Source organism: Ursus maritimus, unplaced genomic scaffold (genome assembly GCF_017311325.1).
Source record: "Ursus maritimus isolate PB19 unplaced genomic scaffold, ASM1731132v1 scaffold_35, whole genome shotgun sequence".
NCBI lineage: Eukaryota > Metazoa > Chordata > Mammalia > Carnivora > Ursidae > Ursus > Ursus maritimus.
The window spans coordinates 5,684,385-5,756,473 of NW_024426119.1; positions in this window are offsets into that span (position 1 = coordinate 5,684,385).

A 72,089-nucleotide genomic window follows, 5' to 3' on the forward strand; every position below is an offset into this window, starting at 1 on the left:
GTACATAGGAAGTGTTCAATAAAGGGTCACCTTTAAAGGAATTTTATTAAAATAAGTGAAAAATATTGATAATTTACTAAAGAGTACATATAAGAGTGGTCCTCTTAAAAAGTAACACAGAACAATGGGTTTCTGGTGAAAAAAAAAATGTTTTTCTTAATGTGGTATGGAAATTGAAGTCTACCAGACTTTCCACTTAGGAATCAAACTGGGAGAGTGAAGAATTTTTAAAGGCAAACATGCAGGTGAAGATATTTTCTAAGGAGATGAACTTGGGAGACAAAGAGCCAGGACCATAGTAAAATAATCATTATATAAGCAGGGGGAGTGGAAATACCTTACAATAAAATACTAGAATCTGAGAAGGTTCTACTTGTTTTTCAGGTTCCTATTCAGTCTTACTTTGTGAAGTTGAGAATATTTTTAAAGTAGTTGGCCCCAGGTGATTTCCCAGGATTAGAAGGCAGTGCTCCCAACTTCCAACACCATATCCCGAGGAACATGTAACTTACTTTCTCACTGGTGCTCTATAGGATTGTCTGTAATACGGGGCTGCCTTTGCAGACTATCGTTTTACTGGGGAGCAGGCGTGCTGAGAGGCAATCCATCTTACTCCCTTCCTTCCAACTTGAGACTTGACCCTCAGTCGCTGAGGTCCGATCTCTAATGTTTCAGCACCAGCTGCAACTCAATCCGTCAGTGAGCACAGCTGAGCTAAATTAATCTAATTTTTTTAGCCTTTGCACCCCAGATATCAATCTCCTGGGCAGTTAGCGCTCCCTGCGCCAGCCATGGATTCCACAGCCCCTTATCACTGCCCCCTTTGTACTTCAGCCCCCAAGCTGCAAACAGTCTTGTGGGCACCACAGAGCTACACAAACATTTGTCCCCACAGCCGACCGGCTTCCTCAGGCCAGTGTGCCTAATGAGCTGGCAGTTGCCCGTAAATCAAGTCAAGCATACACAGTTCGGGCTTTCATCAGGTGAGCCCCGTTCAGCAATGCCTTTGAAGGAGGGGCCCCTGTGGGCTGCAGAGGCTGTGGGCTGCCCAGATAAACACCCCATCTCAAAGATGTTGTTCTGTTTTGCAGACAGGCTTGTCGTTAGTGGGAGGAAGCGTGCTGGGTTGCCAAGTACCAGGAGCAGACTGATGTGACTTGGGAGCCAAGGCAAAGAAACACACACACACATACACACTCACACACCCTCCTAAAGAGCCCAGCTGGAGACATGAAGAAAACACAAGGTGTGAAAGGCTCATAACCCATCCTTTCACCCCCGGATGTGCCATCAGGCAGTCAGTGGGGATGTGGCACGTGTGACTTGGATGAGACCTATCGTGAGGAACTCCAACAGTGCTTTCGACAGACTGCTGGCAGCTTGGGGACCCTCCTCCTCCAGTGCCTTCCCATCCTTTCTCACTGAAGCCTTCCCAGGCTCCTCTGCGTGTTTAGTGCCTTCTAAGATGTTCCACTAACTAGCTTCCAATCATAAAACAAGATGAAATTAGTATATGATGATTTCTTATGCTTTTAGGGCAAACCATTTTTTTTACATTGTTTTATAATCTCTCTCCACTTAGTATTTAGCAAGTGCTCAGTAAATTTTGTATGGATTTTTCAAAATTCTTTTATAATGGCTACATTTATTCATTAATAATGATAATATTCAGTAAATATGAACTAAGTACCCAAAATGCATCAGACTCATCCCAGAGGCCAGGGATATAGTGATGGACAAGAAAAACACCTGTATTCTATGTGGGTGGGGAGAACAATCAGGGAGAGAGCAAATAAAAACAGCACAAGTAGTGTCAGTGCTATAAATAAAATTTAAGTGGGAGAGGGGATAAAGACTGGTGGTGGGGTTGATGGCAGGGGGGTGTTTTCAATAAGGCATCAGGCAAGGGCTCTCTGAAGAGATCATGTTTAAGCTGAAGTTTATTTGAGGTGAGGAAGCAAGAGACCTGAAAAGCACCCCAGTAGAAGAGAATGCAAATGTCCCAAGGTGGGACGGGAAGGTCACTCTAGGGGAAGAAGAATAGGGAGGCTGAGTCACAGATAGCGGAGTTCATTGTAGGACATGGGGTCAGAGAAGCAAGATGAGTGCTGCCAACATGAGTGCTAAGGGGTAGGGGTGGGCATGGTATGCACCCCCTCCAAAAAGGACATAATATCTCTTATCTCTATTAACCCTCAGATAACCCCACAGAGACAGCATTAGTATCCTCTCTGTAGTTACACAAACTAGGGTTCAAAGTAGCCAGGTGACCTGCTGGAGTTCACACAGATGGTAAGTGACAGAACCAGGATTTGAAGCCAGGGCTCAGTTCTAAACTCCTACTTTATCCACCATAGCTTCTGCCCACCCCAGCCTTAAAGAGATGACAATTTTGTTCAGGTGACAAAATTTAATCTTATGAACAATGTGAAAACAGAAAATATAATTTATGCTAATCTGAATCGTACAGGGATGACAGTGGCTACTTTACCTTTTGCTGTTGTTGTTCCTTTAAGCAACTGGTAGCAGAGGCTCCTAAGCTCCGACAGCCTCATGTTAGATATGAAGACTGAGCGGAGTATCAGGATCGCTCCACAGACTGAGCAGAGTGCATGTAATACTAGGAGAATTAAAGTCAGTCTTGTTGACGTAAATCAGGGTTTTCCAAACTTTAGTCATTTGAAAAGCAGCTGGGTATTTTTTTGGCCATATTCTTGTATTATTATTTATTTAATATCTTCCTTAAAATCGATTGGACTTTTTACTTAAATAAATCGGTTTACAAAGGGAATGTGGTATTTCTATTAGAAACAGAAAGCCAGAATAGTTTGTAGAAAAAGAAAGTATGTATCAATACAATTAAATAAATGGTATCTCCATTTTGTCTAAAATTATCCAGAGTCCCCTCAGCAGTGTGGGGCAAAGTCGTGGGCAACGCTGATCTGAATTATCTCTTTCGAGAACAACAAAAAAAGGTGACAGCTAAGTATCTCTGTATAGAATGGCTAATGGTTTGTCCATGTACTTTATTTCATTTTTAACAACTATACTTCCAGAGTTTAGCAAAATTTACTTTGCTGCCTTTTTCATTTATGCAAATATTAGCTTTATATCTCACAATAATGGTAGTCAAGTGCCACAGTATGAAACACTGTGATCCAGTGTGGTATGCTTTCTTCCCTCTCAGCTGGTTTTAGCGCAATTGCTCAAGACACAGTGGAACTCAGTAATTAATAAAAGTTTACTACTAAAATCTTCTCCATCCAACTTCCTCCTTTTATATTCCTTTTCCAAGACCCCACCTATGGTTCCCTTAGTTTTCCTATTTTTAAGTGACAGAGCTATCTGTGGATGTGGAGAGGTGAAGGAAGGTATGGGTCAAAAGGAGGAGACAATTACATAGTTTTATTCTATAACTATTCTGATCTATGTCCTTTCCTTTTCATTTCCATTTTTCCTACCTTAATTCAAGTCCTAATGACTTCTCAAATTATTTCAAAAGACCTTAAAATGAATCTCTGGCTGTTGTATTTTCTCCCCCTGTCTACCCTGTGTTTGCCAACATGTACTAACACCACCAAAATATCACTCTCTTTTTATTTTTTTAGGGGGGGAGGGGCAGAGGAAGAAGGAAAGAGAATCTTAAGTAGGCTCCATGCCCACCACAGAGCCCGACACAGGGCTCGATCCCAAAACCCTGAGATCATGACCTGAGCCAAAATCAAGAGTCAGAAGCTTAACCAACTGAGCCACTCAGGCACCCCTCACTCACTTATTTTTAAAACATACATTAATTTCCCGCTGCCTCCTGAGGGAAAAACTGTCTTCTCTCTTAGACATTCAAAGTCTTCCATAATGTTTTCCAATCTACTTTTATCTCACATGTCTATACTCTGTCCTCATGTATACTGGATGCCCTGAATCAAATAATACCTGTAACAATAATTAACAATAATCATCTCCAATCTTGATCTTGTGCTCATGAATCCCTTCTTTATATAAATCCCTTCTTATCATCTTTAACTCTCAAATTCCCACACGTCTTAAGGCTGATTCCAACTACTGCCTCTTCCATAATACATCCACATGGATTCAGATGGATACAGGGATATAATGCCTGCATTCTTGGTTTTGTATCAAGTTTCACACTACGTGTTACAGAGCAGATTTTTTAAATGAGTGAAAGGAGGTCAGTCTGTACACACATTAGTTCTACTGTCATGACTGCTATTACATAGGGGGCTGGTATGTATTAATTCTTCTCCAAATCCCTCATTGGTAACAAGATTTGGAATGGCTGTGTTCTGTTTTGTTTTTACTAGAAGTCAATGATTGAGAGAGTAAAATTTCACCGTTTGAGGAGCTGGAGAAAGTCACTGACCTCATTACTAACTCTCCTGAGAAAAGAGAAGAAATGGATTTCACTGGCCTCTGTTCTGCTGCTCCATTAATCACCTTTGCTGTCAAATATGATTTCCTTTTGTCAAATTTACAGGGACTCTCATTAGAGACTTTCTAATGACAACTCCTCCCTTGTATATAGTTCTTATAACCATGAAACCCTCACTAATAGTGAGTAAATATGGCACTACCTTGAGATTGTCATCTGTATGAAGAGACTCATGTGAGTGAGTCAAGGGGAAGAACTGTCTGTTTCTCTGAAGTATGCCCCAGCCTGCATGCATGTGACAGTCAGCCAACTTTTCCCTGTGCCCCCAGCCGTAAGAAAAGATTGGCAAGTATGGAAGCTGATGTGAGGAGAACCTGGGGCTCATATGCTCCTTGAATCACAGTATCAGAGGCTGAATAGGTTTGATTTCTCTTAATAATGTCCTAGGACTAAAACAGGGGGTTCGAGAAATATGAATGTCATTGTGTATTTAAAAAGAAAGTATGCTAAAACACAGTTCTAATAGGAAATATGCTTAAGGCTTATATTTAACAACTTAATTCTCTTTTTTAAAGATTTTATTTATTTGAGAGAGAGAGAGAGACAGAGAGAGCACGAGCAGGGGGAGGGGTAGAAGGAAAGGGAGAAGCAGACTCCCTGCTGAACAGAGACCCAATGTAGGGCCCTATCCCAGGACCCTGAGATCATGACCTGAGACGAAATCAGAAGCTTAACCGACTGAGTCACCCAGGAGCCCCTAACAACTTAATTCTTAAAAACAAACAATGAATTCTGCTACTCCTAACATGCATACATGCATGGGTGCAGAATTATTGCTGGAATCATTGGTAAGAAAGATTTGCTAAATGTAACAAGTGTGGTACTTCATACAGCTATAACATTATGTATCACTGTACCCATTAGATAAAAGGCACATTTAGAATTTTAGAGAGAAAACACATGGAAGCACACTTAGGAAAATATTCCCCCATTACAAAAATTGGCCACTTCATTGGCTGGAATGTCATGGAAATCAATGTAGCCCTTGGACAGAAGCTGAGGTGTAAAGAGGCTTCTGTGACCTGTCATTGTGCCCTCCCAGCTTTGTCCTCCCTCCTAGCAGAACTTCCCTTCCACTCCAGTCATGGATGGATGTTTGTCCCCTGAAAAGTGGCCTTTCTCTGCCTGTGCTTGGGGACAGTCACTGGCTGCCTTCAGACAGACTCCCCTTCTGCCTTCTATCCCCAAGGCATGCGGCACCTCCAGCAGGAACCAGCTAGTTCTTGCTCAGACCCTCTGGGCGCCTGTCAAAGACCATTTGTGACAACTTGAGAAAAATAACAAAGCAGCTCTCCCCTCAAACCCTCTGAGGAATGTGAAAACCAGAGTGGGGACACACAGGCTCTTTGTAACCTCAGATACACGGTGTCAGCTGCCTTCTCTGGCTGGCAGGGCCAAGTGACAGAATACAATGAAATGCTCAATGGGGCTGCATCGGGCTAGTCAGGACAGAGGATACATTTTATTAAAGAAAGTAACAGTGTGCCTCCTGCCAAACTGAGGTAATTTCCTTCCCTTTTCTATACTTCCCAGCATTCCAGATTTATACATTTTTACACTGTTTGCCAGAGCTCACCTGAAGAAAGAAATTCTCAAATAAAAAACTTAAAGAAATATTTTTGTTCAGGGCCCAGACCCATTAAGAATAACTACCACAGGCTTAAAAAAAATCCCAACCTAATTTTACAACTAATTACTTAAACAAACCAAATAAACAGACCAGGTTTGTCTCACTGAAAAGACGACTCTAAGCATATAACCTGCCCCGGAGTTCAATAGATTCAAATGAATCCCCCATCTTCTCATTGGACTTACATTTAGTCAATTCGTTTGTCTCTGAAACCAAGATGCTTGTGTACATTTGAATACATATGTTTAGTCATCAAACAAAAAAAAACGTGGTCACTTTCCAATGACTAGAACTGCTAAGGATATGTATAGATAAAATCAGCTCTTTCTTGTTAATGACATATGAGCCAATAAGAACTTTAACTTGATTCTGGATGTTCTCCTAAAAATTGGTAAGGGAACACACTCCTCTCAGGTAAAAAGTCTGTGTGAGAGCAACAAAGAATCAGGAATGCTGTTCTGGTACATCTTCCCAAAGACTATACATACACATAAAACTTGTAATTTGTAGACTACATGTTAATAATAGAATTAATATATGTTAATAATACAACCTACATATTAATAATATATTATGTTATATATACTACATATTAATGCTATACAGTTTGTTATATAATGCTTTTCTGTTACACATACCTGCTTTATTTTTTTACCAAATATTAGATTATGGACATTTCTTCATGTGTCTAATTTTTTTTTTTAAAGATTTTATTTATTTATTTGACAGAGATAGAGACAGCCAGCGAGAGAGGGAACACAAGCAGGGGGAGTGGGAGAGGAAGAAGCAGGCTCACAGCGGAGGAGCCTGATGTGGGGCTCGATCCCATAACGCCAGGATCACGCCATGAGCTGAAGGCGGACGCTCAACCGCTGTGCCACCCAGGCGCCCCCATGTGTCTAATTTTTAAAGAACTGTGTACATGACTAAATCACATTTCCTTTTATATAATTAACATTATTTATTTATCCATTTCCTATTGCTGAATATTCAGGCCACTTTTTTTTCCTATTATAAACAATGCAGAAGAGGACTTGTTTTGGACTAATCTTTGTCACCATATCTAATTAGTTCCTCAGCATAGATTTGTGTAAGTGGATCTATTGCATCAAAAATTATAATCATTTTACAGCTCTTTTTTGTAGAGGAGGAGAGTGGGGAGGGATGGAGGGAGAGGGAGATCTAATCTTAAGGAGGCTACATGCCCAGCACGGAGTCCATCGTGGGCCTCAATCTCACAATCCTGAGATCATGACCTGAGCCCAAATCAAGAGTCCATTGCTTAACCAACTGAGCCACCCAGATGCCCCTCATTTTATAGCTCTTAATAAAAGCTGCATACTTGCTTTCCAGAAAAAGTTTACCAATCCACACTTCCAACAGCTCTTATCTTCCATATCCTTGCAAGAACAGAGTATTATCCTGTTTTTTAAGTGCTTGCTACCATTTTTTTGTTTATTTTTAAAAAGATCTTATTTATTTAGATAGAGAGAGAGAGAGCACAATCAGGGGGAGTGGCAGGCAGAGGGAGAGGTAGAAGCAGGCTCCCCGCTGAGCAGGGAGCCTAATTTGGGTCTCGATCCGAGGACCCTGGGATCAAGACCTGAGCTGAAGGCAGACGCTTAACGGACTGAGCCACCCAGGCGCCCCAAAGTTCTTGCTACTGTTACAGGAAGGAAGTGATACTTAGCTTTATTCAGCAATTATTATTATTATTTAAAAGAACTGTTTCTTAGTGTTTTGCATGTCCTCTTCTTGTGATTTGTTCATGTTTTTTTGTGACATTTTCTACTGGGATCTACATGTCTTATTGATTTGAACTGTCTCTTCTGTCGACAGGCAGAATGCTGTTTTAATACCTAAGTATGTTTTCACAAGGAAACAATTCTCCATTTTTCCATGATGATAAAATGTTGCCTGTACTGCATTGGTTTTCCCATGACATTTTGTGAGAAAACATCTCACAAATGATTGAGGTCCCAAAGGGCAATACTATGATGTAGACTGTCGTTGATAATTTGAAAAATACAATAATAAAATGACAAGTAGTTTAGGCATCTTGAATTTATCCTGAAATAGCGTAAACAAATACTTCCTCCAAAGGAATTAATCCCAAAGAATATTTTCCAATATTTAGGCATTTCTTTTTTTTAACTAATTTTAGGACATTCAGAAATGGTTATTTAATGGGAAAAAATTTTCCTAACTGTTCTATGTATTTCCTCTAAAATTACAAATGAGCCTTTCACCATCTGGGTATGGTAATAAGGAACATCACCCCCATATTAGTACTGTTTTTGGTATATGAAGCAAACTTTAATATCAATGACACTTATTACTGTAATTCTGCACCCTGTGTACTTTTCAAGTCTTAAGCTTCCATATATATTCAAGTGTGAGGCCCTGGCAGTGGGACAAGCTGGCTCCATTAGCTGGGTTACTCATTACTCCCTAGCTCTTCACATATTTATAAGTCTGTCTTTTGTAATGAGGTCACAGGAAATCCCTCTTCTGTAAGCATGGAGATGGCAGCATAATATATGAAATCTCCTCCTAGCTAATAGTCTTCATTTCACAGGGATAAGCAAGGAATTAAACACTGGTTAGTTTAGAACAAAGGGAAGACCTAAGACAGCATCTGGAATGGAAAGAGACTGGCAGGATTGGGACCTTCCCAACGAAAGATTCCATTGTGGGGTCACAGGGCATGGGGTGTGATTCCCAGGACAGGGAATCATAACTGTGGACTTGCCAACAGAGGGGCTTCTGTCTGGGGGTGGTTTAGGAAAGGCCCAGGAGGAGAAATTCCCTGAGGCACAGTTTCTACTGTAGCTGAGCTGGTTAGTAAATATGACAATTGGTCACAATGCTGACTTTGAGACTAAAATACCGAAGTGCTTTTTCAATCATTATATATTTTATTACTATGCTTTATATTATGACATGTGGAGTCAAGACTATATTTTTATTTCTAATTCTTTAAACATACATGGATTCTTGACCACAATATTCGGTTGTCTAGAACTCCTTACCAACCACGAGGGATAACAGATTTTACTGTATAGCTTCTGTCTCTTGCTCAGATTTTAATCAATTTAAGAGCAAAGGACTGATTTTTCTGCTTCCTTTGGTCTCTCAGCAGGCTGCATTTGAAAATGGATTCTGATGGCTTGGAAAAGTTAATCCATCTCTGAAAGGTACTGGAGACCAGCGCACTAAGCAGGAGCTGGCCCAGTGTGTCGAATCCTGTGGTGACTTGGTGCACCTTGAACTAAGCATACTTTTGGCACTAGTCTTAGTAACAGCACTTATCAATCAAGTCTTTGTGTAGCTGAGGCAATGATTTGACATGTTAAATGAATAATTATGGATTGGCTGACCTAGAGTGCATTTAAAGAGCCGAACTTCAACTTACTAATAGCCCTAGGATCAAGCTTCATACTGCACAGAGACACTTGTCTGCAGACAATAAATGATGCCATTATTCTTGGTTTGGTATGATACTTATGATTGATCTTAACCCTTTGGTGAGAATGTGTTTTATATCCTCTCATTTGTTTTCAGCCTATTTTAGGTATGTTAAGTTGCAAGACTTCACAGTCATAGTCTAACATCTTGGTTAATTATATGTTTTCTTTAAAACAAATCTGGGTGTAATTTTTTAGGGTTCATTTATCAAACTCTGTGATCCTTTAAAACAATATCCTGTGTGCCTAAAGGAAGTTCTACATTAAAAATACCAACTTTTAAAAAGCAATAACAATCTTTCAAGAAATACTTTGTTTTTAAAGGTTTATTAAAATGTGTTTGTCTTAACTTTTAAGAGGAAAGGTGACTTTTGATAGCAGATTTGCACCTAAAACATTGGTTTATATCTTAGTAAGTAAGGTCTGGATTGGGAAAAGAGTACTTTCTGGAGTATCCTTAGCATTCTCACACCTTTTAAACCACCTCCTAAGGAGTATGTTCATGAATTTGCTCATAGTATTTCCTTCATTACTCATGAAAATATTTTCATGGAAATTTCACCATATGATATTACACTTGCCTCAAAATCTTATTTTTGCCTTGCAACATTTCTCTTTCAGACATGAATATTTCTGGGGGAATTTTGGTATATAGAGAAAATGTAGTGTTTTATTTAATAATTACTATGAACACTTCAGGAGGCAAAAGAAGTACTTTAAGGTCAATCTCGAAAGTAGACAAAAAACCCTACTCACTTTATTATAACTGGAAAATTATACACATGATGGTATTTATAATCTGGGTCCCATTCCAAGTCAAATTAAAATGGGTCATTTTGTTCATTTGGCTTACATTTAATTCCAGAGAAAAATTCTGGCATTTTGTTAAACAAATATTTGTGTTGTTATAATATATGTCTACGTGCTGTTAAAAATGACTAGAAGTCAAGAATTCTGTCAAAATTTGTCACTTTCTTTTTAAACTTCATACTGGACAGTTAGGGTGATAAAAGTCTACTATTGAATCAAAGATATTATTTTAATTTTTAAAATATATATTAGACTGAAATTAACCCATACAATAATTAAAATTTTAGAAATATATACATATATTTTTAAAAGTTGAGATATAATTGACATCTAACATATTATTTTCTGGTATATGATGGGATGATTCAATATTTTATACATTGTAAAATTATTACCACAATAAGTCCCTTACCATACATAGTTAAAATACATAAATTTTATATAAATATACTCTATAAACATCTTAAAATAAATTCTCTAAGATTGTAAAGGTTTCCTTATACTTAGAGATTAGAAAAAAAATCTTCTTTTATTACTTGTTAAACTTTACAACTTAAACCTTAAACTGTATCAGTTCATTACCTACTTGATCATTACCTACTTGATCAGCTCATTACTTTCCTGTGTTTTTTCAGAAGGATATCTAGCTCAGGAGAAAGGAAATTGATACCAATCACTTCAGTGTAGTATTATCTAACTTAGGTAGACTCCAAAGTAGTTTAAGAGAAAGTAGAAGGGGCAACAGTAAATATAATAAAATTCTGATTATAGATTACAGTGAAACAAATGTAATTTGAGAATTAAATTATACTGTAGTAGCCTTTGAACATCCTGCACTAAGAGAAGTCCAGTGACATGGAAATCAATCAGCATAAGAGTATAGGAAAGGGATGATAGCCTTAGATATTGAGAGAAACAAAGAATATACTGTTGTGGGGTTCTTAGATGAGAGACTGAAAAGAATTACTTACAGAATTAGACAGTGATAAATAAAAGATGTATACTATAAACTCTAAGGATTGACTAAAATAAGCCAGAGTTATGGGTAATAAGTCAACAATGGGAAAAACAGAACAAAAAAATACCTATGCAGTTAATCTAAAAGAACACAGAAAACAGCAAGATGATAGATTAAATTAAACTTTAATCAATAGTCACATTAAATGGAAATGTTTAAGAACCCCAATTAAAAGGCAGAGATTGTCAGATTGGATGCTCAAAAAAGACATAATTATATGTTGCCCATAAGAAACTCATTTTTAAAAAAAGATTTTATTTATTTGACAGAGAGAGACACAGCGAGAGAGGGAACACAAGCAGGGGGAGTGCAAGAGGGAGAAGCAGGCTTCCCACTGAACAGGGAGCCCAATGTGGGGCTCGACCCCAGGACCCTGGGAACATGACCTGAGCTGAAGGCAGACGCTTAACGACTGAGCCACCCAGGCGCCCCAAGAAACTCATTTTAAATATAAAGACACATAGGTTTAAAGTAAATGGATAGAGAAACATCTGCAACTCCTATATATTGCTGGTTGGAATGAAAACTGTTTGAGACACTTCAAAAACAATGCAGCAATTTCTTAAAAAGTTAAACATATAACTACCACATGACCCATTAAACACACTCCTGGTACTTATAAAAGAGATACAAAAACTCACGTCCACAAAAACAATAGTATGTGAATGTTTGTAGCCAGTGTAGGAAATTATACAAAATTGTTCCAAACTGAAAACAAACTAAAGGTCCTTCAGTGGATGAATGGATATGAATGGTGCTATATCCATCTGACAGAATGCTACTCAGCAATAAAAAGGAACATAAGATTGGGAAATGCAAATTAAATCTATAATGAGGTTATTACTATGTGCCTATTAAAATTACTAAAATTATACCTAATCATATCAAATTTTAATAAGAATGTATAGCAAGTACAACTTTCCTACAATAGTAGTTGGACCATAAAATAATACAACCATGTTGGCAAACAGTTTGGCAGTTTCTTAAAAGATAAGCAAACACTGCCATATGCCCTGGCCATTTTACTTCTAGGAAACTATCCAAGAGCAATGGTCCACAAAAAATCTTCTGTATAATTGTGATGGCTTCATGGGTACACACGAACATCAAAACATATCAAATAGTACTTGTTAAATGCTATACTTGTTAAATACGTGTAATATATTGTATAACAAGTATGCGTTAAGTAATACTTCAGAATTAAATAAACCATAAAAACTTGAAAGGTATCTTGCGAGATGCAGCTAAGGCAGTGCTTAGAAGGTAATTTACACTCTTCAATATAAACGTAGTTAAAAAATGCTGAATATCAGTGATCTAAACATTCATCTCAAGAGCTTAAAGAATAACAAATTAAAAACAAAGTAGATGCAGAAAAGAAATAAAGATGAGAACAGAAATTAATGAAATATAAAAATACAACAGAGGCTGTCAACAAAGTCAAAATGCTTATCTTATGAAAGCTTTATAAAATTGATAAACCCACAGTGATACTGATTTTTAAAAAAGGAAAATGAAAAGGACCACATTAATTACCAAAATCAGGAATGAAAAAGGAGACGTTACATTAATCTAGTAGTACGCTATAGCAGGCTTGTACTGGTTCACTAGAGCTGATTTTTAAATTTTCAATCCAATTTTTAAACACAGCTATTACTAAGTTAAATTATATACATCTTCAACTATGTTAAATTAAAAATAAAGGTAACGAATACTTAAAACTCATACTTTCTACATTTTACAGTATCTATGCTCCTAGATATCTATATCCTTTGTATCTGACCCATGGAAACACTATATAATGGAGTGCTACCACACATCTCTTACCCACAAGCATTCAGAACTATTATCCAATTCAGCAATAAAGTTGTTCACATTATGAAGAACGAGTGAAGTTCTTACATACAAAATGCTGAAGCTGAAAAAGGATTCAGTTAATGAATATAGTTTGTATAAAGTTGAGAAATTCTTTAACAGTAGATAATGTTAGAGTTAATAACAATAAATAATTCTGGAATAGATAGAGTACATTAAAGTGCAACTCCATTTGCCAAAACAAGATTGATGTGCAGTCATAGACTTGATATGGATAAAACAGTTTGGCAAAAAATCAAACAAAACATTCAGCAAGATCAAATTTAAATCTGATTTACAATAAAGAATATTACATAACTTCTGGGAAGATGGTGGACTAAGAGGATCCTAAACTCACCTCACTTACAAATGCACACAGGAAGCAGCCATGTTAGTGCAACTAACTCAGAAAATGACCTAAAGAATGGCAGAACAGACTTTACATAGTTAATCAAAGAGATAAGGCCACATTAAAAAAGGCAGGAGGGGCAGAAACACAGTTGGGAACCAAACTCGCAACAAGACTAAACACAAATGGTAGGGACACCACAAACACGGAGAATGGAGAGGAGCAGACCCCACACCAGGCACCCCAGGCATGGGGGACCTGCACTCAGAAGACTAGTTCCCATAAAATTTGGCTTTGAAAGCCAATAGAGCTTAACAACATGAGTTTTCACAATCAGCAGGGCGTAACTCTTTGAAAATCAGTGGTCTTAGCTCTGGGAGAGCCAGAGGATGAGCCAGCATAACAAACCACCCCACAGAGATGGAGTATAGAAGCAGAGATTTGAAAAGTGTCTGGGATATGTATAAAGGAGATTTATTTACTCATCTCAGAATGTGTGCTGGAGAAACAAGGATCTTTGGGAGAATTCTCCAAGATCAAAAGTGCTGGCAGGTGCCATTTTTCTCCTCCCTCCTCCCCCAGCCTACAGCATGAACACTCTCCACATACCTTGCTAACACCACAGTGCCTAGTGTGATTGCAACCCTAGCAGATGGACTGAGGACAGGCATTTGGTCTGGCAGCTGGCCTGGCCCACCAATAAAAACCTCTCGGGAGCAGCACAGGGAGAGAGAGACCTGCAGTTTGGTGTGAGTGCTGCCCTGGCAGATGGACTGGGAAAAGGCACTGGGTGTGACTGCCAGCGTCACCCGCCAATGAAGGCCTCTCAGAGGGCACTACAGGGAGAGAAATGTGGGGTGACTGCAGTCCCAGCAGAGGGACAGGGCAGTCATCTAGTCTGACTGCTGAAACCACCCAACTACAAGCCCACAGTGGTCCCAAACCGGCCCCTTAACAGCATAGGGATAAACCTTGCCCACAGAAGGCAAAGTGAGACACCGTAGCCAAGTGGACTAAAGGCAAACACAGCTCAGCCACAACAGTAGAGTGCACATAACCCACATATGCGATACCCCCAAAGCACCTGATTCTGGTAAACAGGGGGCATGGTGTTACAGGGGACCAGAGGAACTCTTCTTCACAAGGCCACCACTTTCAATATCAGGAGACATAGCTGATACATAGAAACAAAAACAAAATGAGAAGACAGAGTAATATGTCCCAAATAAAAGAACAGGATGAAACCACAGCAAAAGAGCAAAATGAAATGGAGATAAAAAATGTGACTGATAAAGAATTCCAAGGAATGGTCATAAAGCTATTCGTTTGACTTGAAAAAAAAGTAGAGGATTTCAGTGAGACCGTTAACAAGGAGATAGAAAATAGTAAAAACAAGCAAACAAAAAAACAAAACAATCAGAGATGAAGAACTCAGTAACTGAAATTAAAAATACACTAGAGGGAATCAATAATAGATTAGAGGAGGCAGAAGAAGAGGGGCACTTGTCTGGCTCAGTCAGTAGAGCATGTGAATCTTGATCTGGGGATTGTAAATTCAAGCCCCATGTTGGGTGTAGAGATGACTTAAAAATAAAATCTTAAAAAAAAAAAAAGAAAAGAAAAGAGGAGGTAGGAGAACAGATCAGTGACCAGGAAGACAGAGTACTGGAAAGCAATCAAGCCAAACAAGAAACGTACCTATATATCTACTAGAAACAAATGAGAAGAGGTTGGGGAAACTCAGAGACATCACCAAGCGGAATAACATTTACATTATAGGGACCCCCAGGAGGAAAAGAAAGAGAGATGGAGGCAGAAAATTTTGAAGAAGTAATAGCTGAAAACTTTCTTAATCTAGGAAAGTCAATAGGCATCCAGATCAAAGCACAGAGAGCCCCCATCAAAACCAACCCAAGAGGTCACATCAAGACACTTAGTAACTAAACTGGCAAGATAATAATGATAAAGAGAGAATTTTAAAAGCAGCAAGGGAAAAGAAAAGAGTGACATACAAGAGAAACCCCATAAGGCTATCAGCTAATTTTTTGGCATAAAATTTTCAAGCCAGAAGGGAGTAGCAAGATATATTCGGAGTACTGAAAAGAAACAACAATAACAACAAAAAACCCTGCAACCAAGAATACTTTACCTATCATTCAGAATAGAAGGACAGATAAAGAGTTCTCAAGACATGGGGTGCCTGGGTGGCTCAGTCGTTACGCATCTGCCTTCGCTCAGGGCATGATCCCAGCATTCTAGGATCGAGCCCCACCTCAGGCTCCTCCGCTATGAGCCTGCTTCTTCCTCTCCCACTCCCCCTGCTTGTGTTCCCTCTCTCGCTGGCTGTCTCTCTCTCTCAAATGAATAAATAAAATCTTAAAAAAAAAAAAGAGTTCCCAAGGCAAAAGTTAAAGGAATTTGTCACCACTAAACAGCCTTACAAAAGACATTAAAGGAAATTCTTTGAGTGGGAAAAAAAGGCCATAATTGGGAGTAACAAAATTATGAAAGGAAAAAATTTCACAGGTAAATGCAAATATAATAAAAGTAGTAGATTAATCACTTATAAAACTAGTACAAAGGTTAAAGGACCAAAGAAGTAAAATCAATTATATCTATAGAAATTAGTCAAGGGATTCACAAAATAAATAGATGTAAATTATGATATCATATACATAAAACATGGTGGGCAGGAGTAAAAATTTAGAGCTTTCAGAATGGGTTCAAACATAGTGGCCATCAACTTAATATAGACTGCTATATGAATAAGAAGTTCTACATGAGCATAATGGAACAACAAATCAAAAACCTATAATTGGGGCACCTGGGTGGCACAGCAGTTAAGCGTCTGCCTTCTGCTCAGGGCATGATCCCAGCGTTGTGGGATCGAGCCCCACATCAGGCTCCTCCGCTGGGAGCCTGCTTCTTCCTCTCCCACTCCCCCTGCCTGTGTTCCCTCTCTCGCTGGCTGTCTCTCTCTGTCAAACAAATAAATAAAATCTTAAAAAAAAAAAACAACCTATAATTGATACACAAAAAAAATAAAAATTAAGGAATCCAAGGATATCTCTAAAGAAAACCATGAAACCACGAGGAAGAGAGGAAGAGAAGGGGCAGCGAACTACAAAAGAACTGTAAAATAATAAAATGGCAATAAGTACATACCTATCAGTAAGTACTTTAATTGTAAATGAACTAAATGCTCCAATCAAAACACATAGGGTGACTGAATGAATAAAAAAGCAAGACCCATCTATATAATGCCTACAGGAGACTCACTTTAGATTTAAAGACACATGCAGATTGAAAGTGAAACGATGGAAAAACATTTAGTATGCAAATGGGAGCAAGAAGAAAAGCTGGGGTAACTACCCTTATATTGAACAAAACAGACTTTAAAACAAAGACTGTAACAAGAGATGAAGAAGGAAACTACCTAATGTTAAAGGGAATAATCCAACAAGAGGACATAAAAATTGTAAATATTTATGTACCCAACATAGCAATACCTAAATACCTAAAGCAACTATTAGTAGACAAAAAGGAAAAAATTGACAGTAATGCAACAATAATAGGGGATTTAACACCCCATACACATCAATGGATATATCACCCAGACAGAATAAGTGTAAACAGTGGCTTTGAATGACACACTGGAGCAGATGGACCTAACAGATATATTCAGAACATTCCGTACAAAACCAGCAGAATACACATTCTTCTCAAATGCACATGGAACGTTCCCCAGAATAAACCAAGTTAGGCCACAAAACAAGTCTCAATAAATTTAAAAAGACCAAAATCTGATCATGCATCCTTTCCAACCACAATGGTATGAAACTAGAAATCAATCACGAGAAAAAATCTGGAAAAACACAAACACATGGAGGCTAAATGATATGCTATTAAATAATGAATGGGTCAACCAAAAAAATCAAAGAGGAAATTAAAAAATACATACAGACAAATGAAGATGAAAACACAACGGTCCAAAATCTTTAGGATATAACAAAAGCTATTCTAAGAGGGAAAATTATAGCAATACAGACCTACCTCAAAAAATAAGAGAAATCTCAAATAAATAACCTAACCTTATACGTAAGGAACTAAAAAAAAGTTAAAGAACAAACAAAACCCAATCCAATAGAAGGAAGGAAATAATAAAGATCAGAGTAGAAATAAATGAAACAGAGACTAAAAAAAATCATTGAAAGCAGGAGCTGGTTCCTTGAAAAGATCAAAAATATTGAAAAACCTTTAGCCAGACTCATCAAGAAAAAGAGAGGACTCAAATAAATAAAATCACAAATTAAGGAGGAGAAATAACAACCAACACCACAGACACACAAAGGATTGTAAGAGAATATTATGAAAAACTGTATGCTGACAAATTGGATAACCTAGAAGAAGTGGATAAATTCCTAGAAACATACAAGCTTCTAAACTAAATCAAGAAGAAATAGAACATTTGAACAGACTTATTACAAGCAATGAAATTGAATTGGAAATTAAAAAACTCCCAACAAACTAAAGTCCAGGACCAGATGGCTTCACAAGTGAATTCTACCAAATATTTAAAAGAGAGTTACTTCCTATTCTTCTCAAATTATTCCAAAGAATAGAAGAGGAAGGAAAGCTTCCAAATTAATTCTATGAGGCCAGCATTACCCTGATACCAAAACCAGATAAAGACATTATGAAAATAAATAAACTATAGGCCAATATCTCAAATGAACACAAACGCAAAAATCCTTAACAAAGTGTTATCAAACCAAATCCAATGAAATATTAAAAAAATAATTCACCATGATCAAGTAGGATTCCAAGACTGCAAATGTGGCTCAATATTCACATACCAATCAACACAATACATCACATTAACAAGAAAAAAACCCATATGATCATTTCACTATTTACAGAAAAAGCATGTGACAAAGTAAAACATCCATTCATGATAAAAACTCTCACTCAGTAAGGTGGGTTTAGAGAGAACATATCTCAACACAATAAAGGCCTTATATGAAAACCCATAGGTAACACACTCAATGGGGAAAAAACTGAGAGCTTCTCCTCCTCTAAGGTCTTCAACAAGACAGGGATGTCCACATTCACCACTTCTATTCATCATAGTACTGGAGACCTAGTCACAGCAATCAGACAGCAACAAAAAATAAAAGGTATCCAAATTGGTAAGGAAGAAGTAAAACTGTCACTGTTTGCAAATGACATGATATTACACACACACATATATATATAACCCTAAAGACTATACTAAAAACTACTAGAACTAATAAATGCATTCAGTAAAGTCACAGGATACAAAATTAATATGCGGAAATCTGTTGTATTTCTATACATTAATAATGAAGTAGAAGAAAGAAATGAAGAAAACAATCCCATTTACAATTGCACCAAAAAGAATAAACTGCCTAGGAATAAACTTAACCAAAGAAGTGAAACACGTGTGCTCTTAGAACCATAAAACACTGATAAAAGAAACAGAAGATGACATAAACAAATGGAAAGATAGTCCATGCTCCAGATTGGAAGAACCAATATTGTTAAAATGTCCATACTACCCAAAACAATCTACAGGTTTAGTGTGATCCTGTCAAAATACCAGCAGCATTTTTCACAGAACTAGAACAATCTTAAAATTTGTATGGAACCACAAAAGACCCTGAATAGCCAAAGCAATTGTGAAAAAGATTAAAGCTGGAGGTATCACAATCTCAGATTTCAAGATACATTATAAAGCTGTAGTAATCAAAACAGTATGGTACCGACAGAAACACAGACAAATAGATCAGAACAGAAAGCCCAGAAATAAACCCATACTTAATGGTCAATTAATTCACAACAAAGGAGGCAAGAATATCCAATGGGAAAAGACAATCTCTTCAACATATGATGCTGGGAAAACTGGACAGCTACATGCAAAAGAATGAAACTGTACCACCTTCTTACACGATAAGCAAAAATAAACTCAAAATGGATTAAAGGCCTAAATGTGAGACCTGAAACCAGAAAATTCCTAAAAGAAAATATAGGTAGTAATTTCTTTGACACCGGCTATAGAAATATCTTTCTAGATGAGGCAAGGAAAACAAAAGCAAAATTAAATTATTGGGACTATACCAAATGCAAAGCTTTTGCACAGTGGAGGAAACCATCAACAAAACAACAAGGCAGCCTACTAAATGGGAGAAGATACTTGCAAATAATATATCTGATAAGAGGTTAATATCCAAAATTTATAAAGAATTTATACAACTCAACACCAAAAACCCAAATAATCTGATTAAAAAGTGGGCAGAGGACCTAAACAGACCTTTTCTCAGAGAAGACATACAGTTGGCCAACACATGAAAAGATACTCAACATCAGATGAAATGCAAATTAAAACCACCGTGAGATGTCACTTTACACCTGTCAGAATGGCTAGACTCAAAAAGACAAGAAGTAACAAGTGTTGCTGAGGATGTAGAGAAAAGGGAAGACTTGTACACTGTTGGTGGAAACACAAACTGGTGCAGCCACTGTGCAAAACAGTATGGAGATTCCTCAAAAAGTTAAAAATAGAATCACCCTATGATCCAGTACTACCCTTACTGGGTATTTACCCAAAGAATACAAAAACACTAATTTGAAAAGATATATGCATCCCTATGTTTACTGCAGCATTATTTACAATGGCCAAGATACAGCAGCAACCCAGGTCAATCTACAAATAAATGGATAAAGAAATGGTGTGTGTGTATATGTATATGACAAAATTTCATTCTTTTTTATGGTTGAGGAAAATTTTGTCATTTGCAACAACATGGATAGACAGAGGATATAATGCTAAGTGAAATAACTCAGTCAGAGAAAGACAAATACCATATCATTTTACTCATATGTGCAATTTAAGAAACAAAGCAAATGAACACACAGAGAGAGAAACAAACAAACAAACAAACAAACAAAAAACCCAGACTCTTCGATACAGAGAACAAACTGGTGGTTGCCAGAGGGGAATGGGTGGGGGATGGGTGAAATAGATAAAGGAGATTAAGAGTACACTTATCTTAATAAGCACTGAGAAATGTATAAAATTGTTGAATCATATTGTACACCTGAAACTAATATAACACTGTATATTAATCATACTTCAATAAAATAATAAAAATATGTAAAACCAAAAATGAGTATTATGTAGTTTATTTTATTATTTTAAATTGTATGTTACAGACCCTGTATATCAATGAAGTTTATAATAAACTCATGTACATGTATAATGCATATGTGTTTTCCCCAGAGATCTGCTTGTTAAACATTTACCAGAATAGCACTGCAACAATCCTACAGCCATTAACAGATCATAAAAATATAATTTTGCTAATAAATTTACAAATATAGATGAAGTGAACAACTTTCTAGAAAATCACAAATTATAAATATAGACATAAAAGGAAATAATCTGAATACTCCTTTATTAATAAAGGGTAATAAAAATCCTATAGTAAACATTATAATTGCGATATTTTCAATATTTTCTAACTATAATCAGAAACTAAGTTGTTTATTACCACTACTCTTGTTCAACACTGTACTACAGATTATATCCAATAAGACAAGAAGAAAAATGAAATGTATAAATACTGGAAAGAAAACAATAGAATTATGTTTCACAGATGACATTAGTTGCAGAAATTTTAAAATATATAGAAAATTTAATAAGTAAAGTTAGCAAGGTTGTTGAATACAGTTCAATGTTAAAAATATCAATTATATTCACATAACCAATAACCATCAGTGAGAAAATAAAAATTTTAAATGCCATTTACATGCAAATAAATAAGGAAGAGTTCAACAAAGATGTGAGACCTCTACACAAATGGATTCTATAATTACATGAAAATTTTAAGAACTGAAAATTTCTTATACAATCTGGAAGATGAATAAACTTGGAGGACCTCCACTACGAAATACTGAGACTTCAAAGATACAGTAAGCAAGCGGTGCCTGGCTGGCACAGCCGGTTAAGCGTCTGATTCTTGGTTTTGGCCCGGGTCCTGATCTCAGGGTCATGAAATCGAGCCCCGCATTGCACTTCACACTGAGCCTGCCTGAGTTTCTCTGTTACCCTTTCCCTCTGCCCCTCCTGCTCTCTCTCACTCTCTCTCTTAAATAGATAAATAAATCTTAAAAAAAAAAAAAGAGTAACCAAAACAGGTGGTATTTTGAGGACAAACAGAAGAGAATAGAGACCCCGAAAAGAGATCCATATATGTGTGGACATTTGATTTATGGCAAAGATGGCGCTGCAGAACAATGAGTAAAGAAATGTCCCTTCAGTAAATATACTGGGTCAATTCTTATCTACATAGACAAATGACATTATGTGTCAGGAATTATAGCAGAGTTCATCTGGGCAATTTTTCTGCTCCATGCAGCATCGGCTGGGGTAAATCACCTCCATGGACTTAGCTGACACACTTCCAAGATGGCTCATTCACATTTCTGACAATTTGTTTATTTCAGCTGAGAGCTTAACCAAAAGTTTTGCCTGGGAGCACATGAGACTTTCCATGGGGGTTCCTGGGCTTCCTCACAGAAGGGGGCTAGCTTCAAGGACCAAGGATATCAAGATACATGAAGTAGAAACTGCTAGTCTCTTAAAACCCAAGTTCAAAAACTGGCACAGTATTACTTCTGCCTTATTCTGTTGGTCAAATCACAGAGCCCACCTAGATTCAAGAGAAGGGGAGCTATAACACCATCTCTCAACGGGAGTCATGTCCAATTTGTGAGCATCTTTAATCTTCCACATGTGGAGTGCCTCAGAAGGATTTTTCTCTACTCCCCTCCTTCACCCCTAGTCTTTAATGAATGATTTCCACATACTCAGTGAAGGTCCATGGGAAAGGCGTAGCACATGGGTGCAGAAATCACTTTTCCTGGGGGGACCCCTAAAAGTTTACAAAAAGTGAACTACCGGATCATATGGCATTTCTATTTTTAATTTTTTGAGGAAACGCCATACTGTTTTTCATGGTGGTTACACCAATTTACATTCCCTTCAATAGTGCACAAGGTTTCTTTTTCTCCACATCTCTGCCAACACTTGTTATTTCCTGTCTTTGAGTCAAGCAGTTCTGACAGGTAGAAATTGTGGTTTTGACTGGCATTTCCCTGGGGTTTTGACTGGCATTTCCCTGATGATGAGTGATGTCGAGCATCTTTTCATGTGTCTGTCAGCCATATGTATGTCTTTAAAAAAATGTCATTCAGGTCCTCTGACCATTTTTTAGTCATATTGTTTGGTTTTTTAGTGTTGAGTTTTAAGTATCCACTAATAGATGAATGGCTAAAGAAGTTGTGGTACACACACACACACACACACACACACACACACACCCCACACACAGAGGAATATTATACAGCAATTTAAAAAGGAGGAGATCTTGCATTTATGACAACATGGGTGGACCTAGAGGGTGTTATGCTAAGTGAAATAAGCCAGACTGAAAAAGACAAATATCATATGATTTCGCTCATATGTGGAATCTAAAAAACAAAACAAATGAATAAACAAACAAAAAGCAGAACCAGGCCTATAAATACAGAGAACAACTGGTGTTTGACATCAGGAAGGGGGTGGTAGATGGATGGGCAAAATGAGTGAAGGAGAATGAGAGATACAGGCTTCCAACTATGGAATTAATAAACGATGGGACTGAAAGGCACACCATAGGGAATGAAGTTGATGATACTGTAGTAGCATTGCTTGGTGGCAGATGGTAGCTAACCCTTGTGGTGAGCACAGATTGCATAAGGTATAGAGTTGCTGAATCACTATGTTGTATAGCTGAAACTACATCGGTTTCAATTACACTCAAATAAAAGAAAAAAATTCCCAAAATGTTTGGCTGATTTCTTCTTGGTATTTATGTCAGATTCTTATTATCCCTGGCAGCTCTACTACGAATAACAACAGTCACGGCTGTCTTCTCTCCTAGGAAGGGTTTGCCAATTTCTGGGATTTAGTGTATTTAGATCAATTTGCATCTGACTGCCTGTTTTTTTTTAAGGTACAATTTTGTAGCCTGTCTTATTCTCATTGTTTGGTTGATAGTACAGTCTCATGACTTTCTACAGTCTAACCAGAAGCAGAAATTTCCCCCCAGTTCTTGATTTGATTATAGAATTCCTGTTTTTTCCCTTTCTGGTTTGCTCTAGAAGTTTTTAAGTCCATACGTTTTCTTCAATGTAAAGCTATGAAAATATCCCATAATAATGACACTATTCTCAGTATCATTTTTCTTTTCTATTGGATTAGTGATACAGGTTAGAGGAACGATCCCTTAACTAGTTCAGGGAGGGCTCTCTAACATTTTAATTTTACTTTTCTTTGTACTTACAAAACACATTATATGTTTTTTTTTTTCAAAATTTTAGTTCTTCTGCATAACTATATTACTCATGCTGATCTGGGGTTTTTCTCTGAAATAAAACTAAAATTATTTTTGCAGTTTTACTGTGAATCCAGAATTCCAGTTTGTCTTTTAAGCCATCCCTTTATGACAGATCGCTTCTCACCTCTTTCTCATAAGTTATTCATTTACTTATAACCCCATTTGTGATCATCATAAAAATTGGAATGCTGACAAAGAGAGGGCCTTACAGAAGTTTAGGAGAGGAATAAAAAAGTACCTATTTTCCTAAAACTTGCTTATGGGTTGAAAAATATTGGTAGAATACTTCCTAGGGTTTTTGATGCTTCCTTTCACCAGTAGATATGTATAAAAACAATTTGCATGGGGGGGGCGCAGTCAGTTAAACAGCTGACTCTTGATTTCTGCTCAGGTCATGGAGCCTGGCATCTGGCTCTTTGCTCAGTGGGGAGTTCTGCTTCAGGATTCTCTCTCTCTCTCTGCCCCTCCCCCTGCTTGTGCTCTCTCTCTCTAAAATAAATAAATAAATATTTAAAAAAAACAATTTTCATGGTTGAAGTACATCATGGCATGTGATTTCATTTACTCTTCAAATTATGGGTAGAGGATCAGGGATTGTTTCTGCCTCTTCTCTGTCCTCCATATTGCTTGAAGTAACTTTGCAGATTGGAGGTGACTTTTGCTACATCATGATTAAAATGTAGAATGACATTTCTATACTTATATTTGCAAACTGAGTTAAGAAAAGAAAGCTTAACAGAAATGTGATTCATGATTTCAAAAGAGAATGGTTTATCCCTATGATAATTTTTTTTTTTTTGGAAAATAACCTACCACAATATAGAAATACTTCAGAAATAAGCCTTCCAAGTTCTTTTCTCTCTGCCAACAAAGGGTCCCTCTATATGTGCTAAAGTTTCCAAACAAGACTTCCCCATGAGTAGCCAAGGAGAGAAATACACAGTCATGCCAACATCTGGTTCAGAGCTCAAGAAACAACAGAAAACCTCACCTCTTACCTAATGAGTGATGCTGGTGTTTTCACCCTTCCTACTAGGGTTGGTGTTGAAGGACTGAAGGCAGGCCAAGTCCTTGTTCACAGAAGTCTCTTTCAAAAGAGAGGTACTAGCATCTTCCATTTCAAGCAGGTGCCAAATATACTGCATTTGTATTTTGTCCCAAGCTGAATAGGAACTTTTTGGTAAGTTATCCCCTGTGTTGATGTTTGAAGAAAAGTTATGCCTGTGGAAGAATCTGAGGGATATAAAATCTGTCTTCACCGAGACTATTTTTGCAATTCTGTTTTGCAGTAAGGACTATCATCTGTGAGAAGCACTTGCAAATTACAAAATTAATTTCATTGTAGAAGTAGCTACTATAGTTAGCCACACACTTTCCCTAAAATCTTCCTTCAAGACGTGGACACCTGTGTAGGTGGGGTGTGTGTGTGTGTGTCTGTATGTGTGTGGGTGTGTGTGTGTACCTATAAAGTTGAGAGGCACTGAGTTATGGAAATGGTTGGGATAGTGAAAAGCAGCTAACAGGAAGGAACAGAACAGGCCGTCATAGTTCTGTAGTGTCACTCGGCTGGTATTTAAGTCTCAGTCCCCAATTCTACTCATGTTTCAAGTACAGCTCAAGATCCAGCCTCAAATGTGAACCCTTCCCTTTTGGCCACTGCCCACTCTGATGTCTGATTTCCTAAAACAGATTCACATTCCGTACTCATTTTAGCATTCAATACATACCACTAAGAATTGTCTGTTGTTTTGTTTTTCTTTCTTTTTTTTTTCAGTTCCACTTGTTTATTTTCTTGTTTTTGTTGCCTTTGCTTCTGGTGTCAAATCCAAAAAATCAATGCTAAGACTGATGTCAAGGAGCTTACCACCCACGTTTTCTTCTGAGAGTTTTATGGCTTCAGGTCTTATGTTCGAATCTTTAATTCATTTTGAGCTGATTTTGGTGTATGGTGTAAGATAAGGATCCAGTTTCATTCTTTTGCATGTTTCTAAAATGTGCTTCAAGACTGTAGTTTTTGTTTTCCCTCAGATAATTCTAATCTTAGAAGTACTTGCTTTTTTTTTTTTTCCTTCCATGATTCCATGATGAAAAGGATAAAAAGAAAGGCTATATAAACACAGCCAAGCCTGGACCTAGACCCGTGGGTGTCTCCAGACTAATAATTTGTTACCATTTCAAAGTGAATTTAAAAATATTTATTCAAGATTTATTTAAAGGGGCAGGGAGACTCTGACTTCCTATTAATAAAAATGTATACAGAAATAAGTTCATTTACTGACTCACTTTGCTGCCCCAGTCAGGGCCAGAAGTCTGCAAAAAAGAGCAGACAAAAGTTTCCTGCTTTCCTACATCTCTTATTCTCTCCTCTGTTCTTCTGTGATTATTCAAATCAGACAACTTCTTGGCAAGCTTATTAAAGATTTAGATAATGAAGGAAATTCCTCAATCCTGTGAACAGCGTTGTGCCCTGCAATTGTTTTATCTTGCTTTCAGCTGCCAGCTACTGCTGTCTTTTGGCTGGCTGCAAACTGCACGTGTGTGTTGCAAAATTCTTCAAGAGAGACATGACCATGCTGGTGAGCACTCTTTCCACACTGTGCTTCAGCTGGATTTGTACAAATTTGTATTTCTGTAGTCACATAAAAAGCCGCTTGAGAAAATCTGGGTCAGCAATCACTTCATTTCTAATTTATTCCATGGATATGTTAATGCCCCCCAGGTCAGTGCTTTGGACAGCAGTCTTGTCTGCTTCAGTCAGATTCTGTCCCCACTATTCACCAGTCTTCTTTCAAGAGGATACTTCCTTCCAAAAACCAGTCACCCTGGCTGCTATATTATAGACTTCACTTGCCTTTTTAAAACGTGACTTTTTATTTTCCTCATTATTAATTTTTGATCTATGAGAGGCAAAGAAGATCCTTGTAAAAAGCATACATTTAGGAATCAGATGCGGCAGCACATTCTGAATTTGACACTGTCTACCCCTGAGAATCCTCACAAATCATTTAGCCTCCTTGAACCCAGCTTGTATCATTTGTAAATCAGAGATAACAATATCCCCCTTGCACAGTAGCTGGGAATTTCAGCAGCAACTGCTCTCCCTGACGCTTTTGTTAAAGATGGCTCATTTTATTGCTAACAGGTACTATGAAATTTTTAGTTCAGCCTTAAACACACACTGAGTTCTACAAAGAGGCCTTGAAGTCATTAGAAGCTCCAACAATATTGTTTGGAAAATCACCATGATCTAGATCTCATATATATTAATAAATTCCTGTATTACACACAAAAAAATATATTGGGTTCCATTAGACGCCAGACATTTTAATTTTTACCAAATCTGAGATTAAAAAAACATACATAATGTAACATGATGAGTTTCTGGAAGTATTTGTGTATGTGTGTATACATGTACGGGTGAAATATGCATTCAGGACTGACTGTATTAAAAAGATGGAAAGCTGGAAGTAAGCATCTCTTTCTCTATTAAGCAGACCTTCAAAGGTAACTACTATTAATAACTTCTTGTTCATTATCCAAAATTTTTCACACATATCACTTTATTCATTGAATATTTACTGAGTACTTATTATATAGCAGGCATTCTTGTAGTTTCTTGGGATGCATTAATGGAAAATAAAAAACAAAAACCAAAATCCATCTTTCTTTCCTTCCATCCCCTCAGTGTGTGTGTGTGTGTGTGTGTGTGTGTGTGTTTGCAAAACGTTTGTCCTTTCTTTATTGAGGTATAATTCATATTAGTGTAATGCACATATCATAATTTCAATAAGTTCTGATAAATACACACATCTGTGTATCCTCACAAATGAGCCAAGATATGAAATATTTCCACCCCAGATAATTCTATCATGCCTCTTCTAGTCAGTACATGCTTCAACCCCACATCACAGGCCACCAGCTTCTGTTTTCTAACACCAAATCCCTACACATGTTGCAGGATTTCATATACATAGAATCATACAGGATCTATTTTATACAGTATCTTTTTTTGGCTAGCTTCATTTGCTTCCAAATTTACCTATTTTATTGCATTTATCCATTTAGTGGATAATTTTTTATTTTTTTTCTTGCTCTATTGTATGAATATACCACAATTTATTCATGTCCTTCTTGATGGATATTTGCATTATTTCTGGTTTTAATTATTATGAAAAAAGGCAATATGAACATTCATATGCAAACATTTTTGTGGACATATGTCTTTATTTGCCCTTGGAGTGAAATTACAGGTCATAGGTTATACAAATATGTTTAACTTTCTAAGGAATTGTCAGTTTTCCAAAATGGCTATGCCAGGTTACAGTCCCACTAACAACATATGAGAAATTCAGTGGCTCCACATCTTCCTTTACATACAGATATTCTGTGTACGAAGTAATATAACATTTTAGTTTTAATTTGCATTTTCCTGATGATCGATTCTGATCACTTTGTCATGTGTTTAGTGGTCATTTTGTCCATTCTTTTGTGAAGTACCACTTTTTAATCAGGTTATCTTTTCACTATTAAGTTGCAGGAGTTCTTTATAGTTTCTGGACAGAAATCAATTTTTTCAGATATAAGTATTATAAATATTTTCCCCTCAGCTTGCCTTTTCATTTTCTTAGCATTGTCTTTTTATGAGCAGAAGTTTTTCATGTTAGGAAGTGCAATCGATCTTTTTTTTTTTTCTTTTATGGTAAGTGCTTTTCCTACCCTGTACAAAAATCTTCGCCTATTCCAAGTTTGCAAAGATAGACTCCTCTGTGTTCTTCTAGAAGTTTTAGCTTTTACATTTATATTTATTATCCATCTCAAATTAAGTTTTGAGTATGTTGTGAGATACAGGTCAAAATTCATTTTTTCTTCAAAGATTTTATTTTTTATTTACTTTAGAGAGCAAGAGGAGAGAGAGTGCGTGAGCAGGGGGAGGGGAGAGGGACAGGGAGAGAATCTCAAGCAAACTCCCCACTGAACTCTGAGCCTGATGAGGGGCTCCATCTCATGACCCTGAGATCATGACCTGAGCTGAAATCAAGAGTTGGACACCTAACCGACTGAGCCACCCAAGTGCCCCAAGGTTCATTTTTAAAATACGGTCATCCAGTTGTTACTGCATTACATCTGAAGACCTTATTTTGTCTTTGAAGTGCTTCTGGTGCCTTTTAAAAAACATAATGACCATATATTTGGGTTCTATTTTTAGACTACTGATTTGGTTCCATTGATGTGTATGTCTGTATCGCACTGTCTTGATTACTGTAACTTTACCATAATCAGGCAATATAAATCCTCCAACGTTGTTCTTCATTTTGAAGACTGCTTAGCTAAGTCCTTTCAAATTCTTTGCACATTTTAGAATCAGTCTGCCAAAATTTATTCAAAAAAGCCTGCTGGAATGGTATTCACTATGGAACTCTTTACTCACATAGAGAAGTACATTTCATTTTTGCATACTGGCCTGTTTCCTGTGACCTTGCTAAATTCACTTACAAGGTTTAGGAGTCTTATTATACATTCATTCCTTAAAAATGCTTATGTACATCATAATGTAATCTGCAAATAAAGATTCTTTCTTACTTTCCAATCTTTATGTTAGAGAGATTTATTTATTTAGCCTGAGTATGCTGAGAATCCCCAGCACAGCGTTGAATAGAAATGGTGATAGTGGATGTCCTTGCCTTGTTTCTCATTAAAATGGAAAAAACATTTAATCCTTCACTATTAAGTTTGATGTTTTCTGTAGTTTAAAAAACTTTATTTTTAGAGCAGTTTTAGGTTTACAGAAAAATTGAGCATACAGAATTCCCATATGCTTCCACCCACAGTTTTCCTATTATTAACATTTTGCATTAGAGTGGTATATCTGATGAATATTTGTGTAACAGCCAATAAATGATTATTGATACATTATTATCCAAAGTCAATATTTACATTAGAGTTCACTCTTTGTGTTGTACAATTCTATGAATTTTGACAAATGTGTAATGCCATGTATCCAGACCATTAAATATTATGAAGAAAAGTTTCATTGCCTTAAAATCACCTGTGCTCAGCTGTGTTTTTCATAGATACCTTTAATGAGGTTAAGCAAGTTCCCTTTACTTTTAGTGTGCTAAGGATTTTTATCATGAATGGGGGGTTGAGGTTTGCTATATGCTTTTTCTGCATTTATTAAAATGACCATATGGAATATTTTTGGCCTTCACTGTGTTGGTTTATATTGATTGATTTCCAAATGGTAAACCAATATTGCATTCCATGCAAACCTCACTTGGTCATGATGCATTACGATTCTGATATATTGCTGAGTTTAATTTGCTAACACTTTGTTAATGATTTTTATGATTTATGCATGAGAAATATTTTTCTAACATTTTATGTTTTTCTCTGGATTTTCTATTAGAGTAACATGGATCCATAAAACAAGCTGGAAAGTATTTCGTCCTCTACTCTTTTCTGAGGGAGTTTGTGTAGGATTGGTGTTAAGGGTACAAAGCAGTTAATAATATTTTGTCTTTTTCATATATTTATGTTCTCTACAATGTCCCATTTTTCATATACATACTAAATATTTTTCCACTTTGTTATTTTCAACTCTCTGTCTTAATATAGGTGAATCTTGCTTCTTTATCCAGTCTGACAACTGCTGTCTTTTAATCAGTGTTTACTCCATTTACGTTTATGTAATTACTGATATGACTGAAGTTAAGCCTACCATCTTGCTATTTTCCCTTGTTTATGTCATTTGTTCTGTTTTCTTCCCTCTTTTTCCATAATTTTTTAGATTAATCGAATATTTATTGTTGTTCCATTTATCTATTCCTTTTGCTTTCCATTTTCAGTGGTTGGTCTTATTACAATATGCATTATTAACTTATCACAGTCTAATTTAAATTAAAATTTTATCTTTTCACATACAAGGTAAGAAACTTACAATATTTATCCTCTTTTTGCTTGTCATATATTTTATGTTTATCTATGTTAAAACACTTCCTAGCCATTTTTTTCTTTAAATAGCTAATTGTTATAAAGAAATTAAGATATTAAGACATCTTTTTATATTTTCCATATAAATACTCTATTTGGCACTCTTCATTTCTTTGCTGATATTCAAGTTCCTTCTAGTATCAGTTATTCTTTAGACTGAAGAACTTCTTTTAACATCTTTTGTGCAGTTTTGCTGGTTATGAAAGTTACTGTCAGCTATTCTTTATTTGAATCTGTTTTTCTTTTGCCTTCATTTTTGAAGCATAATTTCACAGGCTATAAAATGTTAGGTTAAAAGCTTGTTTTCCCCCAGCACTTAAAAATATGACATTCCATTGTTTTCTAGCTTGCACTGCCCGTGATGAGAGTCAGTGTTTATTCTCATTGTTTCCACATATGTGTTGTGTCTTTCTCTGGTTGCTTTTAGAATTTTCCCCTACCCCAGATTTTTATCAATGTAATTATGATGTACCTAGCTTTCTTTTTTCTTTTCTTTTACTTCTTCATTCATTTCTTTTCTTTTCTCTTCTCTTCTTTTCTTCTTCCTTTTTTGCTTCTTTTGCTTTTGGTTTTGTTAATGTTTTCAGTTCTGTAGGTTGATATTTATGTTGACATTTGGAAGAGCTTTTAGCCACTATTTTTTTTTAAAGATTTTTTTTTTTTTTGCCTCAATCTATCACTCCTTTCTTGGACTCTAGTTGCACACATTAGATTGCCCAATATTGTCTCGGAAGTCACATGTCTTTATTTTTTCAGTCTTTTCTGTGTGCTTTGTTTTGTGCAGTTTCAATTAAACAATTTTCAAAGAAATTGATACTTTCTTCTGCAGTGTCTGATCTTCTATTCATCTCAATTCATTGTACTTATCATTTCAGATATTGTATTTGTTGGCTTTAGATTTTGTTTTGTTTTGTTTTCATCTTTTTCTCCTCTCTGCTAAAATTTTTGACCTATTCTCTTGTTATATCTATATAATCCTTTCCTTTAAAAAGTATTTTTCTCCTAAATTCTACATTGTATCATTACTAAGCCTTTATGATTTACTATTTTTCCCCTGGTTATGGGTCATATTGTCTTGCTTATTCACATGTCTAGTAATTTATTTTATCATATATTGAATATTAAGGATGCTATTTTTGTGAGGTTATTTTTTTTCTTTCTTTGAATAGTGGCTTTATATTATTTTGGGAATTAGTTAATTTATTGGAGAATCAATTCAATCTCAGTGAGACCTGGTTTGTTGAGCTACTTTAGGATTACCTTTAAGGAAAGTTACAGTAGCCTTATTCCCTGGTTGTCCTTTGTAAAATCTCAACTAAATGCTCAGGGTATTCAGCAAGTTCTCTTCAGTCTTGTTGGTTGGAATTCCAACATATTTCAGCATTGTGCAAGCTCCAGAATCTCTATCCAGCTTATCACCCATAGCTATAATTCCAGATTTATGAGGATCTCATGGTATATGTACACCTTAGTATTCAAGGGTTCTATCTCTCATTCTTTGTCCATATCTATATTCTATACAGCTCCCTCCTCTCTAGTACTCTTTCCTTCAAATACAACCTTCTTAGCAGCCCTGAATTATAATCTGTCTTTCATCTAGATAGCTGGTTGCTCTCTGTTTCGTCTGAACTTCTTTGTGCCATAATTGGGAAGGTTCCCTGAGATAGAAAGCTATGGTGAAATGGAACTCATTTAATGTGTTTCCTTCCTCTTAAAGATCACAGGCAACTCTGACTGTCTAGTTGTCAAATTCCTGAACACAGTTGCTTTAACATGATTTGTTCACTTTTATAGCTATCTAGGACAAAGACAGTAATCTGGTGCATCATTTTGACCAATTACTTTTACATTTTGGTTGGAAATGGAGGTCTTTACAATGCATTTTAAAAAATATAAATACCTCAAAAGTTTGCTATAAACTATTTTTTAAAGAACACATCTTAGAAATATTTCCATATCCACATACACATGGATCTGTCTCATTTTTAAAAATAGTTGTATTGTTTTTCATTGAATGTCTTTATTGTATTTTATCTAAACATCCCCATTAACAGATATTTGGTTATTTTTGCTATTATAGACAATGTTGCAATATTCTTACACATAACTCTTGGCTATTTGTGTAACTATACCAGTAGACTACATTTATGGCAGTGGAGTAAATGGATCAAAAGTAGAAATATTTGAAATTTTGGTATACAATAACAAGGTAACGTGAGAATGCCATTCTATACCCACTACCAGTAGCACAGAGGAACTTTTGTTTCCCTCCCCTCCCCCCCACAGGTATTATATGACAACGTTCTAAAAGAAAAAGAGGTAAAATGATTTACATCACTTGTATCAGTGGGAACTTCCCCCAATGGTATTTTAAGCTGAATGATTTTTATGGTTTCTCTGGTGTTAACTTCCAGTGTCTGAGGCATAGAAATTTAGTGAACAATTGCTGAATAAATTTGAACGGATGTGGTGGATTTTTGCACTTTTTTAAAAAATAAAATCAGGTCAGAGGACTTACATTATTAGGAAGGCTGAAAGAATAAAGAACTCTGACACTAAAATTATTACTAAAGTTAACAGACACACACCACTGACAAGGCAGCTCTCAATGGAGTTCCATGCAGGAACTGTCAGACCAACTGGCTGAGGTGTTATAAATCTAAACCCTGGTCTGTATTTAACCACTTTTTCCTGATTATTTACTCCCCCCTACTGCAGTGGCCTGGAATCCTGAGAAGCATGTTTTCACAACTGGTTGGAAATGAGAGATTAGGTGGGTTAGATCAGACACCTATTCCCTGTGATCAAGGGAAGGAAACTGAGACCGTTTCAAAACATACTCTTCAGATTAGCCATACAGTTTGGGATTTGTTCTAGCTGGAGAACACAACACCTCCTTTATAGACTCTGTTATGTCTCCTCAGAGCCTTGAAGAAACTAAGTCCAGAAATAGAAAGTTTTAAAAAAAAGAAAGGAAAAGAAGACAGACAAGGAGGGTCACAGAATCTAAATAATTTATGCAAATTACTTTGACACACCTGGAAAAAATGTCCAAGATAATCCTTTATATCTAGTTACCATAAATTTTGAAAAAAGAAATTTATAAGCAGAATTACTTAAAACAAACATCAAAAACAAAAATACTCTTGGGGAACACATGAAAAAAGGGTATGCATCATTTGGACAAATCATCACACTTCTCTGGGTCTTTTATTCCTTCTTTTGTTGATTAAAAAAGAGCTCCAGAGAAGAGGTATGCTTTGAGCTAATTCATGGGGATGAGTAAAATTTGCTAGTTAAATAAGAAACAAAGGATATTCCAGGCAGGAAAGAACATCCCTTTCAGGAGGCTCTCACTAACTTCCTCAGACAAGTTAATCTCTCTTTCCTCCAGCCTTCTGTTACACTGCGTATTTATGTCTGATATCAGGAAATATTTATTTGCATATGCCTATACACTCAGTGTTTAACCATGGACCAGACACAGGCCATCATCATTGAACATTTCATAAATAAAGTCATGAAATGGTGACACTGAAGGGTGTACTTGGTGAAGGCTAAATCCACTATTGTTTTGGCACAGTGCTACATAGTATGGGCTGATATTAAATATTGGAAAAGATCCAAAAGTGTATGTTCTATCTGTAGGGCACCTGAAACATATGATACTATTAATACCACAGTCAGTGCCCTGAGGTAGACATTTCTTCCAACTATAGGCACAATAGGCACAATGGAATTAGGAAAAGAGAAGTGGTTTGGGGAAATTGCAGAAGGCTCTGTGGAAAAGGCGGACTGCCAAACAGACTCTGAAGAATGGGTATGTTTTGTGTGAAGGGGAGAGAAGGTCTCCAGGAAGGGTAACCAGAAGTGAGGGTTAAGAAGCATATGGAGCATGCAGGAAACAGGTGGAGGGTGCAGCTTATTGCATGAAATGAGCCATGTCAGGAAATTAAGGGGAATAAGGTAGATGATAGAGTCATCCCAAATAGCACAGACCACAAAAGTCAGGTAAGAGCATTTGTACTTAATCCTAGATTCTAGAGAATGAAAGTGACATGATGACAGTAATGTTTAAGAATGCCTTGTACCAGTTTGGTATTAACAGCCAAAAGATTCTGAGCAATTTGATGTTATAGACTGAGTCTTACTCATTATGGTGTTTATTCTGTGACTAGTATAGTGTTTGACACATAGCACATTCTTAATAAAATTTTAAGTTACATTCCTGTCTATAATTTCCCATTGGCTTAATGAGGATGGAAGAGGCTGTAGCCATAATTCTGGCATAAGGTGACTACAACCATGAATATGGTGGTCCCAGTGCAAATGGATAAAGAGGCAAATCTCAATGACATTTCAAAGGAATAAATAACAGATCCTATTGACAGACTAGACATGGTGGAGGAAGAGTTTCAAAATGATGTTTGGATTTCTTGCTTGAAGCACTTGCTTGGAGCACTATATGAAAGGAGAAGGCTCTTCATTTCAGATTTAAGACAGAAGAGTTTGGGTTATGGAAATGTTGAAACTGGTGGAAAAACCAGTCATCCAAGTTTCTTGCGGGCATTTAGAAATTTGAAGCTGGAATACAAGTAAGAAGTCAAGACCAAGATTGTTTCTGTGAGTGAAATGGGGAAAGGAGAAGAGATCAAGTTGGGCTTTGAGGAAAGATATCTGGAATCTATGCAGGTTTCTAAAAATGTTAAGGAGTGTTTAAGATATGACTTCAGCCTGGAAATACTGGTCACAGAATAAACGGAACCAGGACTCTCACTGGAAGAATGCTCCTGTTTCTGTGGTTGCTCTGACATTGTGAAGGCTTAACGGTGTATACATCTGTGTCCTGCAGAAGTTGGTTTGAGAAATGAGGCTGGAAAGGAAGTGTGTTAATACAGGTCTATTGAACTTTCCTTCTTAGGATTTCCATAAAAGGGACATTTAGAATAAACAGGAAACTTAATGGCAGTGCTCATTAATGTACTATGGGTTTTATTACCCTTTTTATGCCATTAAAAAGGACACTATACATTTTCTCATTGTTTAGGAGACATGCATGTTAAGACTGGTTTGGACGCTGTTTGTGTGGAAATGTATGTAAAGGACAGACTGGGATTTTCTAGATAAAACGTTGCAATGTTTTGTGCCACACCTGCTCTCTGCTATTTGTTAATTTCCTTGGCTTCCTCAGTCACACCTCTAGAACAATACTTTAAGCATATCTGGAATGTTCCTGGGGATAGAGAAGATTGATAGCTCTGTTTTCTCTCAAAAACATTTAGCAATTCCAGAAATCTTTATTTCCAACATGCCACAGCACACCTCATCTGGCCTTTTATATAAGATACCACAAATACCTCTTACACAACTTTTGGCTGCAGGGGAATGATCAAAATGGGAATTAGCCTCTGCTTCAGAAACAAATATGGTATTTATATATGAGCCAGGAAAAGTTTCAGAAATGTTTGCAAATGCCCACTGGTATCAGGAAACAAGAAAAATTAATAGAAGATTCCTACAGAGGCATGGTTTTCAAGCATTTCTGAGGGTGATCCAGAGTAATGCATTTTATATAATGACACAGCTCTGTGTGTATGTTTATGCGTGCATGAGTGTGCACGCACACACACACACACACCGTGTACAACTGAGACATAGTTTGATTACCTGGGTAATGCACTATTCTAGTCTAGTCTATCCCATCCCATCCCATTCCGCCTCAGTACAAATAATGCTGGTTGTGACTTACTAAAATAATTTTATGTCTGAAGGCTGAAAAGCTTTGCTAATTCATTTTTAGGCCCTTAGGAACAAATTTATTGTTCTGAACTTGAAAATAGGCTATAATTTTCATCCTAGGGGTACTTTATAGATCATCTTTACATTTCTTCTTCCTAAAAGCAATTAGCTTTATTCAGAGTAGAACAGGCACTTGGATGTGGGCTATTTCATTCTCATAGTTATACTGAAGTTACCTCTTGCTGCCAGGTCACTCATAGCAATCACCACCTCTCTGTCCTTGATCTTCCCCCACTACCATGATAAATTAGGGAGTGAGTCTACCCTCCTCTCCCACACAACTCTTACACACATCACAGAACAACGTTCCCATATGATGCCGAATGATGCGCTGGCATTTATTTTGCCAACCTCTTAGTCAAACAGCTCCAGTGACTCCAGAGGCAAGGGGATCTAGGAAAGAGGGAACAAGAGCAGTAGTGCCCCAGACTCCTATTAGGAGGGACTTGGGGCAGCCATTTGGTTGGAAGTTGCCAGGGGACTTGTCCTAACCTGTCACTGTATAGCCAGGTTACATATTTATCAGAGGAGGCCTGTTGTGTTGAAAGGCTGGGAGGTTGGGTCCTCTCAAGCCACCCAATGGAAGAGTCAAGAAACTAAGCGAAGTCATTGTGGAGAAATTAGTCTGAATTAAACTATCTCCAGAGAAAGGCTTTCTCAGAACAATCACTTGGTTTGCAACATGCTGGAAAAGAGAAATCTCTCAGAGATCTCTTTCAGTGCCATATAAGAATGATACAAAAATGTGTGATTTCAAAGACCTACATAAAGAGTAAAAGAGAACACACAGCAATTCCACTCCTAGGTACATACCCAAGAGAATGGAAAACATATGTTTATGCAAAAACTTGGACATAAGTGTTCATACCAGCATTATTTATTACAGCCAAAGAGTGTAAACAGCTCAAATGTCCATCAGCTGATGAACAGATAAACAAAGTGTGGCATAACCATATAAAATAGTATTCAGCTCTAAAAAAAAAAAAACCTGAAGTACTAATACATGCTACAACACAGCTGAACCTTGAGAATATATTAAGTGAAAGAAAGCAGATGCAGAAGGATACTACTGTATGATTCCATTTATATGAAATGTCTAAAACAGGCAAATCAATAGAGATAAGCAGATTAGTGGCTTCCAAGAGATGAAGGAAGGGGGAAATTGGGGTTAACTGCTCATGGGTATGAAGTTTCTTTTGGGGATAATGGTAAAATTCTGAAATTAGATAGCAGTGGTGTTGTAATTATACTAAAATCCATGATGTGCATACTTTGAAATGGTGAATTTTAGATTATGTGAAATATGACTCAATAAAAAATGCTATCAAGAGAAAAGAGAGAGGGGCACCTGGGTGGCTCAGGTGGTTAAGTGTCCGACTCTTGGTTTCAGCTCAAGTCATGATTTTGGAATCATGAGATTGAGCCCCTCGATGGGCTCCTCACTCAGTGTGGTGTCTGCTTCTCACCTTCACCTTCTTCCTCTGCCCCTACCCTCTCAATAAATAAATAAATAAATAAATAAATAAATAAATAAATGAATAAAATATTTAGGAACAAAAAGAAAAAAGGGAAAGTTAGATAAATTGTAGTTTATCTACTTTTTGCATTATCACAATAATTGTTGCATGACTGCATATACCTAAAAATCTTAAAATGATTTTTTATGTAGGTCAAATTTATAAAAACTGTATTTTTGCTATTTAATTTGCCAAGTGCTTACCTATTACACGTATTACCACAAAATCTAAATTAGGCAATCTTGAATAAAGTAAGTTCTATTGTTAACTAATCTATTCTAAGCAGTGTGTGAGGCCATTTTTAATCATTATTTATTGAACTAGTACTTGCATGATACTGTGCTAAGTGATCAAGAAATAAAGACATCACTAAATCTTGACCTCTGTTCTGAAGAGCCATTCAGCTCATCTGGGAAACAGAATTTGGCATAAAATTTCGCACCTAAAAGAAGGAAGACCAAGGACCAAACCAAGTGTGAGAGGTTCAATGGTGAACACTACAGGCATTCTGAAAAGGGATAAACAAGGTAAAGCCTCTGGAAGAGATGGGTCTTTGGATGTAAAAGAGAAAGACATCAGGCAAAGGAAAGCGAAGATTCAGGGATGAGAAGGCTGTGGAGTTTGCTTAGAACCTGGCCTCTGTGGAGATCAAAACAATTTCCTCACCATCATCTTTCTCCTAACAACCTACTAGGGTCTCAGATTATTTATCCTGTTTTAGAGGCAGGATAACCAAGGAATGGAGATTTTAAGGAAGGTCCAGTTAAAAGAAAAATAAACTATAGTATATTGAAGAATTTTTTAGAAGAAGAATTTGTCGTTTTCTTTGGAAAAGATGTTCTCTTGCGTCCCAGGCCCCAGCCAGCTTTTGGTAAGGTGTGTCACTAAAGGAAAATTCAACTTGTCTTTAAAGAATCAAATTTTCATTAGAACTTGTCCGAACTGCAATACTATGAAAACAGAGGGTTTGGGGAGCCTTTAGACTTCTTTCTTTCCAGCGCAACGACAGAGATCGAAGTCTTAAGCAATTTCCAATCAAACTTAATTTAGCAAGTTAAGTAATTCAGGAGAATACACCTTTCAGCATGTTTCCTGCTTTCTCAAAATAAATAAACAAACAAACAAATAAATAAAAATTTGAAATGGTGTCCATCAGAGGGGTGAATCCAAATGTAGAAATTAAAAAATTGTGTGTACTTGGGTATAGAAGAGTGGTGGCTTTACCTTATTTTGTGACCCCAATGGAGAAGATTTGGGAATCTAAGAAATAGATGGTTCTCACCCTGTCTTTGTTTACACCTTCTCTCTTATCCTTAACAGTTGGCTCAGTTAAGCCAACAGTGCACACCTACTATGTGTGAGGCTTTTTTCTGGACGCAGAAGGGGGAGAAAAAGACAAGTAAGGCACAGTCCATGATGTCCAACTACTTATTCTACAAATCCACATTTCCCAAAGTTTGCCCCACAGAGCAATGCCCTTGGAATTCCTCCATAAAAGAAAAGTTGGATGTCTAAATTGGTTTAGGAAACTCCTAAATCCCAGAGCCTCGTCTTAGAAACTAACAGTAAAAAAGCTGTAGAAAAGAAAAAGCTTCTCAGTAGCCGCATGAGGCCATAGAAGACTTTAACTGTGGTTAGCACAACTATTTTTTTAAACTTTATTCACTTTAATTAATTTAAATTTAAATAGCCACATGTGGCCAGTGACTGCCACATTGAGCTTTGCAGTTCCATATCATTAAACATAAACCTTTTTAAAAGTCTTTTAATGGAAATATAAATTTTTCAGTATTTTGCACACAGAGGAAGATGACAGACATTTTAGGAGATCTGGAGAGAATTGATATTCTACCGACGCATGAGTTTTGAACGTTCTGCCATCTGAAAATGCCTTTCCAATCTTTGTAGATACATTAACCCAAATCCTGATTAAGGCCACTTTTTAATCTCCACAACTGGATCCATCTCAACATGGTACAACTCGTAGGAAGAAAGGCAGCTCTGCTGCTCTGGGTAGTGAGTCTTCCTGTCTAGCCTTCAGGTATGACGCAGAAATGCACACACACTCAGAGATGAGTTTCCCATGTGACTATGTGGACAACCCCCAGGCTTAGCGTGGGATCCAGTCAGGTGAAAACATTGTCCAACGTCTTGATATAATTCTCAAATATTCATTCTCAAAGGTTTCTTTCCTTAAAAGGTTTTATTTTTACTTTTACTTTATCTTTCACAATATGTCTTCTTTATTTTTATAGTTATGAATAACATTAATCCAATAAAATATTTTCAGGTTTAATAGAATTGGTAGTAATCCTGAGAAGGCTATAAAAATGGCAGCTTTTATTCTTTAATCCTTTTCTTATGATACTTGGCTTTTGATGTCTTGAAAGGCTTTAGAACACCTCCCAATTTTTCACACATTGGCTCATTTTCAACTTTTTCTGCAGGCGTCCAGAGCCCGAGACGCCTGCCTCCACAGGCTTCATGCTTTGTGGCTCTGGCTTCGCTTCCTGCTCACAAAGCCTGTCTGTCCTGCAGACGGAAAGGGGCTGGAAGGAGCATCAAACCCAGAAAAAGAAGAGCAATGTCGCCAACCCTGATAACAGCCAAGGCTCCCATCCCCACCATTAAAAGTTTTTTAAGAGGAGTTGGTAGTATGGCAAAGAAGCTGAGTATTCTTATGAGTCAGTTGTCTTGAATAACCTCAGGAGAGGAGCTGCAGATTTGCTTTATTCCATAAATGTACAGAAATTATTATCAATAAAAATTGATAAGAACTTGCAGCCCTCACTGAAGAAATCCTCTGGAAGCCTATGTAGTTATTAGACATCACTTAATTTACTCTGTGGTCTAGGTCAATAAGGTCAGCTTAACTTCAGAATTAACACTAACTCTTGCCAGGCTGAGTGAGAATTTTCTCTGGGCAATCCTGAATGGGAAAGCTGGCCTGCCTTCACCAGTTGGTTGGATGCTGGTATGCCCATGGTGAGTTGTGTTTCAGTGTCTTGATCCGCAGGCTAACTCACATAATGGATCCACATATGAATTCAATCAAATAGTACTGCTGATTACTGTCAGTAAACCGTTCTCCATTTTTCTCCCAAGTAAGAACATGTTTACTATTCCATAAATTAAAATCTGGTGGCACTGCTGGGAGGAGAGGCAACAAAAACTAAACAGCTCAGTTTAGTCTGAAAGTCTGAGTCAGGGTTTTTACTCACAAGCTTAATAGAAATAAAATAAAGCCTTAGCCCATGAACTGAACTACTGTATAAATTTGATGGTGGAAAGTAAGAGGGAATGTATTGTATATGACATGATATATGTTTGGTTTTATTTATATAAGCTATAGCCTAGGAAAGTAGCCCTTGAGGAGCGATAAACATGAATTTCAGGGTGTACTGAAACGACAGCTAATAGCATCAACAGCATCTTCCCAAATTTCCAGCAATCTTTTTGTTTAGTTGGTTTTAGAGAGACAGAGAGTGCATGAGTGGGAGTAAGGGAGGGGCAGAGAGAGAGGGAGAGAGAGAATCTTAAGCAGACTCCACACCCAGCATGGAGGCCCATGCAGGGCTCAATCTCACAACCCTGAGATCATGACCTGAGCTGAAATCAAGAGACAGATTCTCAACTGACTGAGCCACCCAGACACCCCTCACCCTCAGCAATCTTTTATGTAGCAGTTCTCATGGTTGCAGTCAGAATTTGGGTAACTATGGATTCTTATCTTCCTATGAACTTAAGAAACAACATTTTAGGTCAGCTCCATAGTGCAAATGGTCAATAATTTATTCTGTATTTCTCTGACAATAATCTAAGGACTGGCATTGGTTGTTATCAGTCTAAAAATATTAAGTATGTTGCCCAAAGCTCATAGCAGTCTGTTGAAAGTGTATCATCTGTGAATTTACCTCAACCTTTTATATTAACTTGATTTTACTTTTTAGAGTATTTTGCTCACAAAAAGCTAATCATTTCATATGTTTACTTCTGACTGTCTGATGCATTCATCATTCATTACTGATGCATTCATCTAGTTAGAGATAATTGCAATCATCCACGAGAAGGACCTTGGTGGCCTGATCTGGCCTGAGACCATGGAGATGGAAAGAAGTATTAGGTTGTAAACACATTAGGAGTCCAAATTTGAAGAATCTGTGAGTTACTGGGTGTCACTCACAGGACAGGAGAAACGAACTTTAAGCAACCTACAGGTTTCTGACTTAGGTAACTGAATCAACTAACTAGGAATAGGATTTTCTGCAACAGAAAAAGATTAGGGGTTAAATATAAGAAGTTCACTTGTGACAAGGTGTTACATAGATTATCTTCGAAATGTCTCTGTGGGGTTGTTTTTGCAATGTTTATGACCATGACCCAGAGAAAGAAATGCGTTTAACATCATAATCCCACACTCTCACACAAATGAAAAAAAGTTTCATTAAATAATAATTACCCTATATAAGTATGAGGCACTCTGATATTTTCTATTCTATTTATTCCACATTTCATTTTTCAAGTGCTGGTCTTACTCACTCAACTGATTTTGGATCTACTAATGGATTAGGACTCACAGTTTGAAAAACACTGCAGTGCATATTTTTACTTACGCGTCTATGGATGGGAGACATATCTGGGTTTGAAACAGACGTGCAGATGAAATACCAGCACAGAGGTGGTAAGTGGAGCTACAGAAGTGGATGAACTGGCCCAGGGAGAGAGTATAAAGTGAGAAGCGTAGGGGCGCCTGGGTGGCTCAGTCTTTAAGCATCTGCCTTCAGTCCAGGGTGTACGTGATCCCAGGGTCCTAGGAGAGAGCCCCGCATCGGGCTCCCTGCTTGCTGGGAGCCTGCTTCTTCCTCTCCCACTCCCCCTGCTTGTGCTCCCTCTCTCACTGGCTGTCTCTCTCTCTCTGTCAAATAAATAAATTAAAAAAAAAAAGTGAGAAGCATAGAAGGTCAAAGACCTAATTCTGAGATATGGGGAAATGGCGCAGAGGAAGACAGGACAATGTATGCCACAGAAGCCAATGCAAGAGATGGTTTTGACAAAGAAGGAATAATGTTCAGTGCAGTTCAATGCTGCTAGGAGGTTGAACTAATCTCTGAAAGTTTCCACTAGACTCTGAGATGACCAGGTCACTGGTTACTTTTGTGAAAGACATGTCAGGCTGTTGAAGGGAAGGAACTAGATTTCTGCAGGTTGAAGAAAGAGTAGGAAGTGAAGAAATACAAATAGAGTTAGAGAACTCCTTCAAAAAGTCTGTCTCTGGGGGCGCCTGGGTGGCACAGCGGTTAAGCGTCTGCCTTCAGCTCAGGGCGTGATCCCGGCGTTATGGGATCGAGCCCCACATCAGGCTCTTCAGCTATGAGCCTGCTTCTTCCTCTCCCGCTCCCCCTGCTTGTGTTCCCTCTCTCGCTGGCTGTCTCTATCTCTGTCAAATAAATAAATAAATAAATCTTTAAAAAAAAAAAAGTCTGTCTCTGAAATAAAACATTGAGATCAGTGGGAAGTAGAGAAGAAAATGAGTGGTAGGACAGAAATAGTACTGTACTTCCTCTTATTTTTCATCTAACCTCCCGTTTCAAGGTCAGGACAGTTCCCTGGGGCCAGCTCTAGAGTCACAGGATTAAATGAATAAATCCATCTTTGCCTTACACTTGCTCTCTTGTATGGTGGTGTGGTCTTTCATTCCGGGTATGCTGGTATAATGAATATAAACATGTAAATTATATAAATAAATATTACTTATGTAAATTATACATAAATATTACATATAATAATATATGAAAGAGAGCAGACTCCCCCCTAAGCAGGGAGCCCAACGTGGGGTTCCATCCCAGGACCTCACAATAATGACCTGAGCTGAAGGCAGACGCTTAACAACTGAGACACCCAGGTATCCTTCAGCAAGGTTTCTAAGTTGTTCCTCATGTGGAAGGACCAAGGTGGCCCCCGGGATACGTTCAGCTATAACAGAACACTGGAGGTTTGGCTGGAGAATGCCCTAGCACAAGGTGTATAATAGCATCAAGGCCTGCCCATCTTCCCTCTGGTATGATTCAAAGCACGGGCCACAGACTTGACTTCTTTCAGTGGCAGAAACGTTGTTCAAGGCTTTATTTGTACATGCCTTGAATTTCAGCTTCAGGAGGCAGAGAGTAAGAAAGCGATCATATTTCAGTTTCGATACCAGTCCAATTATCAGCTTTGTCAAGAATAATTGTCCCATATTTGAGTCATTGCCAATGGTCAGTAATAACCACAATCTCCTCGACATTTCTGTCAAAAATATCCTATGGTTTCTAAATTAAAGTCTGCCAACCTTAAGAAACACAGATAAAGGAGATATTATAAGGTAACAGTAGAAAGATAGTTTGCTTTCAGGACTCAGTTTCTCAGCCAGCAGGGCAGGGAGTACTTAAGTTAAACTCTTCTCTCTCATTGGCCTTTGGTTAAAGATGGAGTTTTACAAATCACTTTGGGATTTCAGGAGAACTGTACTGATTCTAAATCAGAAGTTGTTATAAATTATGACCTGCCTTTTACATTGCTTACTTTTTTAGCGTGTGAGGAAACTAAGAGAATTAGGTGGTTGCAGCTATTGAAAGGAAACTCCACTCTCTAATTTCTCCTTTCCTGCTTATTTCAAAATATGCACACTCCTTCTTATTTGGAATGGTGTTCTGTACACAAACAAGATACTATGTCACACAATAGGTGTAATGACTCAGCTTCTCGGCTTTTCCCGGAAACTGGTGTCCTTTTCCAGGACTGGGAAGGTAGAGGTGTCACACAGTCAAAAATGCTTCCATCTACTGGTCAAACTCAGGAATACACTTAAGGGTTCCTCCACCTAAAATCACCAGTTCAGAGAGCGCAAAACACCGGAATTGAAAAGAGCTTGGCCTCGAGGCTCAGGTGCTCAAAACAATAGGTTCCTGCTGAAGACAAATTCCAATAAAAAGCAGGCCACTGAGATCAGAGGTAGAGCAGAGGGGTAAAGTTACAACTAAAAATCCCCAAAGCTCTGCTTATATACTCTTTTGCTAACCTCGAAATAAACAGGTGACTGTGATTGCTTTGAAATATTCAGGTGGAAAGTGCTCTGCCTTCTGTACATTACCAGCCTTAATAAGCTATGGAATTCTGAGTCTGAAACCAGTAAATGGAATGGCTTGAGGTCAACTGACCCTTTTCTCAGTGCCTAGTTGGGTCAGTGGCTCCCTCACGGTCAGTCATTTTAGTTCATTCCTGTGGGTGAAAATACGTGACTCTTCCCCTTTCTGACTGTCACAGGGAATTGATTTGCCAGGTGAGCAGTCGCCAGATAGGACAATGGAATTTGTCCCATTCCTGTAATGATTTGAGATACAAAATGCCAGGCTGCTTGGCCTAGGGGGAGGTGCTGTAATTTACAGGCACTGTGGCCAAGTCTCTCCAGCACCCTTTGCTCCCCTTGACAGTCGCCCTTCTGGGCTGTGATCAGGCTGAATTAATGCACAGCTGCCAGTTATCAGGGCTTCATCGGCATTGTCAGCATTCCTTCTAACCTGCAGCCTCTATTCATTTAACCGTTATCTGATGGGGATTGATATTGGGTGAAGAGGAATGTTCAAATCATTCGAACAATGATTTGGCAATGGGAGCTCAAAGAGCAGAACTTCAGCTGAAGAGGAGAATATTTGCTCACTGATATGCAGTTTTCGTTAGTAAGATTGTGGAATGGGAGGGAAAAATTTTCCAGGGAAATATTCCAGCGAAGGGGACTTGAAAGAATGATGTTCCGTGTACTTTATTTATTTGACCAAAAGATGAGAGGAGAGCAGCAAGGTAGGCAGGCAAAGAGCAGATACGACAGGAACAGACTTCTGTGAATTAGTGTTGGCCATTCTCCAGGCAAACATTCTGTAGTTGCAGTCTCATTGTTACATTCAGTTGAACAATTTATTTGCATTGAACTAATTTCAGCAAGAAATACTAAATTTTTAGAAGACTCCATTTTCAAGGAGCAGTTTTCTTGAAGAACACATTCTTAAAGCATATTTCTGAACTCATGGGTTTTCTTTTCAGACTTCCGGGCGGATGATAGAGTCTATGGAAAAACTGTATGGAAATGGTCAAAGCACAAGCAGAAGACTGTGCAGTGAAACAAATATAGTTACTGTAACTAAAACCGAACTTCCTTCAGAATGGCACACTGAGTGAACAGGCTGACTCAAAAGCATCCTTTTTGATTTCGGGCTTGCAGCAGATTCACAGAGAAGTAAGTGTGGCCAAAATGAGACCCAGAGGAAAATGAGACTCCCAAGGGCAAGACTCATAAGCAACCTGAGAGAGAGGCTGATTTTACAATAACTTAAAATACTATAAGTATAGCACACTAAGCTGACAGTGGAGGCATTTTGAATTTTACCCATTAAGAGAACATATGACTATGGAGAGGCACACAAATATGCCTCAAATGTGTTCCCAGTTTAAAAATGCACTTGAAATACATGAACAACAATAATTAATGCTCGCTTTTGAGAAAATATAATATCTGTGCTGGGAAAATTGGATATTCACATGCAAAAGAATGAAAGTGAACTATCTTACAACACTCATGAAAATTAACTTGAAATGGACTGAAACCTAAAAGACCTGAAGCCCTAAAACTTCTAGAAGAAAAAAAATTAAGAAAAAACTCCTTGACTTTGGTCTTGGCAATGATTTTATGCACATGACATTCTAAGCACAAGCAACAAAGGTAAAAATAAACAAGCAGGACTACATCAAACTAAAAAGCTTCTGCACAGCAAAATAAATGATCAACAAAATGAAAAGGCAATCTATAGAATGGGAGGAAGTATGTATAAACTGCATATCTGATAAGGGGTTAATTTCCAAAATATATAAGGAATTTATACCCAAGTAACGTAAACATCACCAAATAACTCAATTAAAAAGTGGGCAAAGGACTTAAATAGACATTTTTCCAAAAAAAAAAATATACGAATGGCCAACAGGTACATTAAAAGGTATGCCATGTCACTCATCATCAGGGAAATGCGAATCAAAACCACAATGATATATCACCTCACACCTGTCAGAATGGCTACCATCAAAAAGATAAAACAGAACAAGTGCTGGTGAGGACGTGGAGAAAAGGGAACCCCATGCACTTGGTGGGACTGTCAGTTGATATAGCTACTACAGAAAACTGTATGAAGGTTCTTCAAAAAATTAAAAATAGGGGCGCCTGGGTGGCACAGCAGTTAAGCGTCTGCCTTCGGCTCAGGGCGTGATCCTGGCGTTATAGGATCGAGCCCCACATCAGGCTCCTCTGCTATGAGCCTGCTTCTTCCTCTCCCACTCCCCCTGCTTGTGTTCCCTCTCTCGCTGGCTGTCTCTATCTCTGTCGAATAAATAAATAAAATCTTTAAAAAAAAATTAAAAATAGAACAATCATATGATCCAAACTTTCCCACTTCAGTGTAGATATCTGAAGGAAAGGAAATCATTCTCAAAGAGATATTTATATCTTTCACATTCACTGCATTATTTACAATAGCCAATATATGGAAATTACCGAAGTGTCCATCAGCACATGAATGGATAAAGAGAATGTGATACACACACACACACACGCACACGCAGAGGAATATTATTTAGTCATTAAAACAAGGAAATCCTGCCATTTGTGACATGGGTGAAACTTGAGGGCATTATGCTAAGTGAAACAAGCCAAAGCCAGCCAGACAAAGACACATACTATATGATCTTACTTAAATGTGGAATCTAAAACAAGCAAATTCATAGAAACAAAGAACAGATTGGTAGTTCCCCGAGGCAGGGGGTGAGGGGTAGGGGAAATGGCTGAAGGTGGCCAAAGAGTGCAAACCCCAGTTACAAGATGAATAAGTTCTGCAGACATAATGTACAGTATGGTGACTACAGTTAACAACACTGTACTGCATATTTGCAAGGTGCTAAAAGAGTAGATCTTAAAAGTTCTCATCACAAGATTATTTAACTGTAACTATGTGAGCTGACAGATGTTAACCAATCTTATTGTGGTAATTATTGTGCAACATATACATATATCAAATCATTCCATGGTACACTGTAAGCTTACACGGTGTTACATGTCAATTATAGTGCAATAAAGCTGGAAAAAAATAAATACAATGAAATTCAAAAGAAGAAAGAAAAATCTAATATCTGCAAGCAAAAACACTGCGGTGGTTTTTTCAGTGGCTTCTGGGGCCAAACCAACTATAAAACTAACACTTCCCAGCTATATGTCAACGTTGTCTAGCCTCGATGTGCCTCAGTTCCCTCTTGTATAAAAACACCTCAAAGGGCTGTTGTGTGGGTTAGAAGTGTTAAAAGTACGCAAAACAGCTAGAACAGTGTCTAGCGTGAGATCAAGTTCTGTGCACGTTACTGTTTGCTCCTTGCTGCTTGGAAGCACAGGGATCTCTAGTTTGGCTCCCAAGGCTGTTCTTCTTAGTGTTACCCCTCTGACCTCCAAGTGCCAATCCTTCAGAGCCTCTGTCATCCTCACAGCACTTCATATTACAAAATGTCTCCTTGGATGGTGGGAAGAGGGGTGGACCACTCTTAGTACATGCCATAATTGATGGCCTGCCTCCTACCCCCCACCTTCCTCGGTACACAGCTCTCCCCCAGATCAGAAAAACCAGCACCCTTTCCTGTGGGAAGACCAATTCTGCACCCCCGCTGCCAACACCAGCCTCTCTCATTTGTCTTTGATTCCCACAACAAAAGCTTGATCCTTTATTTTTTGCAGAGGGAGGTTGTCTTCAGGAAACCTGTATTACCACATTTATTAAAAATTGGAGAGTCTGGCATAGATAAAGCTTCTTAAAGTACAAGGAAAAATGCCTTCCTTTCTTTTGAGTCTCCTATGCTAGTGAGGGAAAATATACATTAATGTGAGAATAATTTGGCCTGCTACATTTGTGTTTATTTTCTGTCTCCCCTATTAGATTGTAAGCTCTGTAAAGGCAGCAAACTTGTCTTTTTCTGTATTTCACATTTGTTAAATGAATGAATAAGTAAATGTGAGTAGGGGTTTTACTTGGTAGCTGTGATTTTTCTTTTTTTTAACTCTCCTACCCTGTCCCTTGGAACATTAACATAGGCAATGGTGTGCTGGTAAATGTTTAAAAACTAACTCTCCAGACGGGTGGGGAAAGTCCTAATTTTAGCATTCACCAATTATGATGGTGTAAATATTCCTGCCAGAGCTGATTTCAAGCTACCAATGTGGAGCTCACAAAATTCTTGGCCATTTAACAATAGGCTCTTGCAAGCAGGTACCAACTGGCTCTCGCAGACCACTGAAAACAGGTATTAGATTAATGTTATATCATTTAAAAAGGAAAACGTGGTTTATTTAACATGGATTAAAATTAAAATACAAATACAAAAGCCACTCCCTTTCTGGATATGTAAATACATGTATAAACACCTTAAGAATAGATGTGCAGAAATGAGTTAAAGTAGAGAGCTATCTATAAAATACCAGCTTGTAATGTTGGCCATTGGCTGGCATCTGGAAACTTGGATTTTGGGAGGGTTCCCACCATTGCCAGGCTCATAAGAGTGGTTCACTGTGCCCACAGTGTTTACACAAATAGTGTGGTTTATGGTGAGTTCCTGTGTTCGCTCTGGGAATCTGAAATTTTCATACTTGCTGGGCAGAGGGTACCTACATGACTAGTCCCCAGTAAAAACCCTGGAGTCTCCAATGAGCTCTGCTGCAACATGTTGCCACAAGTCATCACTGGAGGAACTGCGCACATCCTGTGTCGACTCTGGGAAAGGACCCTTAGAAGCTTGTGCCTGGTTTTCTACGGACATCCCCCCCATGTGCCTTTTCCCTTTGCTGATTTTGCTTTGTATCCTCTCACTATAAAAAATCACAGCCCTGAGAAGAGCTTTATGTTCAGTCCTGTGAATCCTCCTAGTGAATTATAGAACCTGAGGGTGGACCTGAGACCCCCCCCCAACAACGTGGTAGGAAAATAAATAAATAGATTAATGCTAGATACAACTGAGGCCACTACTATTTCAGAGTTCTCAAGAGTCTACAGGGAACGTGTTCTCTTCTCCTCCATACTGTCATAGCATATTGAAAATGCTTTTGTTACAGCACTGAATGAATTACAGTGTAAGTCCAGGTCCCCACAGCAACCCCCATGCTTGCCTCTACTCCAGGACAACAATCTCCCCACGAGAAAAAGCCATTGTTGTTCATCTTTTCATCTTATAGTAGGAAACGTATTGCCCAGCACTTAGTAGAGCACTAGGTTTTCTAAATAAATAGATTATACTGCATGGGGCTGAGGAAATTTTGGGTCAGGAGAGGGGTTGACTATGGGGTGAGGAATAAAAGACTACTTAGTTGAAGGGATAATTTTGAAGCTTTGTTGAAGGGGGTAGAAGGAGGGCACAACAGATATCCCTGCCCCACTCCACTTCACACTGTTTTGATGACTGGGTTATGGGACATCCTACACTCTCATTCCTCATTGTGCTTCCAATGTCCAAACATGCTATAGATTGCTCTTTCTTACCACTCCAGGTACCTGGCCAATTGTCCCAATTCCTATCTCACATAAGGCAACAGAACAGACAGCTTGAGGCAGAGACACGACTAATTAAGAGGCACTTGAGGAGGGGTTCCTTCACTAGAAGATGATAACACGATAGACACAAATCCCCAATTCTATGAAATACAAGATTTTCCCCTTATTGGCTATTAATTCACTCATTTTTTTCATTAAAACTGGTGTCAACACTTCCAAGTAACATGGAATTTAAAGGCATGCCTTCCATTTTCACTCAGTCAGTCATACCTAACATTTTTCTAGTAGACTGAATGTAAACCCAAACAGGACAGATGATTGGAACAATTTGGAATCATGCCTGACTTCTTTTTCCCTCTTAGCTCATGCACAGAATGACGAAAGCTTATTCACTTCTGGTAAATACAGTTAACAGCAAGGAACAGAGAGATGAAACACCTAGAGAGATGATGCATATAAAATGGTATAAAAATGATGGGGTACTCATTGCATTTTTTTATTTTCCAATGATAAACAATCACTTCCATTCCTCTTGCTCTGGAGTCAACATAATATAAACAAAAATGAATTTAGTGGGAGAAAGTTTTATGACCTTTTATTATCCCAAGTTCACAACAATGTCTGAAAAGATCGCCAGGCAATTTCTGTTTACACTAATCAGAAAAGGAATAACTACTTATCAAGAAGGATAACTGTATATTTTTTTATTGGACTCATCTCTTGGGCATAAACATAATACTGGCTGTTCATTACTGTGTTTAATTAAACATGTTGTCCATTAGTTCAAAATGTAGATAGGCAACTATCTTTCAGTGGGTTATATGGAGTACCATCCATGTGGCAGACTCTGTGCTAAAAACACTGGGTACACAGTGGTTAACAAAACAGACCTGGTGTTTGCCCTTATGTAGTTTAAAGACAAAGTATGCAAGCAAACAACCAAATGAATATTTCATAAAAAATTATGTGCTGTGAAGGCAGAGGGTACTAGGAGAGAAAACTTACACTGAGTGGTTAGAAAAGGCCTTTCCAAAGGAAGATACTTTTAATCCAAGGCCTCAAGAATAAGACAGAGTCAGCCAGGAACAGCATGTGCCTATTTGCAGGGATAGACAATGTAGGGGGAGGTTTAGGTAGAGTGAACAGCATGTATGTAGCCCTTAGGCAGGAAAGACCTATCAGAGACAAGGAACTGAAAGAAAATCAATATGGCTGAAGCATATTGAAAAAAGGAGAGTGGTGTGCGATATCCACTACAGTACTAGCACAGTCCCATGAGCACACTAGTGCTCAATACATTTTCACTGAACATGAATAAAATTCATATAAAAATAAACTTTTCAGTAGATTAAATTATGATGTCATCCCAAATAGCCATTCTAATACCTCTACCAAGAACAGAAACCATTGGGTGGGGAGGGCACACAGTCTCCTGGGACAGCCATAGAATAATGTGGAGATTAAGAATTTTATCCAGTGGGTGAAAAAAAAAAGAATTTTATGGAGTGAAAATAGAATACTGTTAGTGAGATGGTCTGTTGGATTAACTAACTTAGTTCAGTGGACTTGAACTGGGATGGATGGGTTGGTGAGAGTTGGTAAAGGGGAGTTTGCAGGGCTTAGACAAGAACTGTAAAGGTTTTCTCACTCCTTCCCCTCTGGCCTCATCAACAACTGTATCTCTCAGGTTAAATCCAAAGCAAATGGCACTGATAGGGCAAAAAAAATCTGGGTTTCACTGTATAAGTATTAGTGTGAACTTAAATCACTGACATTTCCCTGTTATGTAAACTTTAACCCAGGAGAGATGAGTCCAACCTCACTAGAAGTGCTGCCAAGGCATCCTGACCTCAGATTATATTTCAGCTATAAACAACTGAAGAATGACTAGGCTACGAAGGAAACAAGCAGCACAGAGTATATGCCACAACTGCTCCAGATGAAATTGATATTGATGTAAAGGAAAACAGTCAAGCCATGTTCTGAACTTATTTCAACTCTCTGAAATTGGAGGCACTCCAGTCAAGTACGCACAATTAGAAAAAAAAAATCATTAACAGAGTCCTCTGCCTTGTTGGGCATTATTTTATCATCTCAGAGAACCACCTGAATGAGTTGAATCAATGTAAATTAGAAACGTATGGATTAAATCTCTCAAAATTACCACATGTGATTGAGGTTTTGACGAACTAAAAGACCCACTGAAAAGTATGTGAAAATGTTATCAGAATCTGAGAATAGCAGATTGGCCCATCCCTAAAAATGAAGTAATGACCCTGTGAATATTATGATCCTCCTCATATTTTTATTTTTAACAAAATAATTCCTGTCATCACTGTTCATAATATATAAGTATTTGCAAGTAAGATTAACCGTTCTTATTTAAAAAAATGGTGGAAGGGATTCTAATCTGGAATATCCTAAGATTCTATGGGAGATAGTAAACTGGAAGTCAGCTAGAGTGTCACACCTACCAGGGTTCTCAGTAACAAAACCAGAATTGACTCTAGTTAGTTTAAACAGAAAAGGAATTCGTTAAAGGAAATCAGGAAGCTCACCAGTTTCCTTAGGGTCTAGAGAGTCAGACTGATGCTTTGCAGCTAGGAAGAGTTCCCAAACCACACTCTCAGAGCTGCTCTAGAAAACACGGACTTGTTGCTACTGGTTCAGCCCAGACCTGAGAGACTGCAAGAATGATACTATTGACTAGATGACAGAAGCCTTTCCATTCTTGGCTCCAAAAACCAGGTGCGTCTTCTGCCACACTAACTGGAACATGGATTTTCCATACTCTCTCCTTACATCGATCAATTATAAATCAAAGACTTCTATGGATGTATTTGATTGGCAGAACCCAAGTCACATGCCTATGCCTCACCTAAAAGGGAATCTCAGTGGAGAGAGGTCTGGCTTCTGCCTTGGAGAAGAGGGACACATCAGGTGGAAGTTTCTACAATCATAACAAAGGTGATCCTACAATTCTGGACGGCTACCACATGGTGGATGTCCTTTACAATTTAGACTGTGTACTATTTTCCTTTCTCTCAATGACATTTCATAATCTTGTTTTGCCATGCAACTAAGATATATATGCTCCTTATTTTTCCTCATGGCCATTTTTCTTATTAATTATATTAAAGACTCTTGTTTACTCAACATTTTGCAATCAAATACATTTACACCTGGACCACAAGTGGAAACAAAAAAGTAAGCACCCCTAAAAATGGGGGGGGGGGTTGAGATTGAGATGCAAGAAACATCTTGCATTTGATTAACATGAGTATACTGTAGACATTCAACTCAAGGCCTATTGAACTTTTATTTTTTTTTTTGAGAGTTTATTCTGTGTTATGTTCTCCAACTTATGTTCAATATATACTCATATACCTTTCACCTAGATTCATCAATTTTGTTTGCTTTGGAGAGTCCAGGAAAGTTGTTTTTCAGAATGTCCCTCAATTTGAATTTATAGGGTTGTTTTCTCATGAGTAAATTTAGATTAAACACATTTGGTAGAAATGCTACATAGGTGATGATGTATTCTCAGTAATTTCTAAAATAAGGCTCGTGATATCAGTTTATTTCCTTATTAGTAATATTAAGTTGAATCGGTTGATTAAGTTTGTGGACTCTAGGTTTCTTCTTTAGAAAGTTATTTTTCTTTCTGTGTAATTAAAAAGTGACACCCTGAGACTGTGTGAATATTCTGCTTCCTGACAATCTTTTCACCAATGATTTTAGCATCCAAGGACAGTTCTTTGCTGAATCAATTATGACTATGATGATTGCAAAATAAAGATGTTCACATTTTGTCATATCTTCTACATTATTAGTTGGCATTCCTTTGTAAAAGAGGGTTTCCCCTTCTGGTTCGTTACATCCATCCATTCATTCATTTGTTCTTATGAGTATCAACTCATTAATTTATTTTCTTATTCAATATGTTGTAATATAGTACTGACAGCTTCTACCTTGATGCTCAAAATTATCCAAAGTTAGCCAATGGGAAGCCCCTCCAAGCTGACTCCTGTGTCATTCTGACATGGCTCTACCAGATGTTGAGCGCTCCCTTAATTTTTAGCGGAACAAGATGTTTCAAGAACACCTAAAACTTTGCCTGCACCAAGGCCAGAATCAGCATTTCTCCAAGAATCACCAGTTCCTTTTAGAGAAAAATGAAATGGTGTTTAGATGCCAGGATCTAGATGCTGGTATGCTCATTCCTATTGAGAATCACTGCTTCTAGTTTCTTGCAGTTGACAAAGCTGGGAAATATTGACATCTCTATCTATCCATATACCTTGATAGTTTTAATTCAATCTGACACCATGGGATTTTCTACTCTCATTCTCTTTTGCATGTTTTCCCACCTCTCTCTTTCCATACGTCAGCACAGGCAGAATAATTTAGTTTCTCCACAGAGGCACATGACATCCCAGGGGTGGGGGAAGGAATTATACCCCTGATGCCCTACCTTTGCTGCATCATCCCTGGTTGGCTAATCATCTCAGGCTTGTACCCTTAAAGCCAGTCTTGACTTCTCCCTTACTCAGGGTCCCCTACCTGCGAAGTACCCTCCTTATCCTCAGACGCAGTAATGTTCAGGGTCCCCATGTGCCTGTTCGACCCTCTGTTGTCTCTTGTTCCCTTTCTGAGCGTGTCCTATAACGTCTCTGCCCTTTGCCCAAGCTGTGGGACAGCTGCCTTCCCACTGAAGCATAAAGCAGTATTAACCTCAACAAAATAAAAATTATAAAAAAAAGCAATATTAACCTCATTACTGCATGTGTGCTAAAACCCCAAGTTTTCTGTTCTCCTGAAACAGAAAACTGCACATGTGGTGGGATAATCAAGTTTCAATGACCCATGTCAGTTACACAACAAAGCCAGACTCCGTAACAAAATTTCACAAAATGCAAATCAAACTCAAATTTCTTTAACACTGTGTAAATAAATCTGGATGTGTTCAACTTTGTCTTGGCAATTTTTGTATATTTGCAATATTTGGATTAGAAATAAAACAGACTGTACTTTGTTACCTGAAAAAATTATTTATTATAAAATTATTTATTATAATTATGAAAATGATTAAACTTCTTTATTAAACATTATTAATTCTGTTAAGTACATTTTTATTTCAGACACTGAATTTTCATCTCTAGAAGTTCCTTTTTATTACTGACTTCTTTATTATGTCCTTTAGGAACTACTGATCACATCTGGAATAGCTGATTTAAAATCATTCTCTTTTAATTTCATCATCAATGTCATTTCTGGCTCTGCTTGCATTTCTCCTATTTTATGTTAACAATTGGCTGCTACTTTGCTTATGTAGCAAATTCTTATCGAATATCATATTATGCATATTACAATAATGAATACGATGTTTTCTTCCTTTAAAGAGTGTTGAAGTTGTCTTGTTAAGTAATTAAGTTACTTGCAAAGCTTGCATTTCCAAGTTTGTTTTTAAGCTTTATTGTTTGTTTTTAGCCTTTGTTAGGATTGGTTTAGAGTAGCCTTTACTCTAGGACTAATTCAGCCATAGTACCAAGTGATGACCCTTCTAGGTTCTTTATTGAATCTCCTGAGGGCTTGTTTGTTTGTCTGTTTGTTTACTTATAAATATTTAATTTATTTATTTATTTGACAGAGAGAGCGAACGAGCACAAGCAAGGGGAGCTGGAGGCAGGGGGAGAGAGAGAAGCAGGCTTCGCCCCTGCGCAGAGAGCCCAACATGGGGCTCAATCCCAGGACCCCAGGATCATGACCTGAGCCAAAGGCAGCCGCTTCACTGACTGAGCCACCCAGGTGCCCCTCTCCTGAGGGTTTAAAGAGGTTTCTCTGCTCTAGCTGAAAAGAGTCTGAATATCTCTCAGCCTGGTTAAAGCTCTAGGAGTTGTTCATCATACACTTCCCTGATAGTTATGTTCCCCCAGCAGTTGTTTTTTGTGGAGTTTCACTGTATACACACATAGTTAAAGGGATTTTTATGAATGTTTCTCTGCATAGATCACTCCTCTCCAATATTCCATCCTACAAATTCCGGCCACTTTAGCCTTCCTAAAAGCCGATGTTTGTCTTTTCAGCTCAGCAAGCTCTCATGCACTTGCTGGGGATCTTCCTCCTCAGGCCATCTTCTGTAGGCAGAAATCAAGGCCCATAGCAGGCTTCACCTGTTTCCCTTTTCTCAGTGATCACAGTCTTGCTCTGCTTATTGTCTCTACGTCTGAAAGAGTTGGTTCATATATTTTATCTGGTTTTCTAGTTGTTCATGTAAGTGTACTGGCTCTGCAGTAGTCAGAAGCAGAAACCAACCATAAATGGGTTTTAAAGAAGTAGTTATGTTCCCTTATTTTTACCACTCGTTGTCCAGAAACTTTACCTACAAAGGACACTAGACATGTTGCTTTTTTCTGGATTGTCATACGCCCAGTGAAAAAAATCAGGGAAGAGAGGCTTCTGAGAAAGACTGAGCATTAGCTATCATAATGGTATGGTGGTTAGGTCATTTGCCAGTTTGGTAGCTCCCTGAGAGGAGGGTCACTGTTTGTTTGTTTCTCATTTTGGTAGCCTATGCGGAGCCTGGTGCTCATGAGGGGCTCAGGAAAAATAAAATTGAAGAGAACATGGCTCTGAATACTGAACTCATAATTATCCAAACCACCAAAGAGAAAATTAGGCACGAGGAAAGAAGACAATGTATACTGGAAGGAGAGAGCCTTGGGGAAAACGGTGGAAGTTATCCTGGCGCTCCAAACGCATTAACCCATAGATTATTTAGAAACTCTGTTGAGGAAATGGAGACTGCAGAAACCCTGGTGCTCCCCTCACTTCCAATGTCCTTTTCTTGTCCCCTACGTCAGATCGTAAGCAAGCTACTAGATAAAGCTTTTTCTGACCACCCAGCCTATAGCAAACAGCTCTTTTATAACATGATTATATCAAGTTCTTAAAGTATATGATGATTCGTATGGTTTATTTCTACCCTCAAGAAGGTGGAATCTATTTGAAATGGCAAAACCTTTTTAAAATTATCTTTTATTCCTGTTAATTTTTTGCTTTCCTCGCAGTACCTGCTACAGTGAGTACAGAACATGTTAAATAAAAACACTGTTCCAACGTCTGACTGAAAGTTGTTTGAGGGTCACCTGAAGCCTCAAAAGACAACAAGCATGGTGATATCACCTGTCTTCTGACAAGCTGGCATGTGATGGGACCACTTTCTCAGAGAGGTGGTCCTTGACTACTCTCTTGAAGTGGGCAAACACACAACATCACCACAGCCCTTCTTTAATTTTTTTTCCCCTTAACCTGTTACCATAAAACATACAAGATATGGTAAATATTTATTTTCTTTATTGTCTGTCTCTTTTCCATTCAAATAAAGACTGGGAGAGTTTTCTTCTTTTTTGTCCCTGCTATATTCCGAGCACATAAACATTAGTGGAATGAAAGAATGGAAGGAGATAACTGAGGAGGTTAAGTGAGGACCCCATGGAAGAAACTGAGATGAGGTCTTCAAGTGTGGTAGGATGTCGGCTCTGCTCTACAGGACAAAGGGGGTTCTACCTGATGATAAAAGGTTTTGGGTAGCTCTTCAAGGGCCATGTAAAAGGGTAAAATATGAAGATGTGGTAGAAGAGTTTTTCTCTATAATATTTGTTTAATTCAGCCAATTCATATTTTGAGTTTGTACTAGAATCTCTGGTAGAAAATGACCAAATCAAAGAAAACTTTATGAAGAATGGATTTGTAACTAAAAATTAAAACAAAAACACCCTATAAATGCATGCTCTAATTTTTATTTAGTTTTCAATCAATGAATGTAGGTAGTCTTTTACATAAAAGGGATTTTTTTTTTTTTTTGCCAAGAGTCCTATAAAAACAATATTTTTAACAACTGGTTCTTGCCCCTGTTTTTTCCTGCCTTATGGTTTGAAAATGGGTGTTTTGTTTGCTTCTCCTTTTCCCATTTAGACTGGAATCCGTTCTCCATTCCTTGGACTCCTTTTCAGCATGAAGGGGTTCATTATTGCAAAGTTAAAAAGCCATAAGCAAGGGGAGTTCTTAAAGCAAACTGAAACAAGGGTGCAGCTATCATCCGACCGTCATAACCACTCTGAATTGCTGGGTGGCACCAGAAAGCTCACTGGTACCTTGGCATATGGCAGTGGGAACCTGGTAATTTGGACAGATTAAAAGTTGGTATGGAATTACCATTAGGCTTTCTTCCAGTTCTGAGATGAGTGTGTTGTGTGTGTATGTGTTGTGTTGTACTGTGGTGTGTAGGGACAGGAAAGGGGAAGGAAGTAAGAGGAGAGAAGAGTAGAGGAGAGAAGCATGATAAATCAATCCTAGACTCTGCTAACTTCATGTTTTAATTATAAATAACTTAGAGGGGTCATGGTTCTAGCTCTATAGTCTTTCTCTTTCCATGGATCTCAGTATTTTATTGGCAGCTTTTTTTTGTTGAAGCCCACCAACCTGGTTGATTAATTGGCTTTGCCCGCTCTACTTCTTTATCAAAGGAATATTCTAAGAGAAAGTGTGGGATTCAAATTCCACAATGCATACAGCTTTCAAACAAGACATGGAAATAATGAGCAAAAGAAAAATGGAGGTTGGGTTCAGGAGGAGAGTGATGTATGAAAGAAGCAGTACACCTTTCCTTCATTGTGAATTTGGTTCAGACATGCACCCCACATGTTTCTGGTTTGAAACCGGAATTTTAGCACGTGACAACATTCCAGGTCTGTGTGTCTATCTAGAACAAGAGATCAACCAACAGAGCTACACTGAATTGTTCCTAGAAGAAGGTATGCATTGACAGTGTGAGAAAACATGACACCCAGCTTTCTCCCAATACAAACGTCAGCTGTAGGTTCAGATTAGGTACCTAACCCTGCAGCCAGGTCTTGGGGCAACTGAACTCATTTACCCATATGAATGTTGTCTGTGAATTCAAAAGCTGAAATCTATAGAGCCCAGTGAGCTGAAAATTATAGGGCATTGTGCCACACAGGAGACTAATTTCATGTTTATTTTGAGATTTGCAATTTCAAATTTAGTTAAGAATAAAAGATTCTTTATAAGATCATAGTCATTTTTCCCTCTTACGCTCTTGGTGATAAACATCACAGGGCTGGCAAACCCACTAACCCTTTTGACTTAGATACAAAAACCTATGAACCAGGTGGCTAGGTAATACCAGCTCAGCCAGCAACTCCTAACATGAAGGATATCTCCTTTTTGCAAGGAGTACATCAAGGTCCGTAAGCAAAGAACTGCAGATTGCATAAACTCAATGGTTCTCCTCCTGTCTGCCTCATGTCCCTGGGATAAAGGAGAGAAGGGGCACTTCTTCTTTGGTCCTTTCTGATCTCAGCTGTAGACTGTCTCTGATGTCTTTTCCTAGCATTCATTCCTCCTCTTCCATCTGTGTCTATCACTGCATTCTTGCATGCCAGTTTAATGACTCCATTGTGCCTGCAATAACACTTAGCCACTTTTCTCAATTACTTCTCTTGTATTGGAAAAAGAAAAAGCTCAACCTAATCTGGGCCCAGGCAATAAAAACATTTTAGCACTGCAAATAAATTATCTAACTGTGTTGGGAGAGATCCCACTTTCTTGCTAAATGCTAACAACTGTACCACATGGAAGTGAAATGTGCATGGCCAGGGAGGTTAGGAAAATAATGCCGGAGGACAGGGTGACATAAGGGAGAGTAGTGGTGCTTACCATGCACACGGCTGTGGCTCTGTGCAATAACTGCTATGCTATGTCATCAATGTGGAACTTTCGAATACAGGAGATACTTCGGCCAGCCTTGTGTAAACCCCTGGCTTCAAGATTGATGAGGAGAAGTAAGAGTCTGCCTAACCCTGAGCCCTAATGATGTATAATCAGACTTAAAATCTAAACTGCAGTGATAAACCCGAGCTTCGGATCCATCCACCCTGGTAAAACAGGAATGACTCTCCTTTCCTTTCTCCTCTTCCCCTGCCCCTCCCTAGAGCTGTTCCTCCCACGACCTGCTCTATTCACTCCGTGGGTTGCTGGGAGGGTCAGGAGCCAACACTGATGACAACGATAAAAGTATTAATTGCCATTTGTGGTGTATGTTCCACGTACTAGACTCTAACACTCCACCTCCATCCTCAAATAACCTAAGGACAGGAGCAGCGCTATCCCCATTACCCAGGAGGAAAGTGAGAGTGAGCAAAGCGAAGAAACTACCTAGGAAACAAAGCTAGCAGTGGTGGGCACCTGTGAAGGCCAGGCCTTCACTGAGCTACTCCGTGTCATTTAATCTGTAAAACACAGTACAGATGTTTGGTATTGGTTACAGTTATTAGAGCCCTTTGCAACCCTAGTACTGCAACTGTAAATTCTTCTCGGTGAGCCAGGATATTTAGAAAAAGCCACCTGACAGGTTAGATGGGTAGCACCTGACAGGATAGGCCATGGCCAGGCTTTTGACAGGATCTATGGATTCCTTTCTTCAGCTCACTTCCGAATTCACCGTGGGAGCGAAATAAAAAAAGGAAGTGCTCAATAATGATTGTTCCTTCTCCTCTGTTAACACTTTCTTGTGTCTCAGTCTCTCTGATGGTAAGTATTCTGGATCAAAAAGTAATACACAAACTTTATATATAGGACTTAAAAATGTCCACATTTAAACTTCCATCCAACTTGTAAACTACTATGTCAGTTTTACAAATGAGAAAATTAATCTGCTCAAGAAGCAATACGTTGTATCTTAAAAGTCTGTTTAAGTATTTCCCAATTAGAAACATCTCCCATAATTTGGGTGGCTTATATGTCCTAGTTTGCCTGGTTGTTGTAGCATAATTCACTCTCAAATTCATTCTCGTACTTCACTAGTTTGAAGAATAAATTATATGGTCAACCTACCCAAAAACATGGAATTAAATGCAGAATTTCACTTACAACTAATGAATTTTGATAACACGTTGAGATACACCTTGGGCCATCAGGGCACAACTGTGCCTCTCCTGCACAGAGGTCATTCCTTAAGCATGTATATATTCGGGGCATCAGTAATTATTTTTCTAGCTCTCCCTACCCATAAGTGAAAGCCCCTCTCTGCGTCAACCATGCAATGTTTGTTTCCCAGCCAAGCTACACATTAGAATCACCTGGCGAGCTATTTATTTATTTATTTATTTATTTATTTATTTATAAAGATTTATTTATTCGTTTAAGAGAGAAAGAGACCCAGGGGCGGAGGGAAGGGGTAGAGGGAGAGAGAGTCTTAAGTAGACTCCACACTGAGCGCAGAGCCCAACGCAGGGCTCGATCTTGTGACCCTGAGATCACAACCTGAGCCAAAACCAAGAGTCAGACGCTTAGCTGACTGCACCACCCAGGCACCCCCCTGATGAGCCTTTTAAAATCAGGGCTGCCTCAGTTCCACCCAAGACCAGTGCAGCTAGGATTTCAGGGGTAGAGCCTGGAAACAGCATTTCTCAAAAGCTCTCTAGACAGACTTTTGACAATGCAGCCCGAAATGATTGGCAACATGTGAACAAGCACAAGCTGATACTGATGAAGTATATTAGACCCATGGGGAAGGCACCACAAAGGGAAGATCTGAGTTGGGGAGTGGGCAGTGTTGCCAAGGAGTGGAAAAGAAAGATATTTGTGGCTCCCTTTTCTACCTTGTGAAACTCTTACGTGTTTATCTCAACTTAATGGAGTGTGGTATTGTTAAAAAAGTAATTTGTTTTGTTGAACAGATAACTGAGTTTAGTCTCCAACTCCAATACTCGTCGCTCTGTAACTTTATTTAGATCTGTTGCACCTTCTTGCTTATTGTGTATACGTTTCATGGAGTTACATTGGGGACAGGATTATTCAGAAGGAATTGTGAATGAAAATAAAAATTTTAACTGTTAGCGTCATGTCTTCTAAGGGATAAAACCCTTGTATTATTTTACTTATCTCAGAAAATTCTCAGTGAGAAAGGAGAGGAGAAGTGCCCCAACATAGAGAGAGAGACACAGGGAACACAGAGAAGTAAGGGGCTGAGCTGTGGGTCATGTAGTGAGGAACCCCAGACCTCAAATTAGCAGTCAAAATTTCAAACCATTAATTTAATGCTCTGTGAAAATTTAAGTACTGGGTAAAGGAAGTTTCACTATTTTCCCAATCCATGAGAGTATTTTTAAAGTAGAGTATTATTAGACCTATTTTATGGTTATTTATTGCAATAAATGTTTATTTTCCTTTGAAATGTACTAAATCAAATCTTAATCTCTTTGCTATAATTTTTCCATGGAAAGAAAATAACATTTCAGTTGATGTAATTTCAATATGCCGGGAGCTTAGTCTCCTGTTTCAGGGCCAGTCCAGAACCTGTGCCTGGGGGTGCAGGAGGCCAGGCCAGAGACTTGTTCCTTCCTGGTGCAGGTCACTATAGTGTAGAATTGCTGAATTCTTCACCAACAACTCAACTCCAAGTAACTCACATTCTTTCCTTTAGTTTTTTTTTTTTTCCTCCCTGTGTAAATAATATTTAGTCCATCCTAGGATTCTATTCTAAGACGTAATTTCTCAGCATTTCCTCAAGCTGTAACCCTCTCCAAACTTTAATAGTGAGTCTAATTCTTCAGTCTTTCCTCCCTCTTCCCTGATGATTTGCCTTTATTTTCTCTAAGGGAAGAAGAACACATAGAAATGAGCAAAGTGCTTTCAATACTACATGCCCAAGAGGTGCTTTACCCCAAATCTTAACCCACTGTACCAGCCATTGTGGGTGCAGGAGAAGGGAGGAAGGCACATGTTCCTACAGGCAGGAACTTTTGCTAGTCTTCAATCAGTCAGCTACAGTAAGAGTACAGAAAAGAGGGGTGCCTGGGTGGCTCAGTCCGTTAAGCGTCCAATTCTCAATTTCAGCTCAGGTCACGATCTCAGGGTTGTGGGACTGAGCCCCCTGTTGGGCTCAGGGCTGAGCATGGAGCCTGCTTAAGATTCTCTCTCCCTCCCTCTCCCTCTGCACCCCCCACCCCGCAAAAAAAAAAAAAAAGTAGAGGGAAGAGGTGGGGAATAAGACTCCTGCAGTCCTTCTTTCATGGCACTGATTACTCAAGTACAGGTAGAGTGGTAAGTTCAGGGCCATTCCTTGAAATAATAATATATAATATTATTTGAAATAGAAGTAGGAAAATAATCCCAGAATATAGTTCCTTCAGACTGGTGGACCAGCAGAAGTAAAAATTAAATCCAAAGATGGTCCTTAATAGCCACAATTCCTGCTCATGTGTCTCTGTAGGAGTCTTTAGTGGTCTCAGGTTGACTAGCAGAAGAGGTGACTTCCTCTTAGATGTCCATCACAGAGATCTGGCCAGGTAAATGGAAATAAGTTCCCCAACTGCTTGACAGCAGATCTAAGTCACCGAAAGTCCTGAATGGTATGAGAGAATTGGGGAAACTAGTCAAGGTGCTGATAACCTCATAAAATTAAACTTAACCTAAAAAATGATTTGACATAGAAAATGTTGGTTAAAAAATGATAAAAGGGAGTAGGGTGGGGGTTGGAGAAGAAGGCTGAAAAGAAAAGTGATTGTAAAGGTTGCTATGAAATGCTTCTTGGGTCTGTCTGATAAATCCAGATGGGCTCCCTGAAGAAGGAAGACTAGACAAGTACTTCTGAGCTACATTTCAAATTATAAGAAAGATTCTTAAGTGAACAAGAAATGAAAGACTCCAGACCCAAGAGTAACTGAGCAAGGGTGCACAAGCGAAAGAGAGAGAAGCTATTAGCATACCAGATCTAATTTGATGGAGACTTGTCACTCTTCATGTGTGTGCCTGTCTCCTTTATAAGCCTCTCAAGGGCTGGGGATTGTTCACCTTTATGCTCTACATGTAACAGAAGCTTAATAAATGTCTGTTTAATAAAGAAGTACATGAATAAATGAATGGGCGAGGGTATGAATGAAGTCATAAGTGGAGGTGTTCACTATAAGTGGCATTGCCAGCAGCCTTGGCTATGAGTGTAGGACTCTTGTTAGTGACCTTTCATCTTCCTTTGTTCAACCATACAGCTCATGGTGACATTTCAGAGCATTGTGCCACCAGCAAATGATGCTTGCTTTTAGTCTTTTGAAGGAAGACTGCAGTTAACAGTTATATTGACTTTAAATTTAGCAGCATTGGGCAAGAATAGAAATGTTCTAATCCTGTCTCCTCCTACGGAATGTGAATTGTGGTCAGAGTAATATGTTTTTGACTCCTGTGATTTAGATCAAATTTCATAAGCCAGACAGGGCGTAGGGAGCCAGGCTGCAGCAGCCACTCTCCCTGGTAAACAGTGTCACACCTCCTCTGGACAGCCTAGGGCACCATGTGTGCCCTGGCATTAGAGACACCTCACCAGGGCTTGTCTGTTCTCCCTGCCTTATTTCTCTGCCCAGTGTTCATGTGGCGTTTGGCTTCCTATTCTTAGAACTGGGCAGCGCAATGATGTGCAGGTGTGAGAGGTACACACACGTGTGCCTGGAGAAGGCTGCCCCAGAAAAACACATGGAGGGCCTGGATGCAACTCAGAGTTTTAGGTTTCCACTCCTCATAAGAAAAAGGTCACTCATTATAAAACTTCCACTGGGGAAGGCTGAGTCGGGCAGCCCTAGCAGGGCAATGCTGTCTGATGGGCCATTCTATCTCTACACAGCAGACCCAGGAAGATGTCAGAAGGCCATGTGTGTAGGCAGAAGCCAGCAAGAAAGTCTGCCTTCCTTCACAGGCCACTAGGGAAATAGTTCCCCAGGTTCCTGCTGGATTTAACACTGTCATCTCTCTTCCACCATATGGGCTAAGCACCTTTGTTTTGAAACCGATGGGTCATTTCACACATTGTGCTTCAATCACTGTCTGTTAAACATGCTTACTGTCATAGAATTCTAAATGCAATCAGGGAGTAAAGAGTTTTTACCTTCAGTGGAAAATACTGTGGAGTTTTCAGTCTTCCAGAGGACTTGCCTACAGTTTTACCTCCCCTCCCGCCTTGATAACATTAACAATTTAAAGGTATGATACCTGGCTAGGTAAATGCTTTTTGGGAAGAGGAATTAGGATATACACCTAGGAAGGTGGCTTTCAGAAGAGAGGAGAAGAGAATGAAAATGAGAGGTTTAAGAGGGTGCAAAAATAACATTTAACTGATGTTATCAATTTTGCTGAGTTGCAATCACATATTTTAAGGAATTCTTCACAATCAGATAGGAATTCTTCACTAATTTCCTTTTTATTTACCCATGTAATAATCCCTATTAGGGAAGAAATAACCTCTATTTCCTAGGTCACAGATACTCAGCCTCTGAAAATATTAAGGTCTTATCAAAGTTCAGCTCAAGTTCATCAAGGGAATAAAGATCCATGGTGTACTTAGTAGTAGCTAAACTAAGTGAGTCTTAAATTGCCTGGCCAAGCATTCTCTTCTTTCCTCTGTCATCATTAGTAAATGTGTACTGAGAATGTTCTTCACATGTTCAGTGTGATTTGGACTGTAAAGAAGTTAATGCATGGACTCTATAGGCTATCTTTAAAAGTAGGAACAGTAGCGTGTTAGTTTTCTCTTTTGTACCTACTACTTGAACCTTCTGATTTATTATTACGTTAGGTCCATCCTTTATTAATTACCTTTCATTGGTAAGATCTCTTAGGATATAAATGTAAAAAAATATGTGATTTAACTGAGTGTTTAAAAACTGTCTCATAATTGATTGTAAGTACTGAAATTTTCTTCCATTCTTCTTCTTTGAGTTTCTTCTCCACTGAATGTTTTACCTCTAACCAGGTGGATTTTTTTATGGTTAATTTTTTTTTCTTTTTTGAATATTCTGTGAGGCTTATTTTCTAATGCTTTCCAAAGTCTACCTCATATTGGTAAACTACAGTTCTTGAGATATATGATATCTGCCAATAAATTTTTGTTCCACTGTTCAATGAAAATATTGTACTTGCTTTGATCAAAAATTATCCCCAGATTAGAGCTATCAGAAAGTAATGTGTTTTCTCCACAATTAAACATCTGGTTTACACTATCAGCAAAACATTCTATGTGATTAGTTACAATGGTGAAATAACATAGCCTTTTTGCACAGGCCTTCAGAATTTTAACATATCACAACATCAGTCAGGCTCTTAAATGTAAATCTGTGGCGATAAGACACATTGGCTTCTTGGCTAATGTTCATTGGGGTGATATAAAAGCCCTGCAGCCCAAACAGAATCTTATTTTCTCTGTTAGTAAGAACAGTGAAAATACTTCCATGGAAGGGTGTGTCATTAATGGAAGCATGTCAGATGTCAGTATGAGAGAATCAGGAGATTCTCTCTGAATTACCCTGCACTACCCCACATACTAGACTTTATATTATGAGGAAATGTGGTTTGGGTCAAGTGTAGGAGTTACTCTCGGAATCAAATCTAAGTGCTCCAGAAACTGGGGTCTATGAGTCTGATTTAATGGGACGTGGTAGATATAATAACATTCCTAGAAAAACTCATGTTATTAGAGTTATTTAATTTACAGGCAAGTCTGGGGTTCCGAGCAGTTAGGAGATACTCAAGGGGACAGACATTATTGACTGAGGCCACTCTAGTATCCCCATCACAGCTTCATCATCATTTAAAAACAAGTGTAGGGACATAAATATGTCCATATATGTGTATATGTATGTGTATATATGTAAATGTGTATATGTGTACATGTGTGTGTATGTGTGTATATACATATGTATATGTACATACACATACATATCATGCAGGTATCCACTAAAGAAAAACAGATTGAGGCCAATGAAATTAATCCATCATCATCCTGTTGGCTGTCTCTACCTGCTACAGAAGCTGAGGCTCTTTTCCTCAGCTGGCTTGCCAGTGGGCTTGAGCCCCAGGAGATCTATGATTACCATGATTCATAGATCATGCAGAAGCCAAACTGGCTCCTTCTTTGTCCTGAGGCTGCATCTCAGGACCTTGGCCTCTCTTCTCTCTTAGCAAAGAGAAAAGGGCAGCAATAAATCTGAGGAACCAGATAAAAACACCAAGCTATAACCACCCTTTTAATATTACCATCAAAATTGAACAAAGACTCATTAAGAGTTTCAGTATTTGAACTAAGGATTTGAAAAAAAAAAAAAAGTTGTCAGGAAAAGGCACATGAGCAAAGCAGAATGTTTCTAAAGAGGATGTAGAGCTTATTTTAATGAGACCTCAATGATCTTCAGGAAATTTAATAGGAAACTTTACGCTAACTGGTTTAAATTAGCTATGTTTTGAGAAATTTCTTAAAACTGGGAATTAATAAACAGAAAAATAAAATCTACTCAGATCTTTGGAACTTACGCAATTCTTTAGCTGTAAGAAAACAATTATTGTGAATAATATACATCAGAATTTGGGGAATTTTTTTGTCTTGCCATGTTCCCTTTTCAAGCATCCTGCTTATCCCCAGAAGAGCCTGGCCAGCTCATTTGTGGACATGAATAAGTCTTGTATCTAGCTTGCTGTACATGAAGCATAAGTCTCTGTTCTCTCAGGAGATTATCATGGAGAGAGACATATACTGAAATAAAGGAGTGAAAGAAGTGTGAATATGAGTGGAGGTCAAAGCAAAGGTGAGCAGGAAGGCTCTAGGTGGTTTTGCCTAAAACCAACTTGCTGAATGATCACCTTTCCAAATGACTATTTCACCCAATTTCTTTTTAACTATTTAATTGTAGCTAGTCCGTTTTATTTTACCTTCCTTAGATTTGAGGAATGCTGCTCTGGTCTCTGCTGCCAGATATCTGCTATAACTAAATATTGAGGGTGAAGAAAGGTGGAAATTGAGGGGCATATAAAGACATTTAAAAAGTATAAAGTTTTGATTATGAATAATTTGTACTTAAATTTTCATTATTTGTACACATTAAAAGAATATATTCATAAGAGTTTTCATATTTAAGAACACAGCTTCCAGAAATATATTCTTATGGAGTATATCATGGGTATGCCTGTCAAATAAATACTGGTTCAGGGGAAATGTAACACATATTAAGCCAATCAGAATTCTTCCTTGGGAAAAATATACAGATATTGAAAGTCAGCAGCTCTGCGCTATGGAGCTGAGAAAACATATTTGGGACTGACAAAAATGATCATTTTTCTCTGTCTACAGACTGAAGCTGGACAGGAATAGGCAGAAATGGATGAGGTACGCCTTAGTCCATCTGGGCTGCTGTAACAGAATACCATAGACTAGGTGGCTTGTTTATAAGAAAACTATTTCTCACAAAATTTATTTCTCACGGTTTGGAGGCTGGGAAGAGCACGATCAAGGTGCCAGCAGATTTAGTGTCTGGTTCACAGACAGCCATCTTTTCACTGTCCTCATATGGTCAAAAGGATGAGAAAACTCTCTTGGGCCTCTTTCTATGGGCACTAATCCTGTTCACAAGGGCTCTGCCCTTGTGATCCAATCACCTCCCAAAGGCTCCTCCTTCAAATGTCCTCACATTGGGGATTAGGTCTCAACATGTGGATTTTGGGGGGATATAAACATTCAGCCTATAGAAGATATGGAGAGAAAGATGGTCCTGGGGGTATAAATATGAAACCCTGGTCCCAGTAGTTAGCCTTTTCTTTGATCCCTTGAGCTGACAAGAACTGTGAAGAGTCTGAGGTTTTATCTTACTTGCAAGTTAAAAATTTGGCCTGCTAGTTTAATGGATGCCAAGTAGAAGACATGAAACTCTTGATTCAGAGACAAAGTATTTTTACTACTCACACCCATAATAGTAGCTGAAGTATCAGCATTTCCTTGTGCCCATTCCTCAAGTCCCAGTCCTCACATAGTAAAGTGGACCAACTGACACGTACATGCACAGCGAGTTGCATTACAAAAGAAACCCTAAATTTAGGGAACTCAAATTTTTTTATAATGGGCAGTAATCCTGCTTTCCGTTTGTTCCAGAGTGAGACACTAGCTGTTCACTATATACAGTCCTGAAAAGGTCTGCCATAAAGGCAACCATTATTTCTACTTACAAGACATGCAGAAACCTGAGAAAACTATGAGAACTGTCTCCAACCAGAGCTACCTGTGTACCTTTTTCAGTTCCGGGAGTTAATGCTTTTCCCTTAAGCTAGCTACACTGTGTTTATGTCACTTCAATCAAGAATCCTAACCAACATACAGTGTCGCAGTAGGGGGTCCCTATTTTGGGCAGTCCCTCTCATTCTATTATGAAATCCAAATAATGTAATTTTACTGTAGAAGATTTTGTTAGTGTAAAAGTATAAGAAAATCAATCCCTTTTACATTATGTGTGGGAGATTAGCTGGATCTAAATTTGGGATCTGTTTTCATTTTGTAGCAGCTGACTAGACTCCTTATATTTCTTTTCTTCATGGAGTGACCAAAAAAAAAGCACATATTTTGGGTTACATAAAATATTTTAAAATGTATCAACTATTTTCAGTTAACTTAGGATCTTTGTAGACAGAACATTACTAAACTGTAATGGTGTAAGCTAGGATCCTCTGCCCTCACCTTCTAATTGACCTTCCTTCTTTTTTTATGAGTTCCTACTCATAAGACCTTGCTCCAGGTTAACTGCTAATACCATTGATACATCATCTGCATAACGATTTAAGACAAAGATCCTGCTAGAGAAAGTAATTATATTATAATATGACATTCTATAAGAATGTAAAGCCTTTAGGAAGGAATCAAAAGAAGCACTGATGATAGAACTTGAGGCATCATAAGAGATGTCAGGTAGCTGGGTAAGTATTAGGGAAAACTGATAAGCAGCATCCAAAAATACCATTTCAGGTGCTAGTTTTAAGGCCACCAGAAATGGTTTACCCCTTAGGGGAAAGAGGTCCTACTACCTCTGTGTCTGGTGACTAGATTATGGACTCTTTAAGTCTCTTTACCACAGTGTCTGACACATAGAAAATACTCAATAAGCACAATTTAATGAGTGGAAATAGACATCGACAGGCAAGCATACTGGAATAAAGTGGTGGTCAGCTCATCAAGATCACGTGCTCACTCATCCAACTTCTCAGGAAGCTGAACAAATCCACACGGGCAACACGCACAAATAATCAAAATAATCGTGCTTGAACTGATGTTTACGGAAGTTACCACCTAAGGAAAACTTTGGCTAAATAATTTACTTAAGGGAGATTTTCTCACTCCCAATACGATTTCCTAGCAACAAACGAAAGTCCTTTTCCCTTCATTTGTGTGAGAATGTATGCATATTGTATTTGCAGGAGGGGGAGAAGAACGGGGGCAGTGGAGAGGATATCCAACCACCTCTGTGGCTTATCCCCTCTAAAGACAGCTGTTTTCTCCATCAGCGGCTGGTGGCAGACTTCTCCATATCCATTTGCCGTGGAAGGGCGAGCAGCTGGAATGTCAAACCCAGACTTAGTCTGAGAAAATAAACTCCCATCCAAGGACAGATGTGAGGTTTCTAGTCCTTAACTGCCCTGGAAACATTTCACCCTGTGTTTGTCTTGTGTTTAGAAATGAGGAAGAATGTATATGTCAAATTGTTGCTTGTTGTGGACATTTTTTCCCTTCTCTTCCCCACTAAGTCTAGCAGGTCAAAAAGAGCAAGCTACGTGTAAATTCAGGGTTATTCTATAAAGTCACAGGGGTAATTCATGAAAAGAATGATTTTATTTTTACTGTGGATAAGAGTCAGGTATCTCACTGTTGGAAAAGGAAATTACAATTACAAAAGGGGGTGAGGATGGAATGGGCCCTATGGTATTGGATTGAAACTGGAGGTATCAGTATGAACTTGTAATTTTACATACAGAAATAGATACACATATATTTACAGATATAAATGTGTATATAATTTTTTCTAGATATGTCTGATGAGAGATTCTAGCAGCAAAAGAAATTAAACACACACACACACACACACACACACACACACACACACACCTCTAATGCTCATATTTTGGTTTCTAAATATCATTCTTCACTGAAAAAGAAGAGAGTTCTTGAAGAAATGTTTGATTCCAGGCTTGTGGCATGGAAAGTGCAACATGGGCCTGGAACATTGTATTGTGTCAAAAAAGAACAAGTGCTTAAAGAATGCTGG